The 66,488-nt window shown below is 41.0% G+C and overlaps 1 protein-coding gene across 5 annotated transcripts; it reads right to left on the bottom strand.

The window, feature by feature from the left end:
* Positions 1-13,342: 13,342 nt before the first annotated feature.
* Positions 13,343-60,741, bottom strand: OLFM4 (olfactomedin 4). Of its 5 annotated transcripts, none has more exons than XM_039716700.1 (8): positions 60,680-60,741; positions 42,830-42,912; positions 36,400-36,489; positions 34,142-34,219; positions 30,339-30,491; positions 24,170-24,382; positions 23,117-23,270; positions 13,343-15,501 (listed from the first exon to the last, which is right to left on the bottom strand). In XM_039716700.1, exons 2-8 carry the CDS (start codon positions 42,881-42,883, stop codon positions 14,708-14,710), a joined length of 1,536 nt encoding a protein of 511 aa, XP_039572634.1. In that variant the 5' UTR covers positions 42,884-42,912; positions 60,680-60,741; the 3' UTR covers positions 13,343-14,707. The 5 variants fall into 5 exon arrangements, with proteins under 5 accessions (XP_039572634.1, XP_039572635.1, XP_039572637.1 ...); XM_039716701.1 differs by lacking the exon at positions 60,680-60,741 and adding an exon at positions 44,690-44,910; XM_039716703.1 differs by lacking the exon at positions 36,400-36,489.
* Positions 60,742-66,488: the final 5,747 nt, after the last annotated feature.

Raw genomic sequence — 66,488 nt, forward strand, 5'->3', positions numbered from 1 at the left:
CACTGGCAAATAAATATACACATCACATTGATTACTAGAATGACTGAAATGAAATTACTTGCTCACATCTTTCTGTCTTTCTTATCTCCGCACATGTAATTTTCCACTCTATTGTACTTGCTCTGAACTCTGCTTTGAAGAGTTTTTCCATTTACTGAAATACTAACCAGTCACAACAATTTATTTGCACTTCTATTGTGCCTGCCTCCCCTCAGAGAATATCAACACAAATTACAAACATCAGTGGTTTTAGCCTCCATTCACTCCAGCAACATAATCCCCAGCCTACAGATGAGGAAACTAAAGCGTGACTTGTCCAAAGTCATATAGGAAACTCACTCCAGAAATCCATGGTGTCTTAAGGATGCTGGAGGCCATGGCCACAGTGAGCATGTGCATCAGAAACACTCTCTGTATGTGCAGTGAGGCAAGCTCCCTGAGCAGGAGGTGTGGATTCACTCCATCTGAGCCTCCAGTCTTGCAGTGTCACTGCCCAGAAAGTCCGACCTATTTGGCTGTCAGGCTGCTTTTGAAGGAGAGACACAAAATCTCAGCCTTATGGTGCCATAACTAAAGAAATCACTTCCAAAAATAAGAACCTAATTCCCGCACAGTTCCCTGCCAGCTGAAGTTTTAGGCCACACTTAAGAAAGTGATGTGCACATCAGCAGAAATTTCATTTCATTCTCTTTTCCTCCAAGAGGTGTCTGTAGTCTTTCCAACCCTAACCTTCACCAGTGGTCTGGAAACAATATCATTAAGCAATTAGAACAGAATCCACTCAATCATCTTGGCACATATGTTGAACATTGAATGCTAGGCTTATGATGAGGCAAATCTCCTCAACTGTGTTTCAGTACCTAAATAGCAAATATCGAATAGTGAAGACTTCAGTAGAGAGGTTAGGTACCCAAATCAAGTGACCAAATATAGATGAACTACATAACTTTTTAGAGTTTTTTCAAAAACATTTATCATTCCCAAATATTTACATAGAAGTCAGACTTATAAATATTTAGATAATTATGGAAGGATCAGTTAAACAGCACCTTAAAATATAAGCTAAAGTTAAATACATAAAGTAGGAGAACTAGACCTTATCTTCATCTTGTATGCCAAGTTCAGCTTGTTTTGGTTTTCCATTCAAGCAAAAATGCTGTCAAAAATTATTTTCTTAGAAGTCAAAATTATTTCCTTAGAAATCAAAATTATTTTCCATTTATAATCTATTCAGTAAAAATCGTCATACAGCCAACCTTTTTAACACAAATAGCATGGAAGCTGAATTTTCAGTCGCTCTTTTACAATGTGGAATCACAGGGAAAGAGTTGTTATCTTCCTCTTACAACTGAATTCACACTGTGCTAGTTTCATAAGTTGCCTGCTCACACATCAGACATGGATCTATCCTGAAAATATAGGTGAATAATAGATTTGATAAAATATGTTGTTTTCACATGATAGAAACTGTGTAAATTTGATTTGCATTTATTTGACATTTCATTTGAAAAAAACAGGAGTAAAACTTTCAAAATGGCATATTTCATTTCAACACTTTCAAAAGGAATCTTTTGCATTTTTTATTTCAAAATGGCTTTTCCATATCAAAATTGACCTCATTTAAAAATAAGAGGATTCAGCTATATAGGGAAGGGGTGGTTTTAGTTAGCTACACATTTTAGTCATGCCACTATGAAGCAAGTCACATTGTTTTGGGGTCCTGCATCTCCCCCCAAAAAGGAGACATGCAGACATGCTCCAATTTGATGTGAGTTGAGCTAGTTTGTTTTTTTTCCCCTCACGTTTTTTTGTGTCAGCCTTGGGTAACATTAATCTCATTCAACTTAATTCCCCCTAAATGCAACAGTGGAACTCAGATACTTAAGTCCAGGTGTCTAGGGTGCCAGTGTCTGCATCTGAGGTGGGTTTCATCCAACAGCAAAAGAGAATAGAACCAACAGAAACTACAAAGGTACTGGGCACAACCTAGAGTAAACATGTACACCTGATTGTTAAGGAAATCTCCAATTTCAGTGACCATGACAACTGAGGGACCTTTGTTTAGGTATTCAGTTGCCACACACTGTAAGCATCTACAGTATGAAAGCATCTCAGCCCTTTGAAGTGCCCTAAGGTACGTTGCCTTGCCTCTGTCTGGTCTAGGCAGATGCATTTCCCTTGGTCCCTGTCACAAGTACCTCTTCTAGGGCACCTCAAACAACCCTAAAAATATCAGGGTGGGACACAGAAGTAAACTCCACATGTTTAATCTAACCTACCTAACATGCAAAAACACTCCAGAGTGCTATCTGGCCTACCTATTTTAACTATTTCATGTTTTCCTTAAGAAGGTAAATCAGTTGTGCAGTGTCTAACTCTTTCTATGGATAGTGCCTATTCAACTAGCTTAGAGCAATATGTGTTTTAGGTTGATAAAGGTGCATAAAATAAATTCCATTCCATTCCTGTGGCTTTGCAGTACAATAACAAGTGTGAACTTTGAATATTCACAGCAAATTCGTCACACTGAGAGGACCATGAATGTTACACAACCAGTCACAACAAGTACTTCATGAGCTATTCATTAATATTTTGCAAAGAGGAAATGTGGGTTCAGTTTTATAATTAAAGCATCCATGCCAAATCATTTGCTGTATTATAAGAAAACTGCTCATTATAGAGTCATAACAGCACTTAGCTTCACTTGTGGAAGCCCAGGCACTGTTCTAAATGGCACTTGGGGGATTCATGTTGCCAGCTTTAGGCATCCCAGCGAAGTGCCTAAATTAGGAGCCCAGTTTCCCTGGGCACCTTGCATAATCTACAGGGAGAAAACAAATGGAACCAATCTCCCTATAGAACACCTCAGTCTCAAACACTAATCCATTCTCCAGGCTTTAGAGCCCTTCTAGCCCTATAGATGATTAAAATCATTAATAAATTAGTTTGTGGTTGCTCTCACATGGGTATTTAGGACCTTGCAACACACCCTGGGGTATCATGGCTATCAGATAGGAAGGACAGACTCCTCTGGAATTGCTGTGGGGACCAGGCACAGCACCACTGGCAGCTCTAGATCTAAACTACATTAAAGTCTAAGTGACTTCCCACTTCACCTCAAAATTCCCTGAAGTTTGCCCTTAATTACCCATGCACACTAAAAGGGAACTCTGTTTTGAGTCTAAGTATTTATTGACTGCCTAAAGCTCTATTGCAGTCCAGGATTAAGCAGACAGGTGACATTCAGGAGACTAAGTCTCTTGGAAAAGCCCAGTGTGTACTGGTCTGGCAGAAATTCCATGGGGAGCCAAATGTCCCTCTTGATGAAAAGGCTCTTTGGTTGCAGGCAAAAAAGGTAATGTTACGATTTAACGGTAATATTTGACATTCACTTCACTGTGTTTAACTTGTTCCCTCCACAATTGCCTCCCCCTTGTCTGGACTGAACAATCCCCATGATGTAACTATGGAGGTCCTTGAGATGTGTACCATATTTGGGACAAAACAATGCTATTATCATACAAATGATGCTGAAGAGCCTGCCTCTTGTGCAGGCTACACTAAAAAAAAGATTAGATTCTGTGAGATCCTTCCTCGCAGGAACAATGTATTGTAAAGCAGATTTGCTTCATTTCCTTCAAAATCCCTCAGATAATGCAGGACAACGCTTTTCAATGGTTCCCACTATAAGCACTGCGTGTCTGAGTAAATGGGAACATGGTACACTTCAGAAATCATTGTAAAGAATTACTGTTTATCAGGATAAGGAAGGGTAGCCTTAAAACCTGATTATGCCTACTGATCCCAATGCATTGAAAACTCTGTTCTCATGTTCACATTCCTCAAGTAGCAAAACTTGACATCTGTGCAAAAACTGTCCCACTGAACAAAAAATATGGCTGCTAGTGCAACTAAAAAGGCTAGAGTTTGCTGCTAATGAAACTTTCAGCACATTTTTATCTGTCCTTCAGAGGAGTTTGTGGTTATTGTTTTTTTAAAGTTCCCACAGGAAATCTCCGCGGTTTTATCTGCAATTGGAGGGTCATGTAAAAGGTTGGGGCATGTTTGAATGCTGAAGAAATTATTCAGAATGCAGATTTGTAAACTAGGGTGGTTATTTACTCAGAACAATTGAGCCTGGGCATAAAAGCCAGGAAACACATATACACTGAGAGGGCTAGATGCCAGCTCTACGTGCTTGCTGCCTATCTGTGGTTCTGAGCAGCACTGAGTATCTCTCAGTCAGTGACACTAATGAGGGATGAGGATTTTCAGCATCTCACAGGCTCTGACTGCTGCAGGGCTGTTTGGATGGACCATTCCAGAGTGTGCATGCCTGCTATAGTTCATGGAAATATGGCAGTAGGGATATATCAGCTTGCACCTGGACTTCTGCTCTAGCTTTAAACACATGGCACTGGTTCTGACTGCTGTTATTTGTTCATCTCTTTAACACTAGAACTGCCACAGTCACAGTTATCCTCTGTAATTTGAAGTATCCTGGCAACAATTTTAATTAAAGGATGACATCACCAAATATTCCTAAACAGTCTTTCCATCCTGTAAAACACGGCTGATACATCCCTGAAAGATTTGTACCTGTTTCATGGAGAGAAATGCTGAAGTCAATCATTTGGTCATTTGTGTAGTGAAATCAGTGGTCAACTGTAGTAGGGAGCAGGCTGCAAACGGTGCTGATTTCATTATGCACAAAGAGCAGGTATTGAAATGATTCAGCATTCAGGCTCTGCCTCCTAAAGATTGCCCACCACACAAAGCAGAGTAATATAATTGTTAAGAACGGAGGGGTACTTTTTCAGAGTGCTTGGCTCAGCAGTTTATTCTCCTGACTCTGATTAAAATTAATGGGAGTCATGCAGCTGAAACCCCATGGATTGCTCATGGTTTGATGACACAATGCAGCTGCAAACGAAGGCAGGATTGTGAAGAGTCAGGTACAAAATGGCAATTTTTGCTCCATTTAACCATAATCTCTTTTCCAGCTCTCAGCACATTAACCACTTTTCTGCTGATCATGTCTGAAATGTCTAAAACTAAGCGGTGCTCTTTAGAGTGCCCTATTTCAGCAGTAAAACTGAGACCTTGTCAGTAGAGCCACTAGTACCTATGGTAACACCTACCTTGTAATTTGTTCCCCAAAGTAGAAGGAATTTTACAAAGTGGATTGATGCAGGATGCTTTTCATCCTTTTGAAGGCTGCTAATAATTCCTGACTAAGATATGTGAAGGATTAACTCCTGGGAATGCTCCACAGGTGCTACTGCTAAATCCTGTTTAGTGCATTGCTCAATTAACAAACAGTATTTTTCACTGTATGAAATAAACTTGTGTGATTTATGGGTACAAAATAATTCTTGGCCAAAAGCACATTGTGAATGTTGTGAACAAGCTATAAACACACACTATTTAAAGGTAAAATTTGTAAAACCTTACTTAATAAAGGACTTCCAGGAAATTTTGTTTAAGCCTTATTTCTCTTGAAAATTGAAAGTCCAGAAACCTTGTGGTCCGTCCTTGTTATTTGTTCACCCCCAAAAAGCTTTTCAAAGCCAAATAATTCAAACTCTTCCTTCCCATTTTGATAACAAACCTGTATCTACTACTTTCACTTTTATCCTGTAAATATCATCTTTAGACTACCTTGGACAGAGCACTTAGTTCACTCAGCGCAAAACCCACCATAGGCTGGCAGTGGAAAAACTTCTTGCTTATGTTTTACAGACACATTTCATATGGAACTCTTTCCCAAACTGGAAAAAAACAAAACCAAAACAAATAAACAAACAAAAAAAATAGTATATCCATATGACATCCTTTGAGACATAGAAATCCCAGCTGGAAACTGAAGCTATGCATAAACAGAAGATCTCTACTCATGAATATCCAAGGATGAGGAACCATTCTGCACTGGTGTTCATCCACACAGTGTTTCTCCACTCACTGTCTCTGCTCTCCAAGCAGATTTCTTCAAGAATTAGTTATGAAAGAGCTGGGATCTCTCACCAGTGTGTCAGCCTGTGTCACTAAGACTCAGCCCTATTCTTCTTGCAATATACATAGTGCCAGTTTTTTTCCTGAGGGTTGCAACCATGGATTTCTGTGATCTGCTTATGAATCCACCTCCATTCCCAGGAGGAATAAGTGCACTTAAAAAGCCATTTATGTATGAATCTAACTACATTCAAATGCTTTTAGGAAGGCTGCTTTGCAACAGAAAGATGTTCCTTGGTCATACTTCTCCATATAGAAACATGAAGAATTAACACAGGATACAAATAAAAATCAACGGACCATTTTTTTTGTCTTAAGGCTCTTATGCCATGACTATCACCCCAGATTCCAGACATCACTCCAGGGATCAGAATAAGAAAAATAATTGTCAACCTCCTTGAGCCTTTTTCTGTGCTACAGATGCACATCTGAATCTCTCTGGGCCACTTCTCTTACAGCTGATACAAAGGGAAAAGCAGGAATTATTCAGAGCTACGGAAAAGAGAAAATACTTCCCATCTCCAGCAGAGAACAGACACACAGTTAAAGCCCCCAGGCCCTCAATAAGAAGACATCAAAGAATCACTTCCAAAACATAATCCGGTTGCCAAAGATTTGCACTAAGAAATCCCCAGGAGCTGGTGATGCCAGGAACAGTACCATTCCCCATCCTGGATCCTGTCCTTCGTGGCAGGGCATGGTATGAAGCTGCACAGACTGCACTCCCACATTTTTAAGGGAGTCATTTTAAGGCCAAAAGGGAAAAAAGTCTCAGTAGACAAAAGCCCAGGTGCACACATTTCTTTTGTCCTACAGAAACCTGACTGCCCCCATTCTGGAAAGCTGCAGATTCTTCAAGGGAAAAGAAGCTATAAAAGGAATATTTTGCAGATACAGAGATCTTTCACAACTTCCAGCTGACTTTTCCTCCTTCCCCATTTTTCAAGTAATGGAATTTTGCATGAATATGAGGATTATTATTATATCTTCCATTCCTCACATTGTGGTTTCCAAGTTAAATTACTGCTAGTGAAAGACTGGGTGGCCCACAGAGGAAAACCACCTTATGAAGAGCTAACCATTATTATTCCAATTTTAAAAGCCAAACTAATCTTTTCCTTTTTCCTAATCTTTAAAATAGACCAAAATGGAGATGCAGAAAATCTTAAATCAAGCTGCATTTTATCACTCCATACTTTCCTGAGTTCCAAAAATTTGGCATCTTTAATGTCACTGTTTCTGGGGGGTATTTTTCATCACAATAAAACAATTCAGCAGAGAATGTTTCCATTCAAAATAGTTCAAATTGCATTCCTGTCAAATGCATAAAATGTCCTGCATTATGCATAAGAAGGATTTGTACCTCAGCTTTGCTAACATAAAACAGTATTTCCAGCATAGGCAACTAATAGAACAGGTTAATGCTCTGGGGTCTGCTCATAATACAGATGATAACAATTTGAGCAGCCTGTGTATGTGCTTCCCACATAAACATCAAGAACCTGAGCTCTTTTCATCAGTCTTTCCAACAAAGATCTTCTATCACATCAGCAATGGCAGCAATCTTCCATCACCTTTGTCTTTCCAGAGTATTCTTTGGCCCTCCCTGATTACAGGTCAGGAGCTAATTAATTGAGTCATACAGATGCATGTAAAATGAGCCAAGAACCCCATAGGTTAACCAAACTGCAGCTCACTAGGTAAGGGTACAAAATTTATTCCCACCCCCTGCTGCAGAATGTCCAGCACTGAGGAAGTCGCTTCCCAATGCACCCCTGCCACACTGCACTGAGGGGCTCCTCAGGAATTTCTAAACAAGCTGGGTCATTTCTGTGGCAGAGTGCTTGCAGTCTGAAAGCCAGTTAGCCACATTAGCATAGTCTGCTAGCCAAGTGCTCATGTTAGCATCTGTTAAAACAGCTATCCTGTTCTTCAGCTTCAAGAATCTGTCTTATATTGCCAAATGAAAGACAGCAAAGAGGATTCTGTCCTTGGTCCAAAAGGCACTGGCAACTTTGCATCATCACAGCTGAGTGACTCAAGTGCCACTGTAAGGATTTGCACTGCAGGGCATAGACATGTCTGCAGCTCCCCACATAATACTGTGAGAGACCTGAGCTTCTCACAGGAGGATGCAGAACAACCAACAAACACACTGAGCCAGCCAGAAGGAAATGCCAAAGAATGAAATCTCCCAGTAAGTTGGCACTACAACACTAGGAGTCAGAGCCAAACTCCATACAAATCCACATATCCTTCAACTCTCATTACAGCACAGCAGGGAATAACACCGGTGCTGGGGTTTGGGTGAAAATTCTCCTTTCTCCCTCTGAAAACTGCACAAGGAAAGGAATATCCCTGGGCCCTAAGAGATAACAACTGCCCAATTCTCCTGCACTTCTCTGAGGAAGAAGTGCTAGTGTGGTTCCACTACAAAGCAGCTACTGTGAACTGGGTAGTCATGAACAATTTTCATAAACGTGGTGCAGAAGGCAGGCCATGGGACTCTCCATGTTCAGGATATTGCTTGGGCTAGGGTATTAGCCCTATGTTTTTGGCTTTTTTCTCTTTACAGGCCCTTAGTACTTTCCTTTCAAACCAGATTGGGCCAAAACTCACCAGCAATAGAAAAGATGGTGCCAGTTCAAAGTGTTATAAACTATGAGATTACAGGTAATCAGTCCATTCTCCTAAAAGATTATTAAAGGAGTTGTAGGTGAGAATCAGCACACATTTTATAAGGTTTAGAAAATTTGACTGAGGCGGAAGAGGCAAGAATCAGGACTTTCTTTATCTAGAAAAGAAAAGATATTGTAGCTTTATGGAAAGTGTTATCCACTACACTTCTTTGTGATTCTTACACAGAAGAGAGTTAAGAGAGTTGTGCTTTGAACCTCTTGCAGACAGACCAACAAAACATTCCCAAACTTCAGGTTATAGAAATCCAGTGGCAGGATTATCACTGCATCCTTGTACTGTTGCTATACACGTCTGTGAAGCCTCTGTTATTGGCCACTGCTGTGTAGAGATGCTGGGGCAGCTGAGCCTTTGGTCTCAGCAACATAGTCATGCTTATCTCCTTAAATCCACTTAATTTTCAGCAGAGAAGGTTTATGAAAAATTTCCTACTTGTGAGGGTAGTTAAGTGCCAAAAGAGGCCACTAGGGAGACTGTGAAATAGCCATCATGAGAAATTTTAAGGAACAGATTACACACACAGCTCTCAAAGGCAGCTCAGACACAACATGCTCCTACCTTCGAGCAGAGGGGTGGACAAGGAGACCTCCTGGGACCTGGGTCTAGGATTCTGCCCTCTTTTGCACAGCTCTAGCCAAAAGCAGTACCCTTGGATATCTTCTTCCAGTGACACTTCCCGCCATCAGCAGATCCACCAGCTGTATAGCAGTATTGTCCAACACCTTCTCTCTCTAGCATAACACATGGACCCAAGGCAGAGAGATGTATATGGGATGTGGCTGTGTCCAGTTACTCCATAGGAATCACACTTAGCAGGCAGAAATTAAGGAAGTTTAGGAGCTGCTGAGTTGGGGACTGGGCCACTGATTTCCAACATCATTGCTGAGGAAGAGCAATGGTTTAAAGACAGATTTGCCTTCACATGTGTTCCAAGGACAAGTACAGCCAACCTGGTCGAACATACTGGAGAATGTACTGGAGCCATTCCCTGAAGGCCTGACAGAAAGGTTGTCCATGCATCCTCCCTCCCTCCATTTGCTTCCCTGTGCATGCCTGACAGCTTGCAAACTGGCAGCAACCCAGAGAGCAGAGGGGAAGACACACGCATTCACCCTCACACATGCTCCCTTTTACAAACCATCATCTTGGAAGTCCTTAATTCTCATGTCTCCAGACCCAACTCACCAACAAAGCAAGCATTTTGTCCTATTAGGAGAACTCCTAGTCCTGCACAACGACAGGTTGTTTGGCAGTGTGAAACAGGTTGTGGCTGCAGATTCTGCACATGGCTCGCATTTGTGCCATTGGTCTGTGGCTTTCAGGGAGCAACTGTTGTGCAGTGACAAAAAAAGCAAAGAAAGAAGGGAGAGAAACCAAATATTTACAGGAGAAAAAGTGATTCTACCCCACATGGTACAAATTTAGGGATGCATTGTAGCTACATCATGTGCTATAGCTACTGAAACAGTTTCCAACAGAATGTTTACACTGTTGTCTGGAAGCATATTGTTTGCCTACTTTTCAAAGCCAATTTATATGCAGCACACATCGCAGCATGCACGAAAATTCAGACAAAAACACAGATGCATGCAACAATCCCTGGCCAGCTCTTGTTGTTCCTTATTGTTTGTTTCTCAGAAGTACCCAGGAAAGAGGAGGAAGGTAGTAGCCCATTATGCTGGGTGCTGTACTACCCCAAAGTCAAAGACAGGTATTTCACTTGAGGAACATGCAGTCTCTGTTTAAGACAAGATATAACAAGTAAATGTAACACAGAATGAGGGAGCGACATACGGGAATGAATAATAAGAGTTTATGTGTGCCAGCTTTATGCACTCATGTGCCAGCTAATTGAATACACGATGCATATAAATACCAGTCTATTGAAGGCAACAAGTTAACTGTAGCCAGTTAGCAATTTATCAGGAGCTTCACAGAAAAATTAATGAGAAATTCGAAGGAGTCCATGCAAGGGCATTCCAGAGAAGAGAGTCAGGTAGGATAAACAGAAGGGTATGTAACAAGGGAGCGGGAGGATGAAGGAGGTTGGCATTGTTGCATTGTGTAGACAGCAAAGCAAGGAGGCTTGGGTAACTTGGTTGCTGAGAGGAAAGGATGTGGAAGTCCTTGGTTAAAGAATAGAGAGTTTATATCTAACCAATTAAAGAAATAGTGGGAACAAGGAGGACTGCAAAAGGCAAAAAAGGATGTCACTGCACTTTGAATAGACCAGACAGAACAAGGTCAGTGAGCATAGGAAGGTCTGAGTGAAAAGGATCATACTGCCACTCATGCCACTGCAGGCAAAAGCTTTCTCAAGAAAGAGTGCAGAGCCACCAAACCAGTAAGAGTCCATGCTGGGAAATATGGGGTAAGGTCTTCTCCACATTCAAAGAAGAAGGAAAGGAGGGAACACTCCCCCAAGCAAAGCAGAGCTGGCAACTGGAGAGGGGGCAACAGGGACAGTGAGGGAGGCTTGCCCAAGGCTGTGTGCCATGGCCAGCTCAAGAACACACCTTAATTTTAACTGCCAGCTCTACTGAACCACCTTCAACCAAGGCTTGAAAGGACAAGTCTAAGAGAAGAAGTGAAAAGATGTATTACTCCCACTACTTGAAGTTCTCCTTTGCAGAAGATCTCCTCTCCCTACATGCCATCAATGCATGGATCAGAGCCAAGTCTCCCACCTTAGGTGTCTTGAGATAAGTGGAGTGAAAACCACTCCTCAGCAAAATTGCCTCTAAGTCCCTGTACTGCAGTTCTCTGCATCACCATGCAGACATATGTCCTCATCACCTACCTCTGTGGCAGGAACTATTTATGTTCAATATTTTTTATAGACCCCAAAACCTCCACAGGGAAATACCAAGTCAATAGGCTAAGAGCTGAAATAAAGTCATTGTGTGCTTTTATTTTTTCTGCTTTTAAAAAGACAGTGACCTTTTTGCAACTCCGCAAAGCCTCTTATTAACAGAAGCACTGCCAAGTGCCCTATGGGCACTTATGTACCTCACTTCCCTCCATGCCCACTCACTGTCACTGTGGTTCCCCCCAGTGATGCCACATCCAGCTCCCCGCAGCCCTGTCCTGCCCAGTCCCCAGAGGGTGCCCAGTGCCTGGGGCTGCCCTGGTGTCCTCTAGATGCTCTGATCCTGGCAGGGGCAGTGGGAGGGTCCCTGGCTGCCTGGCCTGCCCTGACAGATCCATAGGGAGTCCCCACTGCACCCTGGCACCTGCCACCTGTGAAATATTAGCACAGGACAAAAATCAAGGACAAGCTCAGCCTTGCCAGCACCAAAACATCCCAACCCAGCCCCTCTACACAAGATATTTTGAAGTTTTGAAAGTGCAGAGATCTTTCTGCTTTCCTTCTGGTACTGAACTACCAAGAGTCAGCCCAGTTGTCTTTGTCAGCCCCGTCAGCTTTATCTACTCTGCAGTGATGTTAAATGGCATCACAAAGAGATGGCTGCTGTCACGATCTTCCCCCTCAGTGGTCACAGTTGGAGCCTGCTGCCAAGCCACACAGGGTCTGGGCCACACTGCAATTGAACATGGTGGGCAGCCAGAGCATCCCCACCTCCAGATCACCATGGAAACCTCCAATCCAGGCCAAATGTGGTTTCCAAAGGGGACAAAGCTGTCCCCAGGAATTACAGAATGAAAGAATCATAGAATGGTTTTGTTGGAAGAGACCTTAAAGATCTTCTAGTTCCAACCCCTCTGCCATGGGAAAAGGACACCTTCCACTTGCCCCATACAACCTGGCTTTGAACACTTCCAGGGATGGGGCATCCACAGCCTCTCTGGGCAACCTGTTCCAGCATTTCCCCACTCTCACATAAAAAATTTCTTCCTAATACCTAAAGCTGAAAGCCATTGAAACATTAAAGACATTGAAGGAAGGTCTTGAGAACCACAAGCAATTCAGTAGAATCTATTACTTATATGCTAGCATCAGCTCCCTCCCTAAAAGGTGGTGAGCAGAGGAGCCTCAAGGCCCATGCTGATGACATTTCTTGATAGTAAGTGGAGAGCTATTCACCTTCCTTGACACACACACAGATGAAGAGGGGAACAATTTTTTTTTGCAGTAATTTCTTCCTTTCTCAGCCAAATCCTTATTTGGTCTGAAACACCAATCTGTCTGTTGCAGATTATTCACACAGCAGCCCTGCCTGTACTGCCTGATCTGATTACTGCACCAACGCCTCCATGGCTTTCAAATTCATTTCACAGGTTTCCAAGAAACAGATGCTGATACCTGACAAGTGGCAGCACCTGGATTCAAAACATGTTATCAGTTCATCTGCCTCCAATATCTTGAGTAACATCTCAGCTTGGTGAAGAAGTGTTGCCCTAACCAGCTAACATATTTCCATGCAGGGAAATAAAGCTCCTGTTCCATACTTGTTGACATACAGATTCACACCTTTCATTGCTCCTACTTAAGCACACAGAGCCCAAGTGAGTAAAGTGATCCTGTTTCAAATATTTGTTGCCCAGGGTTCCCATTGCATCCCAGAAGTTACCTGTTTGTTGTGAACAGCTTTAAATAGCTCTATAGAACAGCTGAGATTCTTTGAAACAGTTTTTTATTAAAATGAAAGCAATCATTTGCATACATGTTTTTGGTTTTGATTATCAGAGGACACAGACACGGTTGCATATGTAACAGAAGAAAATTAACCACATGAACTGCTTTCTTTGTCGTTTCAGAGCTCTGAATTTCATTGTTTTATCTTGCTTTCTGATGTGAAAATAAGACATTGTTACAATACACATGTTCAGAAGCTATCACACAATAACCATTAAAAAAAATGAAAACTGTATCATATATTCAACTAGTTTGACCAGACTCACGTTTTCCACAAGACCTCTTACCTTGCTGTAAAAGAGAATTACCCAAGGAACAAATAGGAGCCTAGATTAACGAGGGTCTCAGGAATCCAATTACAGAATGGCAAAAATGTTGGAAAGAGGCACATCAAATAACACGTCTGTTATTCTATGGCAATGCATTATATACACTGAGAGTCACTCGTGGCCAATAAAGTCAATGGGAGGATTTGCATAAACTTAGGAGAACATAAAGAAAAGGAAAACTGTGTTCTTTGCACTGCACTGGCTGGAAAATGGAGTATATAGCTAGAGTATAGTAACACCATTCGTAGGGCTGGGTTTAGACACACAGAATAAATAAGGAAAGCAGAGTGGGACAGAAGGGAACATTGATGAAAACCATACTTGCCAGTTTTGCCTCCACAAGCACGCAAATAAGGCAGCCTGGTAGTGTGGCAGCTTGGGAAAATGTTGAACTGCTTGGAGGCAGCTATAGGTGGGGGCCAGGACCACTGTCCCACTACATCACTGCTATCAAGGGCAGTAAGCCCTATCCCTTCCACAATGCCTTCCCTTCCTGTGGTAGCCCTCATACAGCCAAGTGCATTTTTGCCCTCCTTCCTGAGCTCTTGAGCCAGAAACCACTGCTTCCAACTAACAAATGGATTGCTGTCTTCTGACCAAGTCTACTTCTTAATCTATTTTAATCCTTGAATTAATTCCTCTGAGGCCTCATTTCACTCTGATGAAGATCAGTGGAAATTCATTCTGTTTCTGAGTGCCTTGCTTGTGTTACTCTGACAAATGCAAATCAGTGGGTAATTAGCTACTCGGTCACCAGATAGTCTGTGCCCAGCTATTTCTGCAACCAAAAAGTACTGCATCTACCCCCCAGAAAAAGGACAATTGCAAAGCACCGAGCACCAATAAACACCAAGGAAAACCCTAGAAAAAAACATAATGCCAACTGCTGCCAGCAATATTAGTGGTCAGAGTGGGCAATCCCTTTAAAGAGTATAAGTACCTGTATGACACCCCCACATAGAGGTCATCAGATCAGATGAACTCTGAAGTGGCAGTAGCATTGTCTAAAGGTCTATTGGATCTTTCATATTGGCTACTGCCAGTTTTGTCATATGCATATGTCCCTGAGGTACTAAGCCTGAAAAGTCACATCGTATCTTACGAGGTAACCATCACTGTAAACATACAGTTTCTGATCTGTGGGGCTATAATCAATGCTCTGGATTGTATCTAACTTTTTATCCATGATGATACTAACTCTATTTTCTTGGCCAGTACTTGTGTCATACATGTAGAAGATCTCCTCTTTCTTAGTGTTCAACGGCCTTGTGGCATAAAGAACACCACATAACATGAAAGCATTGGAAACAGATGGCTTGTACTGCCTCGTCTGCCAAGTATTTAGCACATCAAGTGTGGTCTCATTGAGCTTGCTAATCACAATGTTGCCCACGTTATTTTCAGTTGAATATATTACCCATAACCCACTTTCATCCACAGCAAAATCTATGTCCTGCCATGCTACGCCTGCATAAGAGAAGCGGTTACCAATAGCAGCACCTGGAAGCTCCTTCCTCAAAACCTCCGTGTTTGTTTTTATATCATGTTTCACCATGTATCTCGAACCATAACGATGATAGTACAAGTAATTCTTATAAAGGGCAGCACCACTTCCTTCCCCATATGTTATTCTCCTTTCATACGAGTATTTAAACAGCAGCAAATCATCAAAGGAATTATAAATTCTGAAGTATTCTAAGTATCTCCCATCAGTGTTCAAAGGTGCAACCCAATAGACTTCCTTCTCTGGGTTAGAGGGATCATAATCTCTACCCCAGGAACCATATTTGTAGGAAAATCCTCTCCAATTCAGCTTGGCAACATAAGGCTGGCTAACATTCATTGGTCCATGGTGAACGCAGGTACCTGTAAGTAAAGAGAAAAAAAAAACCAAAACAAACAGGTTTTCCAAATGTCATTACTAGGGGACAGGTTTTGCAGACTGTAGCCTCTAGACTGTGCTTAGAAGGGAACAGCTTTATGACCAAGCACACACATAAATGCACAGCTTTGTGTGTAAAAAGGCTCATTTTGGGCCAAGGTCAGCAACTGGATGGCACCCAGTGTTCCAAGTTGATTCAAAAACTCGGAAAAAAATATAGAGTACATATTATTATACTTATTTTAAAGGGGAGGTGGGGGATTAATTCACAGAAAGTAAGTGCTTGCTGTGCTGCTCCATACAAGGAACAGATTTCTGTTTCTACCCATTTGAGGCAGGCCAGCCTGATGTATTAGGAAATCCCTTGGAAAATACAATTTCAGAAGCATTTTAGGTTATTTTCTACCTCAGTGGAACTGAAAGCATGGGAGTTGGGGGGGAAAAAAGAATGAGGAGCATCTGATTTCTGTGTATTTCACTGTGAAGGGGAAGAAAGGAGCAGAAGCAGCAGTAATTCCAGAGTCACATTTCAGATTAGCATTCTGCTGTCAGAATCACAGCTTTACAACTGTGTGTCACAGCCACATGGTGCCTTCCACCTCAGGCCCTCAAAGAAATCTGCAGACAGTAACAACCACAGCCCAGGAAATGTACACTGATATTACTCTGACTTTTCATGTGGGGCGACTCTAAAGAAAATATGACTTCAAGCTGAACCAAAACAGCTCTAGTTTACATATATCAACTGCAAAACCATTTTCAGCATCATGGAAAAAATAATTTAAATGCAAGAAACAGTTTCCTTTTTGCTCATGCTGAATTAGCGACATTCCTGTTTCCTGATAAATTCTCAATATTGTAAGTCACTGGTAGGAAAATAACTCCACTCAGAAATGTCCCTGGGCTTCTCATGAATGTGAAGCTGCCACTGGCAAAAACCAGCATGCACTTTTCCAAGTGTTCACATTAGTTTTTGTATTACTGCCACAAAAAGTGTCCCAGATTTTTCTCTGTAAGGTTATCTTCACCTGAGGTAATGGAGACAGAGTGGCTGGTACCAGCTCACAAGTCGACCGGTACTCCAATGTTTCCCAGCTCAATGGGGTGTTGAAGCCACTAGATAGCCTTCCTTATTAAAGGTGGAGTATAATATGATTAGACCTAAGTCTCACATATAAGTTAGTGAATAAATTAATGGCCAGAAATTCTGGTGTTAATAATAACCTCCATCAAAACAGGAACTCTGTGCTCTGACAGCTATGGTACTGATGCAAGTCAAGACTAACTTTTGAGGTTTTAATATTTTGAGTGGGAACCATGTAACAATTTCTTGCAGCTTCTATGACAAGAATGGCTCATAAGCTCAGTCACATGAAGGGATGTCTGGCATATAAATAACCTCTGTCTTAGCACAAAGAAGAAAGAGGAATAACAGAGAAAGATTTTTTCTTTTGCCCTCAAAGCTGACCATCCCTAAGCATGGCCAGACAATACTTATGGAAATTCCTGAAACCACAGACAGAAAAAGTCTAGGAGACATTTTGTTCTCAAAGGCTTTGCACTCTATCTCACAGAAATAAGGAAAATTAGAGGCAGACCACTCTGAAGTATTCTCCTTGGAAAAATACTGGGAAACAACATAATTGGTGAAAAAAATACACAGTTACAAAAGCAGAGAAATGTTTTTGCTGATCTGCTTTACCTAGGAGAAAGGTGCTCTACCTGTGGGACTAAGAAAACCTGTGTCCTGAACGTTAGTAGTGCGCAAGCACTGACACTTGTGCCAATGTGTAAAGTTGGTTTGGACAACGAAGATCTGTGTGTCTCCCCCTTTCTCAAAATGTACTATTTCTCTGCTTCTGCTGCATAACACCTTCACTCCTCACAGTTTTGTACTGTCTTATGCTAGTGACTCTGACCTGAGGGACATGTGATTCATCTGCAGCCTTCTCTCAACATCTGTGAGGTGGGGAGCAGTTTTATATTAAGTATAAATCACTATAATGAGATAAATCCCTATGTCCCAAGGTCACTTCCTTGTTGTCAACTTCCTTGGGGCCAGTATTACCCATGGGAGTATCTCTTCATCACTGAGTCTCCATCTGATGGCAGAGAAGGTGACACAAATTGTAAACACTCCCACCTCCTTCCCCAGACACTTTTGTGTCCTGGGTTTCTTGCAGCTGAAACATGGCACTAGCTCTGGTTGGATGCTGCTTTCCTTCGTACCACCAAGAATCCATTCGAATCAGCATTCCTGGCTCGGAGCAGATGAGCATTTAAGCATGCACTTAAGTGCTTTACAAAGGATGAGGCCCTGGAGCAGAAACCTCATTTCCAAATATAGCGCACCAGGCAGGCACTGCTGTATGGCTGGCCAGGCTGGGTCTCTGGAAATGGCACGTAGCATGTCTAGTGACATGGCCTCAGCACTTGGCACAGCTACCAGCATTTGGAGGTGCTTACACCTCAGCTTATGCAAAGGAAGAAAGCTAAGGCAGCCAGTGCAAAATGGCTTGCAGCCTGCCAACTTCATAAATCAATTTGAACTGTTTTTTTCTCATATCTCTAATATGTATTGTTACCTCTGCCACGAGGACTTCTTTAAAGCTGGTGACATATTGAATATATTACTGTGCTTAAATCACAATAAACTTATCTCAGAATTAAATGGTTATTAAATGCTCTAAAACTCTTCATTTGTTTAAAAAAATGTAGCACCAAAGCTTGCAGGTAGTAAAGTACTGCTAAGCTCATCTACATGCGACCTCAAATAATTTTTCATGTCATTAAGCAGAACACAATTCCAGATTTATTTTAATAATTTATACATTGTTTCATAAATAAAAAACAAACGTGTGTTCAGCAGAGAGCTTTTTTTACAAAAGAAATAATAAATTATTATTTCTTCCCTTAAAGAGATCTCTCTACTGAACACTTGTTTGGTTTTTATTTATGAAACAATGAATTATTAAAATAAAGTTAGAAGTGTGTTCCGTTTTAATGACATCAAAAATTGTCTGAGGTTTCTATAGAGTATGTGCTTGATTTTTATTTCCTTGAAAATTCTCCCATAATTATTAATTTTTTTTACAAAAATCCTCTGTGGTGGTCGGGGGTGATCTGTCTTTCACACAGGTTCAGAAGAATTCATTGTTGTTTATTTAATCTAAACTTGCCTCCCTGTCTAGATCTTGTGGGAAAAAAATGCACAAAGGAAACAAAGTGTCATGTAATTTTGTAAATATTAGAAGGTACTTGAAATAAATCCATATGCATTATTCAAACTTCCAAGTTTTTAACTCCTCTCTCCATTGTTTTGGCCCACAGATAAATGACGTCCTGGTGTTTCTGCCTTCCTTTGTCTCGTGCTTATGTAGCAAATGGAGAAGGGAAGGACTAGCACAGGTATGTACACACATACTTGTCCCCACATAAAGAACCAGTATCTCAGCTCAATTATACATAAACCCTTCTGATTCATCAGAAAAGGAGCTGACACTGAGTTGTCAGGACTGAAGGGAGCCTGACTTGCTTGGCTAACAGGCTGCAGAACTGAGCATGAGGCACATGCTGCTGGGTCTCGCTTTACCCACTTCATTCTGAAGCACTGGCAGAGAACATCAGCTTCTTATTCCAACAATACAAGAAAATATTCCAGCAGCCCCTTCCCACCAGGCACCTGCATCTGCTTGCAGAAGAGAAGGGACCACCCTTGGCCTATGCAGCCAAAGGTCACAGAACAAGGTGGGACCCACCTTGGAAGGAACTCCCATGAGGGACACAGACACCAGAAGCAAGCTGTGGCTACCTTCTCACACAAGCTCCCAAGCACCAGATATGCACCTTCACCTCCCATCAGATCAGCCACTGCATCCAGATGTGGGAGCTGTTCCCCAGCCTTACTACGGCTTGAGATACCAAAGACTGAGCTCTAAAGGAAAGGCTTATCCAGGCTCCTACTGTCTCACTGACACAAGAAGATCCACTAAGACACTCCAGTCTTCCACCAGTATCATGAGGGACAGACACAGGCTTGCAGCTCTGTAAAAGAAGACATGTGTGTACAATATCTAACACAGGATGGGGTGGAGGAAGGGCATCAGCTCCCTCCAATGCCAGTGAATAAATGCATGTGTCTCCAGGGGCAGTTCAGGAATTTCTGGGGAGGCCAGTCCTTTTCAGGTGCCTCTAGACCTATTTCTCTTTGTTTATGGATGCATTCAGTCCAAAACACCACCCCAAATATTAAAAAAAAACACAGAAGGCTTAGGTCCATAGGAGGTAAGACATAAGTTAAGAGTGAAATCACTGTAAGACTCCAATAGCATTGCGTGAGTTTCAGCATTAGGCTACTCCAGGTATTCCTCCTGCTGAGACCTACCCACCAGTAGCTTTAAATACTTAATTTCTGAGTATATAATATCCAGGAAAAAAACAAAACACCAATGCTGCTCTTTTTTTTCCTTTCTTTCCACTTTGCCTTTGAATTTCACCTGACTCACTTCTCCCCGCTTCCTCTCTCACATAATTTCAGTGAGGTTCAACACAGCATCTGCTGCAGAGTCCTCAAAATACCATCCTGGGGTCTTTTCTGTCTGTACCTACCCAATGCAGCCACATAAGATCAGCCCAAAGGAAAACTAATGGATAAATATTTATTCCCACTGGAGTGGTGAGGCAAGAGATGCCATGAACCAGATGCCAGATATAAAAACCAGTGACAACGATGGGGATGACTACCTATATATCAGACACACACCTCTTCAGTCAGGGTAAGGCAAATGGAAACCAGTGATTTCTTTCTGCTATATTATTTGAGAACAGGCCTGCTCACTTGAAGAAATACAGTAGCAAAAGCCTTAGGGGACAGAGTCAGAGGGGCTGCATACTACAGCAGTGTGAAGCAAGAAGCTTTAATTAAACTTGCATTTAGACTCATGATCTTAGACAGCTTGGGGATTAGCCAAGCTCTCTCTAGTTCATGCTGCCTACCCAAAATATGCAGGAGAGAGGATGAAGGGGGAAAGAAAAAGCAATCTGAAAACAGGACAAAGAGTCAGTTTAATACAAACATTATAAATATAATATGAACTAAAATCGGGGCAAGGCCAAGAGGTTTGGCAGGAATTCAAGACATTCAAGTTTGCAGAGAAAACATACTGAAATTGTATTCATATACACAAATGGGTGCTAGAAAGCTCCAGAGGCTTAGCTGTGAGAGTCCATGCAGCACCTCCAAAATTACCAGCTAAGAGATGCAGCTTTTTCACATCCTTACTCCATCTTCCTAAGAAAAAAATATCTTACTGCTTTTAAGTGTTTTCAGATACAGTCTGCAGGACACGTAGTTGCTCTACAAAGTCCTCTGCACAGATGATTGTGTGACTCATGGGGAGCAACAAAGTCACAATATGCTAGTCCTGTGTGGATTAGTAGGGATCTGAGCCTACACAACACCTGGGTTATTCTGTAGAGCTAGCATCTCCTAATATGAAGAGGACTTGCCAACATACAACAGTTTCTCTTCCAGTCCTTTCAGCCATCCTCAGAGACCACACTCACCCTTAAAGGTGGCCATGTGCTAATACACTCACACACATCCTCCAACACCTCCCAGGTTCCTACCTCTGGACAGAAAAACTCAGACAACACCAAAGGTTGTCCTCAGCTAGTGTCAGTGCTGGTAGCTCTCTGGAAGTTGTTATACCAAGTAGGGTTTTTACCTCCTTCATTCTTTTCTGCTACAATGCAGTGTTGCCTTATGCAAAGGTGCCTGAGCTGTCTGACCAGTCAGGAATAAGGCAATGCTGAAACAGTATCATTTTGGGACCAGATAAAGCCTATCCTTCTCCCTATCATGCCCTGAGAAACAATGCTGAATAAGTCTGTTACAGTCACAATTCCATGCAGTTCCATTTACCACCACCATCCTGCTCTAGACCATGACTTGCCTATCCCTGCATGGAGCTGCACTCCAAGCAGTTTCCCCTTTCCTACACAGTGAAAGCTGCTACGTCCCACAGACACGCCAACCACCCAGGTGATAAAAGCAACCCTCTCCTCAATCACTCATGGAAGGACACAGTATTCTTGTTCTGGAGCTCAGTACTTTCTCACCAAAACAAAAGCTTGCTGTAGGCTTGAAGAGAACGAGATTGTTTCTTTCCACACACCATCACCCTCAATAAATCAGTGAGATGCCCTTCAAGTACTTCTAAAACATTGTGCAGTTTTTTTCATTGAAATATTTCAAGCCCTTCCTTGAGGAGCAGAGAAAGGCCTTGAGATTTTTTTTACTGGTTTTTGTTTCAGATTTCTCTCCTGTCTGATTCCCAGACAAGGTGTTACTCATGCATTCTGTCAGAGAAACACAGCAACTGCTTGCATTGCCATGAAGCCCTAAAGAGGGATTGCTCACCCTTAGGGGAGCTTGTATTTCTGCCTCTCACCATTCAAATGAGATGTTTGAATTAGCTGACCTCAAGGTGATGAGAACTAAATGCTGGTAGGTGCAAATTTGTGCCCCTTGAAAGCAGGACACAACTCCTCCTTTACTATGAGCTCCTCTAGTTGATTGTTAACCAGCTTATAGGAAAATGCAAGAATCTTCCCCTTGGGTATTGTACACAACACAGCACTTTGCTCTTACAATACTCTGGCTAAAGAAAGCCCCTGCGTATAAAACACTCGGGGGACCAACATGGTTTTAGAAATCCTGCTGTCTGCTAGCAACTGGGATTCTTGACCTGGCATATCCAATCTAGTGTTTCCTAAATGCTTCGCTCCAGTACATCATATCTGACTCAAAATCTCTCAGACTGTGATTCACTCACAATGTGATTTTTCTAACTGAACACAATGTCCAAACAAAAGTTCTTTCAGTTATAAACTAATTATCACACACCCTGTAACTCAACACCATTGTATGAACTGCACTCTGAGAGCCATTGATCCAGGCCCCAGAACATAACCTTTCCCAGTTAAGAAAAACTATAAAATCTTAGTTCCATTGAAATCAGTAATACTGCTTCTCCTTATCTTCCAGAGACCAGAATTTTTCCCCAGGTCCCTTGATCACCTGTTTTACAAGCATATTTTGATTGTCAAGCAAAAGTAATCTTCATGCAAAGCTCCTCTCTGAAGCTTACAAATCTACAGCTTTACTACATCAACAGTTGCCCATACATTTTCCAAGCAATATTGGAGCAATATGGCCATGAACACAGGTCACTTTCACAGGAACTACTAAAAATCAAATCTAGTTAGTAAAAAGACATAGTTTCCCACAGGTAATTGTTCTGGGAAAAAAAAAAAAAGAAAAAGAAGAGGGATAGAGATTTACTTTTCAAACTATAGGTAAGAGGAAGACTGCAACTTCTAGCTGAAAACAGCTATGGTGTTTGTAAGAAATTGATTCCTGCCTTCATTTCCCTTTTGTACCATTGATGAAACATTAGGAGCTGTCAGCTCAATTTTTCAAGAGCTAAGGAGTATCATTACAATTGTATGTAATATTAACAAAGGGAAGTCTCTGCATTTACAGATCTAACCATGTATTGTATTATTTCTTATGTGTTACACAACAGAAATACTTACCTGGTGGGAAATAAGGGGGTGGTGTAGTTTTGGTTGCGTTCTGTTCACATTCTTTCAACCGATTCTGCAGAGATGTAATTTGTCGACGAATTTCCAGGACATTGTTTTTGTCCAGTGACTCTAGTTCATTTACCAGTATAGTCAGATTGGTGATCTAGAGGGGAAAAAAGACAGCAAATTTAATGCCAACGTTATTTTACAGATATTTGCAGGCAGGACTGCCCAAAGAAGATGCTACAGAAAAAGGTTCTAAGAAATAAGCCTTATCCTCAAAGCCTCAGCTTGACATTTCCAGCAGAGTACATAACCACAAGGATATGCTTTAAGACTACGTTGTGTAACAGTATGCAAAAATTGTGTTATTTCACTTATAGTGTAAAACTATCCAGCGAGTCTTAGGCAAGTAGCTGTTGAACATAAAAAGTACTTTTTCCAGCCTTACAAAAGTATCTGCAAATTTTATTTGCAAAGATAGTTTTTTTTTAATCACCTGCTTGATGATATAGAGGACAATGGAGCAAATGAGATTTCACTTTCCATCTTAAGTAATTATTCTCTCTAGGTGAGTGATTAACTACAATTTTGAAAATGTGATTTATAGTCTGCTAGGAAGGTGATAGTCCTTCCCACTTCTTGATTTCTTATTGATTGAGCCACTGCCTTAGCAACCAGCAGCTAATTTTTTAATTATCTAAATTAAAGCACAGAGGCTTTCAAGCATGGGGGTCTGTAAATTAATATTTATTATAATAATTCAATCAGAATGTGTATTTAACGCTATGCAAAATTTTAACTTTCAGGCAGATATTTGGGCAAACCAGAGTGGACTCCATTTGCTTTGGGATTTCTTTACTTTTCTGTGCTCTAAATCAAGGAATAAGATGCTAATACATTTAAGGTCAAGCTTCCTTTTAATTTATGCTGATTAAATGCTAAAATAATTCCACTAGCTGCAGTAGAGATAGACTGCATTTCCTCAACCTAAACACTAAAGAGAGAATGGACTATCTGTGTACTTGAACCCTCTGTGGCTAATTAAGACCTTGGCAATACCTCCAAATATATTTGCTCAACGATGGCATTGCTTCCAACAAGGCTGGGTTTCAGCTGAGTGACCAGTCTTTCTAGGTCACTGATTTCCACTTTCAGTAACTGGAAGTCCAGTTCCGTGTAAGATACACTGCCCGTCTCCACTTGATGCACTCTGATGGTTAGATTGAGGATTTGCTGCTGATATAGTTCAATTCTTTTTGAGTACTCCCTAACCTGAAAGAAAGAAAGAAGAGATACATATTCAAGTCCAGGTTAGCAAATAAGACAAGGCTGTCCAACATCCTTATAGCATTTCCGAGACACATATATAAAATATATTTATTTCTGAGTATGCATATCTTCCACATACTTGCCATATATGTTCTTCAGATAAACTGCATAAATGTAATTCTCATCACATCCATTAAAAAATATAAAATTTAACCCTCATTTATTGTTGGCAGTTTTAAAAAATCCCCTCAGAAATGCCTGGGGATAATTGAAGGCAGAATTTTACTCAGTCTTCCATTTTTTTAGTTCATTGCCAATATTGTCTCTGTGAGCTAATTTTATCCTCAGTATGCCAAGAACTTACATTGGTGAAAATTTTATTAAGAAATCTGCAGTGTATTATCTCTCAAAAGCAACCAGAGAAGGCAGCAAAATGCAATAAAGGATCCCCAAGTTTTTCAACTTCATTTCCTATTAACTCTGAATCCAAATAGGACTTTACCCTGTGTACATTTGAATTGTGCCAAGCATTGGCAGAACTGATTTGATGCTTGTCTTTGGGCAGGGAGGAAACATTTAAACACTGTGTTAAAAATCAAATCTGGTTTAAATGAAAGTGTTAAATATATGGCAGGCGTTAGCTGGAGTAATTTATATAGCAGCCTTTTCAGTCTTTGAAGCATTAAATAGTTGTCCAGATAAATATATTTTCACACATATATCTGCTGAGATAAAGGTCACAGCACAAGCATTGTGAAGCAGAATGTTAAGAATATTATATGGATTTGGGACTTCCCTTAGAAATGTTAGTTCCTTGAAATTTAACGCTTTGGTAAAGGCACATAATTTCCCATATGTTTCATATATCATTATATCACAAAAGATAAGTAGGAATAAATGAAATAGCTTGTTGCACCAGTAACTTCATATGTACACCCTCAGATGGCATTTGTGCCTTTATCTGCAGCACTGTAATTTCCATTACTATTATTTTTTCAGCTGAAATACTTAGCCTACATCTTCTCAAGCATTCCTGCATTATCTTAACATTTAAAAAAGTCAATACTTTTTTCCCATTGTCTGAAATCCTGCTGTGGTGTGAAGATCACAGACTCCCTGCTTTTTCTGCTCTGGCAGCAGCCCTTGAGACAGGGACCCAGAAAAAACCCCACATTTATCAAATTCCTTTCAATCTTGATTGAATCCCTTGGGTACCAAAGAGGAGGTATGGAAGCTCATAGCATGGAAATCAATAAGTTATATAGTGATGTGGATTAAGGAGAAGTATAAGAGTAGATCCTCTGTTCAGAAGTATAATTATCAATAATGGCACAACTACCCTATAAATCTTAAGCCACTACAAAAGCCTGCATGGACATACATAGTATACATCAAAACCAGGATGCTCAGTTCCATGTATTTAAATCTGAGTTTGAAACAGATCTTCTGTTCTAAATGTGTGCAGCCAGGCTTCAAGCTGCTCAAAACTGTCAAGTTTCCACAAGCTGTAGCAGAAGCACCGTGGCTCACAGCACTGGATGCTCTAGATGTCCCAGATCAAGCCAGGATAACTTCAATTCATTGAATTAAGAATCAAAAGTTATATAATTCAAGTTACACAATTAAGAATCAAAAAATAACAGCCTGAAAGACCTAGACCTAGTTCCTTGTTACTGGCTAGCAACAGTGATAGCTGGCATCCTTTGCCATAGCTGCCACTATCATCCGGTAGGGAATAGCAAGAAGAGCCAATCCTTTTGGAAAAGTCAGCAGTACTTGGACCTCACACTTTCAATGATCGCCAAAATTAGTTTGGTGTTGAAAGACAACCTGTAAAAATAATTTGGAAAAATTATTCAAAGGTGAGTGTTTAAACTAGATGTGTGTCTAGAGTTTGTTCAGCAACAACAAAAAAGTAAGATTATTACAGCCTGTGAATTATGAAGCAAGTCCATTTTAGAGCAAAATTGCACTGCTGGGTGAAGCTATGACTATCACAGAGTTAGCTGGAAATCTCTCTAGGTATTAATGACCTTTCTCACCATGATACTGGAAATAATTAAAGAACTTTCTCACAGTAATACTGGTAACAATAACACAATATAGACTAAATCTACAAACCATTGGAATAAACAGGCTGCTGGAATTAGTGATGGCTACTCACTTGTGAATTTGAAGTTTTCTCCAGGATTTTCAGAGCCTGGACAAAATGCTGAGGGCTGGAACATGGCATACATAGTAATTTCAGCCCTGACTGCAGAATGCAGACCTGAAGTTCTCCTCCCATATTAGAGGATTTTCACTCAGTCAACCACCTAGGTCATTTAAGGACACATCAACGCCATCCAGCAGAGTATAGCTGAGCCTGAACTAGCACCATCACTCTGCAGTGCTCTGCACAGCCACACCAGCATCGCAGAGAGCTTAAGCTAATAGCTCCCCTGGCGAATTACAGGACAAATAAAATTTTCTCAGCAGTGCTGCACTACCAGGTCTATACTGCTTTTGCAGATAAATCCAGCACATATGTTAAACACTGCAATGCTCTGTGAGGAGATTCCCGCCTGCTCAGATCTGGTTTAGGAGCTTCTGTGGGTTAGAAACACCAGTTAAAAAAAAGAACACGATATTGCTCTGTTGATTGGCAGATAGATTTAAGCAGCTTGTAATCCTTGCTCTTCTACTGCATCTACCTGCTCAAGACTGCCTGTAGTCTCTTGACAAGCTGGCACAGAAATTCTGTGCATATCCTATTTTTAGGGATACAGATCAATAACTAGTACTGATTGCTGATGCATTTGTCATAAAAGCCTAAAGTAGGGTATGATGAGTGCATAGGGCCTGGATTAGCCCTTTATGGGAAGAAAATGGAACCATATGAGGCATATATAAGGGGGAAAATTCTCAATTTCAATTTTTCCTCATTCCAAGCATTGTCACCTTCATTTAATGAAAAGGGCAGGAAAAATCTGCAATGCTCATTTAGTGTGTCATTTACCTGCAACTGGTATTTATCAAAACAGGTTTTGCAGCATGCAAGCAGACATTTCTCCAGCACACATTTGGAGAGTACCGAAGAGGGAACAAAGGTGCAATATGAAAATGTAAAACAAAAAACGTGGGAGGAATGAGGGAAGATAAGAAATAAATTACAAACCCAGCAACTTTTTTAAATCACTCAGCCCAGGACAGTGGCTTTGAGCAGACTTGACCTCTACAGATTCATAAGGAGCAAACTGGCAGTCTGCCTTCTGAGAAGAATTCCATTGCAGGTTAACCTCTTTTGAAAAGCAGGGGTTTTTTTTGCTCCTGTTTCTGTTAAGTGAGAATGTTGTGGCCATCACGAGCCATGTTCTGAGGCACTTTCTCTCCTTGTGGTCATGTGCTGATCCACCCTTGTTACAGAATTTTCCTCTCCTCCATCCTATTGAGAGGAACAGCCAATTCCCACTGCAGTTTAAAAGGTTAATTTTCTTCTGTAATCATAATTATGCTGGCAAAGGTTGATGTGACAGAGGAAAAATTAGTCTGGTATTTTCAGCCTACGGTTTGTACTCACTTGGCACATGAGAGCATCTCTTTATCTGCAAGCTTCCTTGCCTGCTGATTCTATAAAAGGACCCCCTTGCTTTTTGAATTAGCCAACAATCAGGGAAAAGGTTAATGATTCAATCAGGTTGTTTATCTGGGACTTTTAGCACATGGAAAGCATCCTTAAGAGGGTCCAATCCTGCAGCTCCAATCTAGGAAAAGTTCCCATGAGCTTCAGAGGGCGTTTTAGAAGAGCAACAAAAGCATGGATTCTCAGAGCCAAAAAAGGAAGCATGCAGTAGAAAGTCCCACTTCTGTGGTGAGACTAGGTTATGTCTGAATGCAATTCCATATGAATTTGCTCAGGATCATTTCTAATAATGATCAATACTGAAAGCGTGGGTTTCCTCCATTTCATTACTTCCTGGTCTCTACAAGTATTATATCATGACTGACTTAAGATACAGGACTATATAAGAAGAATTTTTTCTACAGTTTGAAGGGTAAAGAATTTTTGAGCATGAAGATTTATGCATTGCAGGATCTCGGAATACTTAAGTTCAGATATCAATAAGGTAAAGCTCAAAAACTCTTTCTAAAAAAAACAAAACAAACATTATAACTGAGAAATCTCACACACATCAATTTACATCAAAATTAAATCTGTTCATTTCAATTTCTGACCTAAAGTGTCTCTTTGCCCATATCACACCAAAGTATATGTCACACTTCAACTAGATGCATTGTAACACTGCTTGGCTGATTGGTCTCAACAGGATCAAATTCAGTGAAGCCTAAGTCAGGAATTTTCACTGTCTGCAGCGAGAATTGCAAGTCGAGGTCAGTGTCTACACTGTGGTACACTGCTGGGCACAGAAGGGTGACAACAGTCACAGCAGCTGACACCAGCTGGCAACCTAGACACTAAAGTCTAGGGTGGGGACTCAGCTTGCCCTGAATTTAGAGGGGAGTTTCAGGTACAAATCTGGACACCTAATTTTAGGTATCTATAGAAGTAACCTGTGTTTTTATATGAGCAAGGTGTCTGAATTCATGAGAGATCTGAGGTTGTCCACACAGAGAGGTCAAGCAGCACTTGAGATGCTCCCCATATCTGCCCAGCACTAGCCTAAAGGGAACCTGCACCATTCTGAGTAAAATACCAGTAAGAGATAGGTTACACCAGCACAAGAGACTGCGAAAGATAGTACACAACTGCCTCGAAGAATCATGCCAATATTTGGCTAGGAATCGTGCCCCTCATCCTGTCCCACTACAGCCACTTTCAAATGCTGGCACTGACCACAGTCAGAACAGTATGGGGGCCTGAAATCTCAGGGGTTTTTGTGGCTCATTAACCCTGAGCTGCACTTCCACACTCCAGGCGTCCAGGTAACTCATGAGCTTGGAGGCAGCAGGACTTAAGTCAGTTTGTCCTTCATATGCCTGCTGACAGCTGAATGTGTTTCACTGTTAGCTCCAGCTCTTTCAAAACAAACTATTTGAACTGAAAGATCTTACCACCAAATCCTACGCCTGTTGTTGTGGGTTTTATGCACAACTTCTTATCTGTTCTTGATTATACCAGAGGAGGGTTATGAATATTTATGATTAGAATTTATAATTTAATGCTTTGCCTTTTCTGCTGATTAATTCAAGGACATTTCGTTTCTTAAGATGCTTGGTTTCCAAAGAAAACACTTTCTGCTGGACACCCAATCTGAATCCTGAATATTTATCCATCATAAAAAGTCAAAGGCAGACTCCTGTCTTCACAGGCAGCTTCACCCAGTGCACTTCAGCATGTGAAGGTTTGCCCGAGTTCCTCAAAAAATGGATCTCAATTCATGCAACAAGCAACCAAAGCAGTGTTTGTCTTCAACAGAAATACATAATTCAGCAGTCTCAGTGCCACAGCCTCAGAGTTGAAAAGAATGATTTTTTAAAATTTATTTATTTTTCACTGTGAGAGCAGAAGCAGTGAAGGAGCAATTATTCACCTACTTCTTCACTCTGGACTTTGGTGACCTTTCTCCTCTTTCCCTTCACTGCCTTCTCACAATCTGGCTGGCTTGATACAAATAATAACACATGAAAGAGCAGGAGGCTTGGCTTCCTATAGCATCGTGTAGCAATCACAAACTAATAAAACTGAGCCAAAAGAGCAAAAACATAACCATTCTTCCAAAACATACCATATGCCTCTAGCTGAAAAGGCCTAGAACAGAGACCTGAGAATATTCAAATGTATGACATGTTACAATGTCAAAGATTAGAGATTGAATCACTTTTCTCTATGTTCTTACAGAGCCCTCTTTCCCACTCTTTTAAGACACACCACAGAAAAATGTTCACTGCTGTACTTTTTTGTAGGCAGCCATTCTTCAGAAAAAATATAACTTATTTTTAAGACACAAGAACACCTTACTTTAGAAAGCTCTGCCTCAAACTTCTGTGAGAGCGTTGTGGCTATAATTTCCAGTTGCTCAGCCTTCTGCACTGGAAAGGTGGTATCGGGCAAGTACACGGAGCACTGACAAGTTCCCTCATCATTCACAGAGCCGGACACGTTGGCAAAGAGCTGCAAAAACAAATTGGTAAGAAAAAAGGTGTTAACATTATTCTCTAGAATCAGTACCTAATAATTTCTGGCAATAATATGAGTTTTGCCAATCATGAGATCAACAATTTCTTTACTAGTCATCTTTCACCTTTTTCTTCCAAGGAATACAAATATCTAGCAATTTTTATTACTTGTCCTTACAAAACTCTCCAAAAATAGTGAAATATTGCTCTAAAGATTTTACCATTGGAAAAATGGAGACATATAATAGTCATTACATTCCCAATCTGGTGGACAATGTTCCTAAGATAACAAAATAACTTTTCCAGCAGATAGAAAAGCAGGCAACAGCAGGGAAATAATAATGCGGTAAGTCAGGTCTTACAGCTACTATTCTGTTCATCTAAATTGGACAAATCATTTAGCCATTTACATTCATAGGGAGGAAAGCACTGAAATAGAACTAGTAACAGGGAATGTTTTGAAGAAAAAAAAAAGTTCATTTGAAGAATGTGCAGCCAGCCACAGCAAACAGACATGTGAATTTAATTATACACCACTGAAAGGTGATGAATTAAATATGCAGGTTTGGCCTAGGGTAGAGATTCTTATTTTGCTACAAAATATTGCTCATAACACCCACACACCACAGCCCACCCATCCATCCTTGTGGATAGTTGGCAAAGCTCTTGCCCATGAATTGCCTTGTCCCAGTTGTCTGCATGCTCACAGCATCATCATTGAGCAATGTGTATGAGGGATAGAAAGGTCAGGGCTGGCACCTCCTGATCTTGCCATAATTTACAGCCAAGGCACACTGTAGTCTATAAACACCAGGCTGAATACTGAGTATGTTCTGAACAGTTCTTTTTGTTTGTACACAAAATGTTTCCAATTCACAAACCTATCACGAATTTATTAATAAAGATATTTTATGTTACTTTAAAATATTCTGGCACACACATCAATGCAGCTTCATATTTTAAAGCTACAGACTTGCTCTTTAAAAACACTTTTCTGTAATCTCTTCTGCCTTGCAGAAATCCCAATGTTATTCATGTGTTTTCTCTTTTTCTTTCCCTCTTAAAAATAAAAAAAGCAAACAACAAAACTATGTCCTGAGAGCTGACATTTCAGTACTTCTTCCCTTGCTTTTTCACAGCTTTCAACTAATGCCCTCACTGTAAAACCAGCCCAGAACACACAGTGATGACCAGCACCAAAGTTGTCTTGATCTGTGAGTCCAAAGAAAGAAGAGCACAAGCAGGAATGATCCCACTTCACACTTCTGGCAACCTCTTTACTGCAGCCACAACAAACAGCATGCATCTCATTTTGAAAGAAAGCATGGAAAGTTGTTTTATCTGTGTTATTCAAGCACCATGGGTCTTAAAACCTCACTCAGACTGCTGAAGACATTTAACATGAAAGAAAGTAGAGAAGTATCTCATGGCATTCCAGAATGTCACAGCACATAACTTGCATTGATTTCTCTGCCAGGCAGGTTAACAAAGCACTTCTGAAAATCCCACTGAGAACACATTATGCCTAAGTTTCCATGTATTTTTGAAGATGTGGCTACTGGTATGTAAATTACTATGAAAAATTAGTTCCTAAATCACTTAGGTATTTCTACACCTCTGAGTCCCCAGTGTCTTGGCATGGTGGGGATGGCAGGCAAGTTGCTCAGCAATAACAAAGGAACAGATGGGAAAGACCAGAAGAAGAAATAAACATGGCTTAGTGAGTATATGGGAGCTTCAAGACTGTTGCATATTAGCATGCTAATTTTTGTGTGGAAGGTATTGTGTTCTGTTCCTTCTGTGTGTAACACAAATATGAGTATGTGCCTACAAGAGGGAGTATGCTATACATTGTATAGCAAGTGTGTGGTATACCTTTGCATGCATTATAGACCCTGCTGTAAACTACAGTCTCAACAGTATTATACCAATCAGTTTTCTAGACTTACCCTGCCTATTTCATGTGCTAAAAAAATAAATTCATAAATGTATTCAGATATCTCCAAAAAAAACCCACCCTTGAACTCATGCTTTTAACCTCCCTGTGAAAAACAATCATATTTTAACATTTGAGTTAGGAGGGAGCTTTGAGTTGAAGGCAGAGCTTCCCTGCAGTAAGTGCTGCTTATATTGAAGCCAACAGTTTCCCCAAAAGAGTGGAAACAGCCTGGGCAGACAGAACTGCTTCCATTCTTCCATTGGCATTACAAACATTGGGATCATGATGTTGACAAGACCAAGAAGCACTGTTTAGTTAAAAGCCCCTTGGGTCAATAAGTGCTTCAATCAAAATATAATACCAGCCAAATGACAACCATGTAACAAAAAAGTCTTCCGTCATCCTGTAGAAAAATACATGAGATAGACTGCTACTTTTGATGGAGTTGTACAGTTTTCAAAGTTTAATAATTTATACAGAACACTTAAAAGAGAGCAAACAGTCCTAGCCTACAGCAAGGACTTGACAGCAACATTTCACTCTGAAAAATTGTTACATATACGTATTTGAAGCTATGAGAAATGTTCCTTCTCCACATCCTTTCAAATTAAGAAAGGGAGTAGGAGCGAGCAGTTACTCAGTTTTCTGAAAATCAGGAAGTTTGTCACTGTAGCCTAGCAATATTTGCAGCTCTAAATCAGCTTTTTTGCTCATCCTAAGGCAAAGAATGGGATCCACAGAAATCACACAGCAGGGCCACAGTAGGGACAGAAGCCACCTCAGCTGGGCAAGCAAATGGATAAAGTTTGGGTCCTGCTAATCAGAATCTGAAAGAGAGCCCTGACTCCATTTAACTTTCTAAATGCTCTACTAGAGCCAGAGACTTAACTCTGTCTCAGAAGAGGTCCCTTCCACACGGCCCAAATACTACACTGGACTTGCCTAGACATACAAAGGATCTGCGGTGAAGCTGAACCTGTGCTTTGGATGAACTCTGTTTTTGACAAGTTGCAGGACCATACAGAGCAATTGTGACACACTGAATCTGCTCCAAAGTGCACATGTTATTAAACAGTCATTGACAGAAAGAGAGAAAGAAACTGAACTCTAAAATCTGCAGACCATGAACTTAAACAGAGGGAGCTGAATCTTATTTCTGTGCCTTCTGGTACAGACCAGAAGGCACAGAAATAAGATTCAGGTCCCTCTATCATCAAATAGCTGATAATTTTTTTACTAGGTAGAACAGGGAGAATCAAGATTCAAGAACCAAGATTTTCTCACTCCCAGCAACCACAAGTGGGCACTCCTCAGAAGATATTTTCAAGGCCCTGTTCTAGTTTAAGAGAGAAGACTTCCTCAGGGAGACTGTAATCACCAAGCTGTTCGGCACATTGGCATTAAACCCCCAGGGCCCCACCTGTTTCATGTCTGTGGTCCAGTTCAGCAGTTACAAGGTTAATGCCAAAGTTTTGGATCTCACTTAAGGCATTGAATGACATGGTAACAGTAGAGATGATTTTGGAGATCCACTACTTCCTAAAGTACTGGATACACAACACATAAATGCTTCTTCCAGGCAGCACAACTGGTTTACCTGTGTCAGAATTAAATCACTAAGTGACTGTGTAGCATTAAAAGAAAAGGACACAAGTGCCTAAATTTTGTCTTTTCTGGACTATATTGAAAAATACTAATGTTTATACCTTTGGGGAAGTGAGCAATTTGCCATTGGTATTCCTAGGCTGAGTCAGATATGGAAGCATCGTACTGAGATGAGTGGTCTGAAAAACAAAGGAAAGGTTTTTTTAGAGTGATTTTCTGCATCATCCCTTCCCCACCAAATAGCCCCCATCCTACAGCTCCAAAGCACTTTGATTTTATTATGGGAGCTATCCTGAGCAACTGTAACATTTCTGATCTGCTACTGAGGCGACAGTCTGCCTGGGCACAGTGTCACTTCACAGACACCTCTCCTTGAAGAAAGGCTCTGTGTGACCAGAGCAAGGCAGTCCAGGAGGTGTGAGCTGAGGATGTGACGGGCAGCAGTGGCAGATTGCATGGCAGTCTAAAAGGACAGTGCCATGCCCCTCTGCCCTAAATCCAGAGAATACTGTCCTCCCAGCAGGAATGTCTCCTCCTCACCACCCAGCTCATGCCCCAGCCTCTAAGCAGAGGATTCACTGCCCCTTTCACACCAAGCTGTCAGGCTGTGAGCTGTGATGGCTGGGGCACATGTCCCACTCTGCTACTAGCACCATGGAGGTGACAGCATCCCACTGTGGAGAGGGAGCACCGGGAGAAGACACCACACTGCCAAGGATACAGACAGATCCATCTTGGGAGACTTTTATGTAATAAGAATATGTTCATTCCCTTTAACTTCCATCTGTGTCTAACGCCTGCCTTCCTGCCACAGCCAGGACAGCAGCTGTCACCCTGGCACCACACTGGGGGTTACCACAGCCCCACACAGTGGGAAGAGCATGATGCATTGCTGTGATGCAGCACACTGTCACCCGGAATGGGATCTCACCAAAACCTGTGTCAAACTGGGAACTGGAGAAAGACACCCTCAGTGTCAAATGGTGTAACAGACAGAGCACCAAATGGGCTTCCCCTGCAACAGGACACTCACTGCTGGATCTTTCTGCATTTCTCAAAACCCAGCTGGAACCCTGCTCCTGAGCCAGGGGATGGTGGGGATATCCAAATGGCCAGCAAAGGGCAGATCTGTTAAGTGGCACAGTGTAAACAAGTTTTGTGGGACAATTTGTCAAATAAACCCTCTTGAACAGGTACTTGTATGCTCATACAATTACACTGAACATGATGGGCAGCTGGTAGCAATTAACAGTGTTAGGGCAGAGAGCATCCCAAATTGTGCAAATTACACAAACTCAGGACTAGCTTAAAGCTATGCAGACTAAGGAGGACTTTCTCCCCTATTAAGCTTTCTATCCTTAACTTATCAACATATATTTACACCTCCATCTTGAATTTTGCAGCTTTTCATTCCTTGAGCAGATAAAAGCACCTTTCCCAGGAGGTGCTAACTTCACTGCCTGCATCCACAACACTCTCAAACTTAAAAAAAATGTAACTAGGGACACACAAATTTTCTGGTTGGTGAATAAACCAGATAAATTAGAATTATTGGGAGTCAAAATGGGTTTTTTCTCCATTTTTAACTAATAAATACCAAAAAGGCAGTAATTTTTGGTCAAACAAAACCAAAATGCTTTGCTTCTTTTAAAAAAGTTCTTAAGATATTCACAAAATCTTTTCCTGAAAACTGAACCCCCATTTTAAATTTTAAAAAAAAGGACAGTATAAAATCAAAACTAAACTATCTTTCACTAGTATAATTTTTTTGCTTTAAAAAAGCATTTTTTTTAAAGTTGTTTCCTTCCTCCCTGAATTTGATGTAGCTTTTGGTTGGGGGTTATTCTGATTGATTTGGTCTGCTTTTAATTTCCCTCCTGCCCAACCAGATACAATTTTTTAGGGAAGAGGGAGAGCACCCAACAGTAACCAACTAATATGGCTTTCATGTGCCCAGTCACAGAGTATGACAGCAATCATGCATCTGGGAAAGTTCCCACCTCCCAGTTCCTTCCACATCAAAGATGTGGATCTGTTCCTGCGATAAGCCCTTGCTAATTAATTAGAAGCTACACAGAGCATTTAATATCCACTCAGATCCTCACTGGGAGTTGCACTCATCTAACCAAAGGCAGAATTTGACTCTGACTTTAAACCTGTGCCTCACTTTTACATTTATTACCCAGTCCCTATACATTAGCTGGGGGGAGGATGGAGGAATACTTTAAACTTTCTCCATGCAGAGACCTCAGTCTTTGTCTAATAATTTTCCAGTAACCTTAAAAGAATTTTCATCAATCTAAACTGCATGAGAAGACAAGAAGGCACCAAAGCTCAGGTTATGAGACCTCTGTCTTACCGCTCCTGTTGCTGCTGTTGTCTCAGCCAGAGCACTCATGCTCCGCACGACGAGAAGCACAGCCACCAGTGTGTGCTTCATCTTCTCAGCCTGCAGGTGTGACAGCAAAGGGAGAAAGGGTTTCTTTTATAGTACAGTCTGGGGATTTCCCCAACCAAACCTTGAGGAACTTGTATGATATTTCTACAGGTTTTGGATAAGTGATGTCATAAACTCGTATAATAACCAAATTACTAACGTACAAAGAACACATGAGTTACCATCATAAATTAACGACATCCAGTTTTCTAACAGGAAACCTTTTCCACGGGGTACAGTATCTGATCTTAATCTTGATTCTATAGAACATCAGGTGCTTATTTGCTACAAGAGGTAAACAGACATTCCCTTTACAGTGACTCAGTCATAAAAAACCTTGTAGATCCTTTGAAGATTCCTTCAAAGTTGTGCAGACAATACAGATCATTGTGGTATTTATTACTTCTTACATGTACAGAAAAGAGCAGGTCAGGCTAGACTGCTCACACACCAGAACCACATTTCCCTTTTCCCAAAGGCCAACCGACCTTTGCCAGTAAGTAAAATACAGAGATGTCTCAACAGCTTTATCAGTTTCCTTGATTCTCACATAACACAGGTGGGACACAGATTACCTCCCATTTCATTCCCAGCAGGTTTGTGAGTCACATATTAACACTATGTGCCCATTAATGCTTACTCGTGCATTAACACTGTGTACCCATCTATGCTTACCCACCTGCTCTCTTTTCATGGAGCTGGATTCCACCTGACCACAACAATTCACTGTCCTGTCTCTAGAGCAGTGATCCAGAGAGATGAAAAAAGGTCACACGCAATTAGCATTACCCCTACACTGCCCAGCTGTGCCACACCACCCTGTGAGAGCCAGCAAGCTGCCTGCAGTTCCCACAGTACCCAACCCACCATGGGAATTCTCCACTTCCAACAAGCCTTGATAGTCAGCTGCAAACCTCCTGCACAGAAAAAAACTAAAATTTCTCTGCCGAGTTCTTTGGATCACTGGGAAAATGAGTTTGGTGTTTGGAAGAAAGGTTCTAGTTGGGACTAAGGAAATGGCTGTATCTATGTGCTTATAAAAGTCAAGAAGTCTCTAGACCAAAACATGACAAAACATTATTTTCCTTTTCCATTCTGTCAGGCTTAGTTCTACTGAGTCAGCAACAAAAGGCTTATGACAAAACATTATTTTCCTTTTCCTTTTTCATTTTGTCAGGCTTAGTTCTACTGAGTCAGCAACAAAAGGCTGTAGCTGTGCCTAAGCGAAGAAAGAGGTTAGGAGACTCTTATTCCTTACCAAACTTGGTGGGCAGAGGTCAGGGCAGGAGCAGCAGTACTTCTGAGCAGCAGTGCTGCCTCATCTCCCTGGTGAGGCGCTCTTAAGGCTCCCTTGTACTACCATAGCACTATCAGCTCCAGGTGGCAATGGGAAAGCTGAGGCTTAGGGCAAATCCATACTAGAAAACTCTTGAGAGAAGCCAAGTCCACTGGAGTAACATGTTTTTTAACCACAGCTTTGCATAAGCATAAGCTTCCTGACATATTCACAAGGCTGGCAGCAGCATCTTGCAGGGTAAGGATATAATAACTTCTTGCAAAGACATTTTTTCACAGCAGAAGCTGCATCTCTACTGGAGGATTTCATGGCTAATAATTTAATATAAGATAGACAAGACCTGGAAGGCATGTGGTAATGTGTAAGCAAAAAGAACCAGATCCATGCTGGTAGAGCAAGAAAATGAATCCAGGCTTCTTCCTCACAGGTTACAGCAGTGTGCTTTCCTGTGTAAATCACAGTGCTGTCAAGGGAATAGAGAGACTGATGCTGTAAGTACCGACAGGAATAAAGCCTCGAGCTCCAAGAGAAGCAGATTGGCCTGTCAGTGCCGCTGAAGGTTGTGAAATATCCTTTGCGCCACAAGAAAAACTCTTTGGCCACACCAGAATAGAGTTCAGGTGCAAACCAGCACATACGTGTTGCAGAAAACTTGTAAGCCTATGCTGCCCAAGGGTAGCTCTTCTCTCAGGTTGTGATAGCCTGCTATTGCAGAATTGCCACTTCCTTTCCAGAGTTTGGGCTTTTTTTTTGTTTGGGGGGGGTGTTTGTTTTTTGGCGCTTTTTTTTGTTTGTTTTGAGGGTTTTTTGAGTGAACCAACTGATCTCCATACAAAACCAAGAGAAAGTCTGGAAACAGATCACTTCCAAAAGGTTCCATGGATGAGGGTTTGTTCCATCGGCCCTACCTGATGTTAACCAGCTCTCCAACTCCTGACATGAGCCCTTCTATCACATCACTTGTTATGAAAATGCCACCCTGGTAGTCTTCAATCTATGCCTCAGGTTCTTTCTGATGCTCCAAACAAAAAGAATGACCCACACGAAAAAGACGTCCACAAACCCACACAGAAAAGTAATGATCACATCTTGGCACCAAAGGGCCCAGAAGCTCTCTAAGAGGACAAGTGTTTCATCATGTGGATACAAGGGAAACCACTGGGCTGTTGCAAGGGAACAAGCTATGACCAGCATACAAACAGGCCACTTTTCCTGAGGCCCAGGCATTATTCCAAGGTGTGAATCCATCTAGAATGATAGATGAAGCAGCAAGGGAAAGCACAACACAGAGACACAGGTAAATCGAGCTGACAGCACAGATGCATCTGTGTGTATGAAGACTCCAGATTAGTAGCATGCTCCATGCATGCAACAACTCCTTGTCAGCTTGCAAACTGCCTGAAGGCACCTACAACTGGCCTTGCTAAGGCACCACAAGTCCTGCTGGCTACAGAGAGGGCAACTTTGCAGCACACACGGCCATTCTCACATACTCCACTGCATAGCAAGCAAGCGAAATGTTCTAGGCAGCTTTGTGCTGCCAGCACAGACACAGCATAGAGTTTGGAGCCTGATATCTAATCAGGAGAAAAACCTGTTTTCTGAGCATAACAGTGAGGCTCTGTTCTTTCCAGAGGCTGGGACTGCAAATCACCCACAAAGCATGAAAGTTTCTCAATAGTTTTATGTTTAAAAGGCAGTTGCAAGATAGGAAGCAAATATTGGCTAAGTAATGACAGTTAATCAGTTGCTTTAGCATTTTCTGCAGTATTTGTGTTTGCACATGACCTCACAGAGACAATGGGGATCTACATTTTTATTCCTAATTGAAGAGTAATTAATCTTAAAAATAATTTTTCTAGATCTATGTAGAACTCTTAATCTGAAAAAATAACTTAGACTCATTTTCTACATTTTAGAGTAGAGAAACTTTGCATGTCATATAGAAAAGCTGTGATTATTTAGGAATTTCCACTTGGGAAAACAGGGAAATAGAAGGATATTCTCTTGGTAGAGCTGCACCCTCACTAGTGTACTTCCTTGTTTGCAACAGTCCTAGTGGGCAATTCAGGCCAAAGTCCCTGCTTTTCAACAGATCTTGTCCTTGATTTCAGTGGGACCTATACAAAAAAATGCCTTCCCAAAAAGCACACTTATGTCTTAGGTGATTCATATCAACAGCTCTCTAAAGTTCAATCCTCAGTCATGGGAGTCAAGTATTACTTGTTGGTGGTATGAACATAACCTTCTACATCTCAGTTTCCCATCAACATTTGGAAAATACAGTATTTCTCTGACTCAGAGTCATGTTTTGCAATCATATGCATTAATAAGACTAAGAGGCATTCAACTATTAGAGAACAGGGACCACAATAAACATGCAAAAATGCAGGCCAAAAAAAGAGATAAAACTTGTCTTGGTTTAGTAGGCCAAAAAAGGATGAATTGAACATGAGTTATATATCTTGATCATTCTATCTATCAAGTAAGCATCCACATAAATATTTATCCTAGCTGATGTCACAGTGTTAAATTCTCTCTGAATTGTTTACTACAGTCCTGGGACAGATATTACCTGCACTTTCTTAAAACAAGAAAATAAAAACCAGTGAATCCACAGTGGGATATGGTAACTCACTGTGCTAACTTCCCAGAATGGTTCAGACAGAAAGTACTGCACTGCACATTGCATTTTGCAAGTCTAATGTAAAAGCATTTCTACTGTTTGCCTGCAGACGCGATAAGACTCCGAGCCTCGTGGAATCAGCATTTCAGCGCATGTCGTCCAGTACCCTCTGTACTGTGGATTTAGCAAAGCTTGCCTAAAGCTGGTTAAATCCCTCCTCCCACCAAACTACGTATCCCTGAAGTAAAGCCAAAAATATGGAGAAAATGTTAATTCATATTCATCCTATGACACAAGAACATAGCAGCTAATATTCCTTTTTATTTTCTGAAGGTGTTTCTTTCTGGAAATAATGAGTCTGGTCTTCTTTGATTATAGGATCATCCTGTAGTGAAATAAGGAGGTTAGGGGGGTCAGCTTCCTTCACTAAGATGTCATGGAACAATTGTCATCAAGAAATCCATCTATTTCATTATACCAATGTTTGACATAGACCTGTTTTACTCTGTTAATCCCTTTACAAATTGCTTGCACTTTTTCCCCTCTCCAAGTGATTCATATTTTTATGCAATATATTTTGATGTCATCTATCATAAAGCTCATCTATTTGGAAGACATTATGCAAATACTTTCATTTAATCCCTTTATCAGTAGAATGTCAGGTTAGTGTTTCAAAAAACATCCCTCTGAGCCACATTCAAAATAAGAAAGTTATGGGAAATATTAACACCTAGTTTTAAAATTATGTTGGCAAGGATGAGTCTCAGTTTTCTGAGGCTGTAGGAAAGGGGCATCTTCCTGGAGCAGAATGAGAAACTGAGTAGAATTTGCAGAAAGGGTGAAATTTCCTTTATACCTTTAAAAATGCCATGGACACCAACTGGACTGAATCAACCACCAAAAAAGAAAAAAATTGACCATAATGTCAAAAAAGAAAGACCTTCACCAAGACATAAGACTAGGACGACAGCAGCTGAGGTTCCACTATCCAGAATGATGACAGATTATTAACCACAGATTCTGTGGCTTGGCAAAAAAGCTTGTTACCCTGAAACAAAGCAATCCAGAGACTCTTGGGTAAGTGAATTGAGTCTAACGTAATCTGCCCAAGTTCAAAGCCAAAATGTACCAAGAAACTAGAGTCCTGGTCTGGAAGAACAGAAAGACAACTGGTAGAAGGGAGAGTGGATGGCAAAATAGTAACAGCATACATGAAAACTGGCAGATTTTATTAGAGAACACCAAAATGCATGAAAAGCAAAATCTAGAAGAGGAGTATAAGGATGTATATATAAAACATTGATAGCAGTATTAAAATATGCTGGGGACGTGAGTGAGAATCAATTCCCATTCAAGGATGCTTAAGAATAAATAACTAATTCCTTAAAAGAAATGACAGCAAACCCAGAGAATCGTGTATATTCATACAGCATGGCAAAGGAAGGCAGAAGAAAACATCCAGGAGAAGGAGCGTTAGAGGACACTTTGGTTACAAAAGAAGTATACAGCTGCCTTGGGATTATGACAGATTTTCATGGACAGCTAGCCACATGTATAAAGGCAGGAGAAACCTGCATGCAAATTTTTTTAAAGAAGGAATAATTGCTTAACAACAACCTGGGGCAATGACAAGGCAGGGGACATGTTATTGCTGACAACAGAAAACTGCTCCTTCAAAAGGCATCTTGGAAACAGACCCAGCATGACATTGAAAGAAATTATTTACTTTGGTATTATGTTGTGGAAAAATAATTTTCAAAAGTAAAAGTTGACATACAATTAGAAAAGACCTCAAACTAATAATGGTTTTCTTATCTGAGCAGCTATTTGTTTAGCACTTCAGTACACTGCAGCTCAAACTTTCAGTCTTGCATTTATTTCTGTCCCTTCCCCCTGAAAGCGTATCCAGTGAAGAGAATTCTTACTCCCTCAAAAAAATATTTCCTTCATACATATGTCCCAGTCCCAAGGGACACAGAAACATGGCCTGGATATAATCTGAGTCACTAATACGAACCCAAACACTTACTGGCACCTATATAATACAGAAAGGTCCTTGAAACATCTGTTTCCACATACCACCATATCACAAGTACCAACAAAAATAAGATCTTTATTAAAAAAAGCAAAAGCCATTTCTCTGATGCCTGCACATGCCTATGGCTGGTGAATATAAATGCAGTCACTTGGCCAGAGGGAAAAGGCTCCCAGATGCGTTTTATGGCTTTGCACATTGCAGGCAAACTGCTGCCTCTGTCAAGCTGCAGAGCAGCACCAGCCTTATGCACCAGCAGCCCTGGCTGCTTTGTGAACAAGGAATGTGGCTCCAGCCCAGCCTGGAGGTAGCAAGTGTTAGCAACCCCTTGATTAAAAGTGCACCTCGATATGCAAACCTAAGGGACAAGAAAGAAAAAAATCATCTTCCTTACCATAACCCCATTTCTGAAAGCTGTGGCATTCTCCTTTTTACTCTTCCTATTCATTTTGAATCTCAGATCAGGGTTGCTTTGACCTGCCCAAGGAGATAATGAGAGAAATGTGTTTTCATGACAGTTCTATGAATACTTTCCTTCTCACAGACACAAAGGGAATCTTTTCCCTCTCTATAGGCCAAACAACATAAAGTGTTCAGTCACACCAAAAACATTAACAAACACTTTCTCTTCAATTGTCAAAACCTTCTGGGCTTGGCATGGTTGCAAAAAAAGGTCCTCCTTCAGGTTTTCATCTTTAGCCAGATATCACAATGAGGAGGACATGGAAAATATCTGAGCTGAAATAAGAATTGAGGAAACCTATAGACTACCAGCTGGATACAGCTGCAGCTTTGTTTAGCCTTTAGCATTGTGAATATTTTCACATTAATATTAGATATCCCTAAAGAGACCTTTAGCATGCATTTCAAAGGCCTCGCTGATCCCAGGCAAGGAGAATATTCTCATCCCATTCCTGTGGCATGTACACAAAAGTTAAACCAATCCTACACCTACTCACTCAGCCTCCTCCGAGCATTGCATCATCACGGCATTATTACATCCAGGATCAAGGTGTGACCATTTTATCTTCAAACTGCCCAACACTTTGTGGCACAGGCCTGATCTGTTCATGTCAGACAGGCTGTACAGGGGCTTGGCTGTACAAACAGACCAGACCAGCAGCTATTCCTTTGACTAGTCCCTTCATTTCAGCCATATTCATCACCCAGGGAAAAGAAAGCTCACACCCAAATAATGCTTGATGCTGGAAAAGAACGTCATCATTTGGTTTTATAAGCTATTCAAACATTCTGTTTTGCAGTACCTGTAGACATGGACATGCGTGCTTTGGGCTTTGCAATGGGCACAATGATCCATTCTGACTAGATATATAATTTGCATAATAGTAACTGCAAGCAATGCCAAAGCAGCCCTGGTCTCCCAAAAATAAATAGATGGACCACACAAGAATGTGCTTCTTGGGCAACACAAAGGGGAGTCATGCTCAGAGATATTCTCTGCAGCTGATTGACTTGAACTGTAAATATAGTGGCATGCTAGATTTCTGCAGACCTCAGGATGGGATAGGCACTGTGTCACCTGCAGCTGCCCTTATGCAATTCAGAGTACTTCTCGGAACAAATTAACATATCAGCTCTCAACTTTTCAGACAACTGAAGGAAATAGAGTTGCCCAAGCAGCCCTGGGGACCCTGAAGCAAGGCAAGCTTTCCTCCAATAATGCTTACACTATAACACACACCCCGATTGCTTTCTCCCCTGTTGACTACTGCAGACTTTCTGTGGGCTCCAGAGTTTATTAGTCCAATCCATCCTCAGCTGCAGTGGGCTTAATCCAGTCACAGAGAGAGCACAGGTAATGGCCCCTCTATTAAGACATTTACTAGGGCAAATGTCTCATTTTCAGTCCTTTGTAATACAGCTAAATTTCAAGTGTCTGAGCTCAGTGCCTGCCTTAATGATTTTTTAAGACTCTGGGGGACCAGAACAATTTTTTGTTGCTGTTGCTTTGAGAACAAGGTTAAAGGAGAACAGGCAGTTCTTCTGAAGGCTATTTTTTGGCAGAATTCTGAACAGCCTCACTGACATCCAGAGGAATCTGATATTCAAATGAACCTACAGCAGGGGCTGAAAAGCCTTGCTTATTGACCCCAAGAAAAACCCGATTCCTTTATAGAAAAATATCAAAGACACCATGAAAAGGAAGGAGAAAGAACACGAGTCCATAATGCCCAGATCCCAGGTGAGGTACTGAACCACACCACCTCTCAGGCATCTTGACAAAGTGCTGCACCTTGTTGATCTCACTCCAGCAGTGCTTATGTTGCATCCATCTGCTGCCCTGCAACAGCTTAGCAGCCCCAAAACAAGAGCCAAACCAGAACTGCATCCTCAACCACATTCCACTTCATAGTCCAGTGTAACTCATGAGTGAATCCAGGTTTGTGCTATGACAGTACTCTTTGCACTGGAACTTAGCAGACTGAAGCTTCTTCATCTGCCACCCTGGCAGGAACTTCTGATGGACCAACTGCAATAAATAGCAGAGAAGGTGGGGCAGTGATAACATCTTGAATTGCTATAGATTGAATTGCACATGAACAGGTAATTCAAAACATATGGTATGCTCTCCCAGGCTTGTTTACATCACAAAATGTATTTAAACTGAGATAGTGTCAGCTTTAAAGAAAAATAAGTTTTTCCTCAATATTTGGATAGGCGCTCATTTCAAAATAGGTTTAGTCTGATATAATTTAAATCCACACCAACTGCAGTAAAGTTAACTCAAAAAGAAGTCACCCAGTCAGTGGAATTAGCGCATCTGCCAAGAGAATGCATTGCTCTTAACAGACATAGACAAGTCTGAAGAAATTTCTCAAAACACATATCAAAAACAGGTAAGAATAGAGCACCCAATGAAATTATGGCCAAAAGGAAAGAGAAGTATGGGGAAAAAAATCAAAGTTGATTTTAAAAAAGGAATTATAATGTTCATTTATCTAGCCATTAATTTCTAGAAATGCACTTCATATACTATTCTGAATAGTCAAAACAAATATGAAAAAAAAGTTGGGGTTGTTTTTTTCTACAGATCCAGCATCTGGAACCTGTTTTTTCTTTACAGTCTGGATTTCAGCTTCTCCCTGAAGGTAAATGAGTGTCACACCATAAACTTGACAAGGACCCATCTGCATGTCTGTGTATTAAAAACTCAGTCCTCTTCCCATTAGACTCGCAATGGCTGTTTTAGCAGTACAGCAACTAATTTCCCATAGCCTGTGGAAGTTTGCCATTGGGTTTGAAATTTCCTGCCAGACTGGTATCTGCCAGTTTGCGACAGTATTTATGCAACTTTACCATTATGATCTCACCAGGAATCTGAAGCAATAGTAAAATGTATTTACACAGAAACAGCCTTTACCCTGTTTCCTCAAAAATACACATTGTATCAGAATAGTTCAATTTGCCCACAATAAAATTATTAAATTCCCCATCATGAATATGCATTCCTTTATAATAATCAATTAATCCTCTATATTTTACATTAGTAGTTTTTAAAGAACAGCATTAGCATCCTAGTCAACTAGGATCTCAGTTCTGATCTCTTCAGTTGTTTAATTAAAAAGTAGATTTTCATCCTTCTTATATATTGTTATAGACTCAAAATGAAAGTAGAAAGTCTGCCCCTCCTTTAAAATGCAATTAAAGTTTCTCAACTCATTAGTTTTCATTTTAATTGAAGTAACATTGCTCCCTAGGTTGCTTAAAAACAGGAGTGAAACATCCATCAATCTTCTTACACCACTTGTTCAGTTTCTGCCCATCTGGACTCTGTTCTCATTATCAGAGGCATGTCAATAGAGCTTCCTCAGTGAAAGTCTGAGGAGAAAGGAGAAAAACTCTGCCACCTTTACACACCCAGACAACCTGAAATCTCCGAGGCAAGTCGTAGCCATTCTTGGCATGACATTTCTATGGGTTTTTGCCTCCAACTATCCCCCACATCACTGCGCTGGCAGTACCAACATGGCAACACAGCAGAAAATGTGACCCTCTCCAAGTCTTCTCTGCTCATACCTCAGCTTAAATGGCTGGAGGAGGCAAAGTCTGCATGCAAAATGTGTTAACCTTTTCTTGCTGCCTCTTTGGTTTGGAGGGGGGAAGGAGAACCTCAGGCAGGATCAGCAGTGAAGAACTGGCAAGGACTGCAGCACCGCCCTCATGGCTGAAAGCAGCAGCTTGAAGCTTCTAAGAAACAGGGCGTGCAAGATGGAACAGGAGAATCTGAGGCAACACAGTGGAGCAAAACAGCGTGTGAAATGAGTCTCAGAAAGGGACTCACTTCCCCAGCTGGTTCAGCTGAACTCAGCCACCCGACCTGAAGGTGAGGTCACCTCTCCAAGCCCAGTAACATGGCTACCTGATGGCAGAGCATGTAACAGGTCTCAGACCATACAATGAGAAAACCATGGCTAAGAGATGTTTCCTTTTTCCCTGCTACACTCAACTCCAAATGCACGACCGATATTATACAAGCAGCTTCCCTTCCGCTGGATTTGCTTGCACCTGTTATAATCTAATTAGGAGGAAATTGGACTTCCTTTGCTAGCATCATAAAAAGAGGCAACATAAACATATAAATCTTTCTCTCAAATTCCTCTTTCTTCTTTTTGAAATGCCAGAAGACTGCCCTGTGAACCCAATGTGCAATTCTATTCTGCATAGCATGTTGAATAATGGATCGAGTTTATATCTACCAGAGATGAAAATCATGCTTTTTCTGAAATCCATTCACTGCTTCACGGACCCCAAATCCTCTAGGTGTTATACATTTCAGCTGTCATAAATCCATGTAATGTTCCTGTGCATGACACTATTCATTTAGACCACCAATTTAGTTAAATTGACAGATGTGAAAGAAACACATGTAACGAAACAACTCCCCAGTGATCACACAGCTGCTGATCCTGAAGGGACTGTATGCTTAATTCAGCAACAGTCAGGCACTTCCATCCACATTTGCCACCTGCTGTTAATATAATGTCAGGTGGAGCTGTGTTACTCTCACTAAGCTTACTTCCATTCAACATTCTCCTGAAAGCTTTTGCAAGCAAATTAAGTGCAGTAGGTGGGATCCTGCACGCACTTTCCCTGTGGCTCATAACAATCTCCCCACTGGTTTGATCGGGGCCCAGAGAAAGTTAGAATTTGGTCCTCTTTCACTTCCTTTGCAAAACACCCTTGTGTGCATCAAAAATAACTCAAAAAACATGCTGAGAAAAGGGTATTTATTATCCTTATCTTTGAAGTCTAGATCCTGCCACTCACACTACAGTTCAACAGTGCAGTAGACTCTACTTGAAGTCCTGGACAGTCTTAAAGAAGTTTAGAGACCTTCCCAAACTAAGTCAGACAAGGTATATCAAAGCAGATTATTAGGCCCCAATTCAGCAATGTCTTTAAGCAAATCCTTATGGCCTTAATGTAAGTAGCCAAGAGCTTTGAAATTTCAGGTCTTCAAACAGCAAGGAAGCCACATACCTCTAAAATGAGCATATGGCTCTTAATGTTTTCTGAAAGGCTTTTGTTTCACAATATGCATCAATTTATTGTGCAGAATCCAGTTTTCCACAATTTTTAGCACAATGAAAGTCATCAGGAAAAACTAAGTTTGCTTTTCTATAGAATGAACAAAATGTGTTCAGATTAGATTTCGTTTTGGCATACAAAGTGCACCCTCCATTTGTTCTTTCTTCACACAGAATTCACCATTCTCTCTCTCCAAATGGGAGAAATGCCTGCTTTTCTGTTCAAATCACTATAAATCAGCTTTCATCATGAACTTTCTGTGCAATATTAGCCTGCCCAACTATGTAAATAAATAAATGATTCAATGTAATATTGTTTTTATATGGCATATTGTCACTGTTCATTAGTAATTTAATTCTGCATGTGTTCTGCAGTTTGATAGACAAGTTGTGCATGGGAAAAAAAAACAACATTCTTAAGACTTTGGCACCTACAGCAAAGCTATTAGATTCATATTAATGCATCAAAATAAGTAATCAGCAACTCTGAAAATCAGGTCATTCATTTTTGTGCCTAAATTTAGATCTAGATGATTAACTTTAGGCATTCACAGTTGAAAAATGTTCATCCAAATGTGTCATCAGGGAGGGTTGAATAGATTTCTAGAAGAAACACTTGAGAGAAAAATTCTAAACGATAACAATTTAGATGATAAACAGTATTATAATTTTTTATTCATATAGTTCTATTGGTGTGCCTGGCATTGTAAAGGCAAGAGAAGAAATACAGCTAAATATGTTATTCTAAATATACTTTAAAGGCTAGAACTAAGGCTATAAAGATTTAGAACACAATTACTGGTGTTCAACTGATTGTAGTATTTTTCAAAGGAAAGGATTTAAATAGAGATTTTTTTCTCTTCTGCCCTTTGAAAAGGTAAGATAATACTTGTGAACTAAAACTTCATAAAACAAAATTTTCCAGCTTTGACCTATATCCATAAAGATATTAGGATTCTCAATTTCTATGTCAACATCCAGCTTCACGTTGATATCAAGGGATAAACAATGGGAAACAGGAATGGGATTCATCTCTAAAATAAGCAGACAGCAAAATAATTCCAAGGAATGACATACATAACACTAAGGCAAGTGCCTTGGAAAGATTTATGATATGACTCTCCTTCTGTTAATCAGAGAGGAAGAAAGACAGCTAGTTTCAACCACACTTCTGACTTTCAGAGGTGAAATAAATCCTTTCATTGGTGCCTGCATCAAAGGTGGTATTCTTTTACAGAGATTTACTTATTTTGTATTGAAGCATGCAAAAACCCCAGCATTTCTAGATGCTGAAATTCAGGAATATTCAGTACCCAAAAATACTATGGTTTTATATAAAAATTCACAATCACTCAAGGCCAAGAATAAAGTATTTTAGTAGAGACTTTATAAGTGTCAACAAACTTTTTTAATGGGACCAGTCACACTCCTGACAAAGCAAAAGGCAAGTGTTCACCTGAACAGAGGTGAGAAGGTATGAGCACCAAGAAAAGATGCACTCCCTTTTAAAGATGTGTTAACTCACATTCTTGGTGAACCTCACTCCTGGCAGGCAGAAAGTGACCATTTGAGTTTCACTCTGTGCCAGCTTCTGTGTCTGGCATCCCAGCCAGTTAGTACAATGGATTTCTCTTCCTAAGGATCTAACAGTACTAATGAAGAGGTACTGAACAAGTCTAAATGCAAAAGAAAATGCATTATAGCAGGGACATTCACAGAAATAACTTACTAAAAACTGCCCATTTTGCAAAGAAGAAGATGGATGTTGTTTAACGGGGTCTTTTTGTCAGTAAAACATTCACTTCTATCCCTCTAGCAAAATGTGTCATTTTATGTTACAGAGAACACATTCCTTTTTTGTCTAGACACAACAGTCGCAGTGTAAAAATTTCCCATGAAGACAGTAATGAGACCAGAACCTGGAAAGCATTTTAAACCTGGATCACAGACAAGAAAAAATGTTTACAGATCCAAATCTCCCCTTGCTACCACTTCCTGAGATGACAATTGCAGCTAACAACCCCTTAAGTCTATCTTCAGCAGTGACACTTGATTACTTGCGGAGTGTTGCAGTGTTGGACAGAATACATTCTCAGTCAGTACATATGGCAAAGCTGAGGCTCAGTAATCTGCTAACTATCAATGATGTGGCCACCAAATCCTTTCATAAAGGGGGGGAAGCATGAGCTGGTTCAGAGAGGGTCAAGTCCATGTAAAACAGGCTAGCTGGATTAACTCTCTCCTCCCACTGGCAGTGGAGTCTAGAGGCAAGCTATCTAATCATAGGCTAGACACCTAATTTTTAGACAGTAATATTTAGGTGAGACCAATGCAGAAAATAGCCTACAGCAACTTTAAATTGGAGATTAGGGTAGATTAAGGGTATGTTTTGCTGAAGCAAAAGTAATTCTCATAATCTGTTTTCTGAAAGAAGGTAAGTAATAAAAACACAAGCAAATCTCAAGCAGTAGCAGAGCAAAGTAGTACATGAGAAGCACACACTTCTCACACCTCCACAAAACAGCATGTAAAGGCCTGCTACCCTCACAGCACAGCTAAACAAGCCATGCATCAGCTGGTTACCAAATCAGAAAGGCACAAGCTGTCAGAACTTTGCTGACAGCTCCCAACTTCTGCCAGACTCCTCCCATGCCAGCAGAGCCTGTCTTTGCACAGTGCCTTTCCCACCAGCAGGTCATGCAGCAGTACAGTGGGGAGGGTGCCATGGATACAATGCCAGCTCCTGATCACCCTGTCAGAACAAAACTGACTACTTTTCCAGTGCTCCCAAGCAGCCTCTGATGAGGAACTCCTACTGGGAGCTGTCATTTTGATAGAAGGCATCAATGACCCACCTTCTCTGACTGACACCTCTGGCACAGGTCCCACTCTTCCCTCCATTGTCTTGCACATCTCTGATGAGAATTATTAAACTCTCACATCCTCAGAGTCCTTCCTACCCAGGCCCTCCTTGCAGCAGAGTGAAATAGCAACAGTGAGACGGAATAAATCTGATGCAGTGAATATCACTTTTCTTAGGACTGGTCTAGAGAAAACACAAAAAATAGTTTTACATCTGTAGTCTCCATAAATCTCATTATTTGGGTCCAGCTAATCTAGGCCCAGGACAAATATTTCATGTCTAATTAGGCAAACCATCCTCTCCACAATAAAATCAATATGATAAACAACTGATCTTACAAACAGAAAGCATTGTTTGAAAATTGTAGTGATATTTTGCAGTAACTCTATTACAAAGAGCATAGAGAATAAAAATTATTCATTTCAAACAATTTTTACTAACTTTCGTAATTTTAATGGACATTTTTGATCACTTACAAAGGCAAATATTCTTCTTTAACCTACTCAGTGTTGATGGGAAAACAAAATAAAAAGGATGTTTGCAGTTTATGGCTACATCTGGTAACACTGCAGCTCATGAGCCAAATTGATATTATTTAATTGAGTGTCATCTACCACCAGTAAAATACAATCCTCACAGTTCCCATGCTAAAGAGCTTGAAACTGGGCATATTTGAATCAGAGTTTTAAATTTTGTCCTTCTTGTCTTTCCAGACATTTAAAAAGGAAATTGCAATTTCTAACCATAATGAGTTATTCTGCTGCCAAGCCACCAGGATGGAAAGGAAGAAGTCTACATACTTAGAAGGCCTTCACATATTTAATGTTGCAGGTCACTGGGGTTACATGCTCTTAACTGAGAAAACACAAGCTCAGTCTTTCAGCTTTTATCTTTATGCACTTTGAATCTACAATTAGCTCAATTCTGAGCATCTGGTCTTTTTAACCCCTTACATTCAAAGGTCATTTGATCTTTTACAAGTCAAGGTTTCTCTGATACAACAAACATCATTTCATATTTATTAAAAACGGAGACAAGTTAATGACATGCAAAATTGACCATCACAGGGTTATATGTTTTTCTGATCCTTCCTGTTATTTGCAATTACATTGAAATGCTAAAAAAACTTTAAAAATTCTGTTCATTTGCATGACACTTCTTCTAGCAAACATGCAATGGTGCATGAGAGTTTACACACTGATCAGTTACCAATTTAGAAGTAGCTCCAGTGGTCCTTTTCTTTCAAGCATCTATCATAGAGGTTAGCTTGGAGTGACTGGTTTGGTTTGAGCCACTGCTGCTTTTCTAACTCCATTAGGTTCTGGCACAGATGAAGGTAGGTCTCTGCTGCCACTGAAGGCAACAGCAGAGCCTGAGTTCTGTAGTACAAATAATTGAGAGACTGAGAGACAGTCATGATTCTATATTTTCAGCCTAATATCCAATATCAGGTATAGCACAACTGCTTGGATCCCTGCTCAATATGAGTGAAAATACCCCCAGGTTTCAGTCACGCATTTTTCAAATACAAAGCTTTTAAAACAAAGTCTGAGAGTCTCAGAGTTTGAGATTCATTTGAGACACATCCTTAATTCTCCAATAGTACGAAAATATTTGTGACCGTTTCTAACACTAAATGAGCCAATTTGAACATCCATTCATCTTGCCCAGAAACAAACTCTTCATTTTATACTATATAGCTGGTAACTACAGAAGATCCATCCCCTACAAGTATTTGCATTTCATTAAACTAGCTCATTGAAGTCAAAGGGACTATTAGGTGCACACCTCAAAGCACTTGAGTTCAGCACCTTATTTAGAAAGAGATGTGAAAGAGACGAAGAAAAAAATAATCAATTTCACTTAATTGGAGACAATTCACTGATGTAATAAGGTAATAAATAGGGAATTCAATAATCTTAAGTGATTTTATGCAATGGATAAAGCAAAGACAGTATCTCCAGAGAACAATTCTTGTTAAATCACTCTTAACTAGCATTGTCACACCCCCAGCCAAATACTTCAGTGCAGGCTTCATAAATAATACCAGAATCAAGCCATCTTTTTCAGCTGCTTCTAGATTACCATTCATACCAGAATTAGCATATCAAGGTAGGAAGAAATGCATGAATATTTATTATCTCCATTTCTACATGGAAGATTAAATGAAGAATTTGCAAGAATATGAGGGGCAGACCTACAAATATTATTTATATGTTGAAGCAAAACCTTTGAGCTAAAATTCTGATGGTACAATAATGACTTTGAAGAAGTAAAAAGCTGTGTCTGTGAGCATGTTATTTCTGCGAGATATCACTGAAATAATGGCAACAATTACACTAATTGGCTGTACTGACAATGAGTAGAATTCATGGAGCCCTTGAAAATAGGCAGCTAGGAAACCAGAGGAAGAGCACAGCTGAAGGCAGATGAGCTATGGCAGTGCACATAAGCCAGACAATATTTTGGCACAGTGAGGGCACATGAACTCCCAGTCCTTTCTCCTTTTCACCCTTCAAATTTTCAGTGGCAAAACTTCCAACCACTGCCCAGCAGCTCCTCCAAGCCCTATTTTTCCGTTTGGCAGTCACTGTCCTGAGGACCACAGGGAAGGCTCTACCAACATCCATCCTTCTATCAACAACCATCAGACTTTCCTTGGAGAGGTTTAAGGTGGAAACCATTCCATGTCCATTATTTCTCCCCTAGATATCAGATTGCCATGGATAACTCTTCACACAGTCTCAGTATCACGTGGCACTTCTCAGGCATTCCTGTATCATAGAAAAAACTGGGAAATCTGGCACATTACTCTGAGACTCCATTCATTTTCTTGAACAAAGAGAGGAGCATCTATAATCTATGGCGTTTGCAGATGTGTGTCCACCTTTCTTAGGTGTCCACTTTCCTCCATTAATTGGAAAGAAGGGGTCCCCTGCAGAGGGACAGGATTATCCTTTCCTCCCAGGTATAGGTTGCAAAAATATAAACACATTTGCACTCAGGTGAGGTAAATATCTTAATAGCAAATCCCACCTCTAAATACTACACAGGGGTACAATAATGTTTTATTACATCATTTATGATTGTCACATAACAGAAAATCCCCAGCTAATTCCTGCATTTTGCCTAGTTACCTGTCAATAGACTAAAAATAATGCTATGTATTCACATCAGAGCAGCTGGTCCACCTCAGACCAAGCAGCATCTGTTTTGGTTTCAATAGTGGCGAGAGTATGAGAAAAGGGAGCTTTGCAGGCAGGAGAAAGAAAGGGAAAATAAGGAACAGAGACAGCAAAAACAGAACAAGGAGGGGGGATGAGAAAGAGCATCACTGAAAGCAACTTTTACTGCAGTTTAAGATTAATGACTGCTCATCCACAGGCACTCTGCAATCTGAAGTAAGTGGAAGAAACTGGAGCTGCTACTCAATAGCTAGTGTAGCCCTTTGCAGACATAAAAAGCAGTACACTGATGTTCCCACTCCGACATATAAAACCAATGTGATGTATGTAGCTTTTAAGTGTTGGTGCAGCATAAAAGTTTTATTGCTGCTTTGGCTTGAAGAAAGCTTCAAACCTCAGTTTAGGAATTGCAAGCCCCTGTAAAAGTGGTTATGAAAGGCATTTTTCCTAATCACGTTAGCAAACCCTTCTCTCCATTTTCCCTCTCATTAAAAAGCTTAAATATTTTACAGCTATAGTGTGCAGGCTTATGTCCAGATTACCCTTCATTAAATGACTTTTACAGTAACTGGATACAAGCCTTTTCTATTATTACACAGCAGCTAATTATGTCTCCTTTGTTTTCATTTCATCGTTTTAAACAAAGCTTTTAGGGACCCAGCTACTCTGTGAGAGGTGTTGCCAAGCTGAACACATTTCCAGCAAATCCCAGCTGGGCTGCATTCATTTCATCTGATGATCTTTGCAACATGAAGTAGCTTTTTGGAAAGGAGAAAAAGGGGGGCAAAAAAAAAAAGGTAGGAAGGCAAAGAAAAATAACATCCAATCTATAGTGCTCTTACACTGCTTTAGTGCAAAGACAACTCACTGGGGAAAAATCCTTCAGGATGTTAGTGAAGAATGAAATACAATGCACAATGATTCTAAACATCATAGCTAAGCTACGTGAATGATCAGTTCTATTAGGCATTTTCTGAATTCTGACAGCATTGCTGTTTTCAGATTACCACAGTAATGTTTCCAAAGTGTATTATTACATTCACGGCAAGAAAAGAAGGGGAGGAGGCCTGAAAATTACTTCCCTTCTGGCAACAAATTGTCATTCATGCCCCACATTGAGCCAGCTCCTCGCATTGCCTGGGAAGCCAAGGGAACCAACAAAAAGATATGATTTCCCCAGAGATGGGGAGCCAAGGGAAATGATCAGGCATCTGAAGACTCCCTAGGGTGCAAAGAGCAATAGCAAAAGGCTTTGCTAAAGAGATACTTTTCAGTATCTGTGCAAATAAAAATCTACATTTAGATTTTATTTTAATTGCTCATTCTCATCCATGATACACTGAATAACCAAAGTAATCACATCAGAAAGTATGAGATTTGTTATGTGTGTTTCCATGCACAAGGCTGTATATTGTGCCTCCTGAAGTGTGTAAGATGACTGGACCTTGCTCCACAGAACCTTAAAGACCGATTAGTGTACAAGCCTTCTTTTCTCCTCCTTTTCTCATGGGCATTTCATAACACTCTTAACTTCTTAATTGTTCCTTCATCCTTTTAAGCCTTTCTTGACCAGGTAGCTTTCTAGCCCTTCTTGAACAGATGGTACTCAACTAGCCCTCAAGGGGAAGCCTTGAATCTTCCTGCTATCAACATTCTTTGGGCCTGCGCATCCCACACTTTACTTGCTATATATTTGCAGTTCAGATCACATGTAAAGCTTTCTAGGATTTAGGGAATATAAAATCCCAAAAGACAGTAAATTTGAAGATCTTCTATGAGTCTAGAATTTGATAGGATTCTTAAGGAAAAGTTAACCTTTCTAAAAGATTCCAAAAAGATGTCACTATAATGAATTCAGTAAGAAACTGAAAAGACTGAACACTTGACCTTACCTCTACCAAGCAGAGTAGATGGTTAACAAGACACATGATGCTTTTCAGTGACTTACAGTGCCACCACATATTCTCACTACCAATAACAATGAGGAACCAATCCTTCTTTGCCTCCTGAGCACTCTCATATAGACAGGGGAAGAAATGAGCAGCCAAAGGCAGTATATATGACAGCCCTTCTTCAACCTTCATATCTTGTAAAGAGGGTATGCATGGCGGGTTTTGTTCATGCTGTCCCATCTCAGGTCTTTCTTGAGCTAAATAGGAGCCAGGCTAACCCTCTTCCCAAAAATCACCTCCAGCTGCCTAAATAGTCCACTGTAGCACTTCATCCCAAATACTGCCAGAGCAATATGACCAGTTCATGAGATCATTGATCAGTGCAAAGTATGCACTCTACTCCAAAAAAGTCCTTCTTTCCACCCACTCTTCTTACTAAAACCAAACTTCATGGATTCTTTCAGAAAGACCTGTGAAGTGAGAAGGCACCTTTATCTCCCACTGACAGAAGGCAGGAAGCTGCCTCCTGTTCTATTAATCCACAGACCTCCAACCCCATTTGCTTTACATAACAGCAAAAAGGCACAATTCCCTCCCCTTGTTTCAGATGCAGGAAATTAAATAGGAAAATGAAAAATGGTTTAGCAAAAATCTAGCTCTGCAAGATCCAAGAGAGGTTATCTTTCCAAATCATGCTTGTTTTCCAGAGATATTTGTTCATACAATGGAAAAATATGGAAAACAACCCATCTGCCCACATGGGTGTGGCCTTCATTTTCATCTTAAAAAACCCTGACATTTCTCTCCCTTTTCAGGCCAAAAGGAGAGGGCTAATCACATAAGGGGACCCCCAAAGGCTGTCTCCTTGTTGCTGTTCCACTGCACGGGCTTTGGCAGAGACACAGCAGGGGTCCGATGCAGCTGCTGGAGAGCCTGCCCCGCTTTGCCTCTGCTCCTGCTATTTTGCTACTATATAAGCAGTATAAAAACCAAAAAGAAAAGCCTGTCAGGCAGACCATTTGCCATTATTTGGAAATTAGCAAGCTTTATACTGTTTCTAAAACTAATTGTTTCCATTATCAAAACACTGCAATGCTGTATGCATCAACAAGAAATCATCACACGAACGCATTTCTCTCCTCAATATACTGAGCCTTTTTTTTTCCTGTGAACAGCTTTACTGCCTTTTTTTTTTTTGAGATTCCATTCAAGAGAAACATAATAAAAACTCAGGTACAAACAGACTGTTGGAAACTATTTGCTCCTGCCTTTCAGTTCAAGAAAATTTGTTCTCCTTAATTTCAAAAGAGAGCAACAATTAATGTAGCTAATAAGAATTACAGAAAGAAAAAAAAAACAAACATGTACTTCAAACGATTTCTAACCTATGAAAAAAATCTTATTTTGGCCCTGATGCTAAAAAAAAAAGTTTTTGCATAAATACTCTTACTGAAGCTCTATCCTTGAAAACTTATTCCCAGGATGTGCATTTGGCAAATGCAGGCTTCAAATTGCTGCTGTATTGATGAACTGATTTGCTTGCAAAGTCTTTTTTTAAGGGAGGGGATTATTACCCAGCTAAAGGCTAAGGCATAACGCCATGATGCTACCCAGAAGTAAATGGGGCAAATGTTTGTACTTTTTGACAACAGCACACAGACTTTCTGACTGTCACTTTACTAAGGAGAAGAAGAAAAGTGCATTCACTGGTTCAAACATCCCCCTTAGCAGAAAAAGGCCTGCAGGGAAAAGAAAACATATAAAAATGCACTGAAGCAAAGTAATGCTCCTTGAAGCTGGCTGTGCCCCTAAACTATGCTCCTGAGATTATATCCCGAGGCAGCAGGGGGCATGGTTAAGAGCAATTCTCCCCGGCTCCAAAAGAATGAAAGCAAGTGTCAGCACTGCCATAAAATCAATGCATGGATGATTGCTCCCAGGATGACTCGAAGCAGGAGTGACATGAGCCTGGACATGGTGCTGGTGAGGAATCAGCCCTAATGGCTTCCCATCTGATCCCTGGCTGCAGGGGTCAGTTCAGCTGCGCAGGGCTGAAAAGAGAGGTCACAGATCTGATGTGTCAGCGTGCAGCCAGCTCGTGACACTTGTTGAGCTGTAAAGACAAGATTGCCAAACCCAATGGTGGAGCTTAGGATACAACACAAATCTGGCAGGCTTCCTTGTACCCTGTTAATCCACTGTTCCTATACCTTACAGAGCTCTAGTGGGTTTTTTGTGGTTTTGAAATACATTATTTCCTGGTTCCTGCATTACAGCTTTCTCAACAGTTAGATGCTGTTAAGAAGGGACAGATTAATACATACCAACACAATATAGGGGAACTTTTAACCTTTATAATATGGTGATTACTTTGTGTCTGATATTCTTTCCAGGATGTGCTAGCCTGGTCTAGAGAGCACGGACCAAAATTACGCACCACTAACAACATCTCTCTGCTTACTGCCAAGGTGACTGTGTGCTTGGTCACAAAATCTGCACTGGCATAATTAAACTGGTTTTCAGATTGGCTCAGCCTTTAGCCAGCACAGCTTCTTTGCACAGGGACACTTTCATCAGCTTACCATGAGGTTAGAGTAGCTAGCCCAGGCATCAGTCCCACAAAGCATTGAAGACTGCCCTGCTCACCAGCTACCATCTGTCAGCTGAACCATGACAACAGATTATAAACCCATTCCTGGCCTGCCCCTAGTGTCTAATAAAATCCTGTTAAAAGCCTCACTCTCACTTCTCTGACCGGCTTTTCCAGACCACACAGCACCCTGGGGTATGTCAAACATAGCTGGGTCCTCTCAAGCCTGTTCTCAGAGCCAACAGAGCAGCTCCCCTCATTCTGGCAACAAGCTTAGTACCTTCAGCTCTTTTCCTCTTCACTGCACTATGCAACAGACCTGGAAATCAAGGCTTTGATGGATACCAGTGACTATTAAGAGTGAATGAGAATTCTAATTACAAGCTCTCCTATTGTGAATGGGGTTAATTTCCCTACACTCCCTGAAGGGCATCAGGAAGTAAAATGAAGGGAGACATATGCCCTGAAATCCCAAAATGGCAAAACAATTCCCTATCTTAATTGTATTCTGCCAGTTCTCATGAAAGAGATGGCAATAGTATGAACACTCCTGAAAACTTCTGTACTTGGCAGCACAAGAAGGACAACAAGAGATATTTGGACCAGGTGTGCAAGCAGGAGACATGCTATGTGTAGGTAACAGGACTTCTAGCCTTCTGATACTGCCATCTTTCTGTATTTTTCACTCTTCAGCTTCTTGCATGTTTCCTTTGGCTACTCAGAGCAATCACTGGTGGCAATAGCAGCAGTAGAAGCAACAGGACTCCAAAGTGGGATATCAGAGATGAGGGCAAGGCTGTTAGGAACAGACTGCACCATTTCTTCATCATACACACATCACAATCCTCAACACCTGAGGCCACCTCTGACAGCCTGGCCTACTGCCTGCACAGCAGCAGGAGCCAGAGGGACTCCTGGAGAGCAGACAGGAGCAGGCAGCAACAGGACAGAGGCAGCAGCACTCAGCAAGAAGCACATCCCAAGTGTGTGGGCTGAAGCAGATCTCAAACTTCACCCACATCAGCCCATGGCAGGGCAGCCCCCAGCTACAAAGAGGCCCTGCCAGAGGATACCACACAGGTACTGCAAGGCTACCTGCTGTCTACAGCTGCACTCCATGGCTGCAACTGAGAGTTTGGAATCTTCCCTTCAGTGCTCTGGGAAGTACCAATGTCAAACTAGAAAATTCATCCTGGTACACAATGGGTTATACTGAGGAAGGACCTATAGTGGGATTGTAACATGATACCAGTTCATATATCAACTGAGACTTATTTTTATTTAAACAGTAATAAGCATAGCTTAGAGCCTGTGAGCTGTGAAATATGGGGTTTAGTCACAGGACTAAGTCCCATAGGGCTGGAAGGTCACATTTCCCATGCAAATCAGCAGCAACTTTGCCATTAATTTTATCTGTAATTTTTAAATAGCAGTACCTACAGACTAAGAACAGGATTTGTCCTTCTTAATGCTGAATGTCTAAACCCAAGGTGAGTTGTCTGAGCTGACTGCTCCAGGCTAGCCTAGTCACCAGGAAGAGTTAAGCACTTCCAGTTGGGCAAGTCATCTCTCATGGAGCAGGTGTTGAAGACATGCCCTTTAGTAGTGCTAGCTCACAAATAGACATCATTTAAACCACAGAGTTCTAGAGGCAAGTGAGATGAATCCTTATGCCATATTTTTAAATAACTGGGCCTGAAATCTTTCAAAGTTACCCTTGCAGTATTAAACCTTTCTGTTTTGACACTTTCCAAAAGGACAATCCAATACTAATGGTAAATAATTTATCTGGGGAATTAGGTCAAAGTGCTCAACGTTTTTGAAATAAAAGATTTGCAGAGCAGCTACATCTATAGTAAGTCCCACCTCAGTCTTACTCAAATAACTTCTCTCAGAGATCCTGCAAGCCTCTACCTTTGGCAAGCATACCACACTTCCTTGCTTGTGACAGTAGGGTGCCTTAGGCTGCAATTAGGATCATAGCTCCTCTTAGCTACCAACCACACACTAATCCCACTTCTAATACTGCAGCCAGAACACTGAACAGCAAATTGCTGTGATGTACCACTGTCATAGCATACGCCCCACAGTCCAGACAGCCAGGATACACAGAATAACGCCATACAATTTTAAAAGGCTTCAACCCATACAGAGCAACACCATACCTCATCAGAAGGCTTCAGGCATCTGTCCATACAGAGTGACAGCATCTCCCCCAGAAGGCTGCAGGCATCTGCCCTTCTTGTGCTTTAGCCCAACCTTTTATACCCTTGATTGTTCATGCATTGCACCTGTGTGCTCTCTGCTCCCTTTGGTGATTGGTCAGTGTGCCTGGGCACTCCCTGGCTCGTTACCTCCAATGCAGCTCACCTGCCCTGCACAGCTGTGGCCCATTGGGGATGAGGCTGGGCCACAGCCCCACTCCCAACCACCACAAACTGTGTGCCTACACACCATGACCATTCCCTAAAAGGACAACAAGAAATGAAGGTCTTCTTGAAGAAATGCCAGAGAGAGCATTCACCTTATTAAATCTACATCTGACAATCTACATCTGGTCTACTAAAACCGTCAACTGGAGTGGTTTTCCCTTTCCCAGACATGCAACAGCACCATAAGGGAGAGCTTTATCTCAGCTAACTCTAGCTGCCAAAGCATCTGATGTAACCCAGTTGTTCCCTGGGCTTCCTCCTCCAGAATCACCATGAAGATATATTGGTGCTCACCAAAGGTCACTGGGTTTTGTGAACAGCTAAAGCTGGGTGAAATGAATCTCATCTGAAATTTGCAAAGCAATTCAGCAAGATTTACTAGAAGACCAGGAACAAATATGGCGTTTATTATTCTGTGTTCACTCATCTCCACATTAAAAAAAGAAAAACCAATGTCCTCTCATAGTTACAGAAAGTGGAGACATTAAATAGGAATAAAAATGTTACATGAATACTTAAGACTACCATGGTTTTGCCTACATTACCTAATCACTTATCATAAGATATAATACTCAGAAATTTTCACTCTTTTCCCTACATATGCCTGTGTTTGTTTCCTCTTCTTTTCAGGAACAGGAGGCTTTTCCAAGCAAACAATTACTACAGGAAAAAAAACAACAAACTGTTACTGCTAGCATGCTGGATTAAATTTTTAGAGGCAATCTAATGTACTTAAGAGAAATAATGCTTTTATAATGTTGGAGGGGAAACTGTGGTGCAAGTTTTTTTTAGGTCACTGTTTAAAGATCTGCAAGAAAATAAAACACCAGGCAAGGCACAACCCAGCCTACCTGAATTTGCATTCTCCTCTGGTCACCTAACCTCTTACTCCTTAGAGAGAGGATCTGTAGAGCTGAGCCAGCCTGCAGTGCTACCAGCCTAAGTACAGAAACTGGTCTCCTGCAGTAAGAAATGAACCAAGCCACACTGAGCCCAGTGCTGCTGCCACTAGGCCAGCACAAATCAGCCATTTCAAAGGCAACATAGGTCAATTTAGCTGTTTCAAAGGTAACTTAGGTATATCACAGGTACTTATTTGACGCCAACAAGCAATAAGTACATTGTTGGTGTTGCATTAAAAATCTAGTTCCTCACAGTTACCTTTCCAGCTAGAGCTCACTAGCTAGAATCTAGCCCCTGATTAATTAATCCAATTAATTCCTTACAATTGTTGAATAACTTTTAGCTTTAACAAGTCTGAGGACTTTCAAAGGACAGCAAGCTCTTTCTTGCTCTCTATTTTTAATTAGATTAGAGGTAATTTTAGTATTCAAATGAAGAGCAACAGATGTAGATCTGCGTGGTAATGCTGAATCAGAAAGTAATCTTCTAGTAAACAGCTAGGCTTTTTACCAATGTTGACTGTTCAAATCAAATTACAATACATGCATTTCTAAATTTCATTGCCTCAGTCCTCTTCTCCTTCACTTGAATATAAATATTGACCATGGATACTTAGATCATTTAGCTTTTGATATTTTGGCTTATTTTAATATCTCCTAATGGAACTAGAAAAATTCACTTTTTCATGTGATGTGTAATATTTTCCTTATTTTTACATTAAGTTTTTGGACAATGGTTGTAATTAGGTGTTTCCACCTCAACTATGATTTTATTTATTCTTGGATCCAGTCCATTTCCAGAGTACTTAATTCCAAGCCAAGTTCTCTCCCCAGAAGCCTGCAACTGCAGTTTGGCAAGTTTTTGACTGAAAAATACAGATAAACAAAGGCATTTGAATCCTGCTGGGTATGTTTGTTGAGGCACCAGATATTTAAACGGCACCTTGAATAGACAGCACAATCTGCAGGAAGAAATGCATTATCCTACTTTGCTTTCTTAGAGTAATAAGTTTGTAGACAATACCATGAATATGTTCTGAAAGGGACTTTGATCAAATTCCAAGAATTCCAGTTGCAAACATTAAAGTTAATTGAAGCAAATGGAATTGCATAGATGGGGATTGAGCAACAACCGCAGTTTTGCTCCCAAGTCTCTTTTTTGCTCCCTCCTCTTACCAAGTTTTTTCTATTTATGGACTTGTTCCAAAGCTTGTTATAGCCAGTCAAAACACTTGCACTTTCAGAGAGTTCAAGAGAGAACCTAAATGCACAGGTTACCATCTGCAAGGGATGTAAGCACATACTTGACTTCAAGTAAGAAAGTAGTGCCACTGCAGTCAGTAGCATTACTGAGAAACTTGAAGACTGACTTGTATTTTTATGCCTGACTGAATCAGGTCATCATTTCTAATTATGATCCTGATTATATTCTGAACTGAAGTCAGTGGGAATAAGAGCAGGGAAGTGTGTCTCTGGAGGGTCACGTCAACACAAGAATTAAATCAATACCAGCTCCATTCCAATGAAATCACTGGAGTTAACACCAGTAGAGACTGAAAGTGTACAGTGGTAAATCAGATCCAGAGCTTGTTACATGGTTTTGACACATCTTTCAGTTTTATCAGACATCCAAACACAAAACTTAGCACTCTGAAACATCAGTGGATTTTAGACCCTCCCTGAAGGGCTTTCAGTACTGAAATCAATGAACGGATTGAAAAGGACTGACCTATAAATGTAGTTTTTCAGCTGTGACAAATGAAATATTGATAATGGTCTTCATTTTGCTTAACTCTTTCTCACTCTTACAAAACATTATGTGTAAGAGACCATAACAGAATGGAAATTACTTATAAAAATGTGACAGGGTTTCACAGAAACAACAATGATTTTTATTTCCCTGAGAATCATGCCACATACCAAGAAATGCAAAAATATATACTGCAAGAGACTGCAGCAATGATTGGGCCAGGACAGGGATTACTGACGGGCTGTATCAATGCTAATACATCTAATTAGGTTGAATTTAATGAATTTGGGGATTCATTTTGATGGTGAGTATATAAGCCTTATCTAGCCACAAGAGTTATCTTACCTGGATTCCCCCCAGGGTCAGCACGGCTTTACAGAGGGAGGCTCACAAAACAATGGGAGCCTTCCAGGAACATGAGTGCTACCAGCTGAGTGACTAAGGACTTCCCTAACTCCCAAATAACATAATATCCTCAAGCATTCAAAGCCTTGACATAAACAACTCCAAATGTGTGCAAATGAACCTTCACAGCTAAATGGCTAAACTCAAGGTTTTCTAATCCCAAAGTCCCCCTGCTGCTGAACATGACAACATTACAACATCTTTGTCAACATCCTCCTGAGGGACCTATCCAAGACCATTCTTTCTATATTCCAGAAGCATCTGTGAGATAAAGGAAATCTGATGTTTCTCAGAACAGAAATGACCATGAAAATTCACACCACATATTAGGAAGTGCACCCTGGGTTGTTTAGTACACCCAAAACATAAGGTGAGAAATACCTAACCACATCTAAACACTGTAGGCAAGATGTAGAGACAAATCCATAACCACAGTTTCAGAAAGACAGAAGAGCAAGCCCGAGGCATTGCCACAATGCCAGTCTCTTAGAAAAATAAGGTCAAATTCACAAGTTAACCAGGCACACCTTTAAAAGCATAAAATGAGATCCTTCATTACAGAATTACCAGGTTATCTCACCCAACTATCACTCTCCTTCTACAGTCTGTATCTCTTATTTTTTCAAAATAACTGGGCTGAGAAAGAAATCGGGAAATTAGAATAAAATAAATAAAAACCCTACAAAACTCTTCCTGATTATTTCTAAATGTATTCCATACACCTCTCCTTAACCCAGCAAGAAGTTTCATTGCCATCTCTCCAAAATATAAAAAGAATTGCCAAACATGAAGTAGCATAGTAAAGTGGACAATTAGTGAAGAGCTGGCATGTTCTGAACCCCTATTCATTATTTGGCATGGATCTTTTTCTTTTTCCTTTTTTTTTCTTTTTTGGAATTGGCTTTCAAAACGTTTCCATGGAAAACGGAGAGGAAGGCAGCTATCACAAGCAACAACAGAGGCTACCCAGCAATGTGCTTTTTGGACCCTCCTTTTTCTCCCCCTCTTTTTTTTTTTTTTTTTTTTTTTCCTCCTCCTACTCTTAAACTCGTCCAGGCTTAAGTTGAACAGTTTGCACCAGCATATGGCAAAGGTTGAGGTCAGACAGATAAAACGTTTCATTGCACCAAAGAATGGTTAACAACACGTGAATGTAAATTCTAACACATCGTAAAACTGTTGCAGAGCAGGCTGAAAGGGGTCTTTAGTTATGGCAGGAAATCTGCTTCCCAGCCCCACCCCATCCCTTCCAGTTCATTTCAGGTATTGTGGAGCCGGAGGGGCTTTGCAGTCCCTTCCCCCGGCAATCTGCGCCCGGCCCCGCCAACAGATTTCTAATGACTTTCTGATGAAGATTTAGGGGGTTTTGTGTCGCGGGGCTGTGAAGGATTTCAGCCGGGCGCCCCCTCGGGCAGCCAGCCCCAGCCACCTCCTTTGTCCCCTCCTCGCTCCACTGCACCCCTGGCCCCGTGGCTTCCCTGCAGACCGGCCGGGCGGGAGGGGGCCCTCCCCGGGGCCCCGGGCACTCCTCTCCCGGGCCCGCAGCCACGGCAATTTGTAGCCATGCTGGTGGCAGGACCGCCCCGCCGTGGGGCCCGGGCCCCGCCGGGGCCGTGGGACGCGGCCTCGCCCCTCGGCGGCCGCCGCTGCCTCAGGGCCCTGAGGCTGCCCCGCTCCCCGGCTCTCCTCCTGGCCCGGACCCCAAATGCCCTCCGGGCCTCGCTCCCCTCGGATGCGGGGTGCAGCCCCTCCCCAGATGCGTTTTCCCGGCTTAAACCGAAAGCAAAGAGGGGGAGCGACGGCCCCACCCCACGCGGGGACCGCTCCTCCGTCTCTGGAGTCGCTGCTTTCTTCTTTCCCCTTGCGTTTTCGTTCATTCTTCCCCCCGCACCCCCGCCCCATTCCCACATTTTGTCACCATTATTACAATAAATACAAAGGTTCTGCGCCTAAAAAGAGACTACAAAAACATAAATGAATAAATAAATACTTAAATATCGAATGACATGTTTGTGTCAGACATTAGCGCAGGTTCTGGCTTGATGTTTTCGTTTATCATTTGCTCTAAGTTCCTGCAGCTGAAAGAGATAAACCCTGGCTACTCAAAAAAGAAATGTATAAATCATAACAAAGCACCCAGTTAAAAAGCGCTTGTTACTTTTTTTTCTTTTTCTTTTTTTTTTTTACTTCTCCAGAGATAAGCCACAGGAGCATGGTGTTCAATTTTTGTGAAACTATTGAGGTGGTGGTAGATCATATATATTGTAGCAATTATTGGAGAGTTTGTTGTTTGTGACACAGACATGGACACACACTAACAGGTGCACTGAGACACTGATCATCTTAATCCCCCAGGCCTCTCTAAACTGCACCTGATGTCCTATTTCCCTCTTCAGAGCTGCTCCAAGGCAAGACTGATTAATGCTCTTTTTAAATCTAGGTAGATGTTAAAAGTGTAAGGGACATTGAGTTCAATTATGAAATA

Source organism: Passer montanus, unplaced genomic scaffold (assembly GCF_014805655.1).
Source record: "Passer montanus isolate IOZ18808 unplaced genomic scaffold, ASM1480565v1 scaffold36, whole genome shotgun sequence".
Taxonomy (NCBI): domain Eukaryota; kingdom Metazoa; phylum Chordata; class Aves; order Passeriformes; family Passeridae; genus Passer; species Passer montanus.

What these genes read in the sequence shown, in the direction of transcription:
- OLFM4 (XM_039716700.1), bottom strand. Translation starts at nt 42,883, where the DNA reads ATGAATAGGAAGAGTAAAAAGGAGAATGCCACAGCTTTCAGAAATGGG. An exon ending in AATTGCTCACTTCCCCAAAG is followed by an intron (nt 30,492 to 34,141) that starts GTATAAACATTA and finishes TTGTTTTTGCAG; the next exon opens with CTCTTTGCCAACGTGTCCGG. An exon ending in ACCCCCTTATTTCCCACCAG is followed by an intron (nt 15,502 to 23,116) that starts GTAAGTATTTCT and finishes CTTTACTTACAG; the next exon opens with GTACCTGCGTTCACCATGGA.